The sequence below is a fragment of the Mytilus galloprovincialis genome, chromosome 11 (assembly GCF_965363235.1).
Source record: "Mytilus galloprovincialis chromosome 11, xbMytGall1.hap1.1, whole genome shotgun sequence".
Taxonomy (NCBI): Eukaryota; Metazoa; Mollusca; class Bivalvia; order Mytilida; family Mytilidae; genus Mytilus; species Mytilus galloprovincialis.
The window spans coordinates 58,089,222-58,161,310 of NC_134848.1; the positions used below are offsets into that span (position 1 = coordinate 58,089,222).

Genomic DNA, 72,089 nt, shown 5'->3' on the forward strand with positions numbered 1-72,089 from the left:
GAAATTTAAATTAATGCATATATCTTTGATGGATAGTTGTCTCATTAGTAACCATACTACTACATTATTTATCTATGTTTTCCAGCAGACATAGATGGAGGATTTACTAAGTTTTTGTTGATGTCAACTACATAGAAAATAACTTAAACTAGTTACAAAAAATGTGTCAATTGTACAAGTAGAAATAGCATGGTCATTTCCAACTTTTATACAATAGGCTATTTATTCATGACTACACACACTTTTACATGTACGGAAGTCTATTGTTTATAATTTATTGGTGTAGGTGTAAATGCATGTTATTTAAATCATTAAAAACACACCATGTCACAGATAATATCTAATGATGTAATACTTGAACAAGCTTTAAGGTGACAAATTACGTGTATTGCACAAAATAAAAAAATAAATCTTGTGTGTTCATTTTACAGAAATCTTGTCAAGAAGTTGTGATTGATGGATTTAAACTGAAAAATTGTTCGTGCATTGCGGTTGACGTTTTCCATTGTGCAGGAAGAAAGGAGTAAGAGATTTTGAATTATTCAGGTAAAATTGAGTTTTAGATACCGGTACATAGGCGGATTATATAGGAAATCACTAAAGCATGACTGGAGCGGGCCCCCCCCCTTAGGTCAGTCAGAGGCCCCCCCCCCCCCTTATGAAAAGTTCTGGATCCGCCTCTGCGGTAGGATGTATTTTTATATTATATATTTTACATTGAGTTTTAGATACCAGTAGGATGTATTTTTATATTATATATTTTACATTGAGTTTTAGATACCAGTAGGATGTATTTTTATATTATATATTTTACATTGAGTTTTAGATACCAGTAGGATGTATTTTTATATTATATATTTTACATTGAGTTTTAGATACCAGTAGGATGTATTTTTATATTATATATTTTACATTGAGTTTTAGATACCAGTAGGATGTATTTTTATATTATATATTTTACATTGAGTTTTAGATACCAGTAGGATGTATTTTTATATTATATATTTTACATTGAGTTTTAGATATCAGTAGGATGTATTTTTATATTATATATTTTACAGGATGCACAATGAATGAGATGAAGCTGATAAAAACAAATAATTCAGTTTTAGGAATATTTACAATTTTATTTATTCTATCTTTGATGGGTTTTCATACATGTATATAGAAATGTTTAAAGTATCAAGTTGTATTTTAGAAATTTGAAATTTGAAACTTTAATTACATACTAGTTAGCAGGCTTTCCTAAATGGGGGTGATACTTTGAAAAGTATAAAGAATTACAGTTTAGTATTTGAAATGTTATACATGTGTAACATGACTGGCTTACAAAGGGTGGATTAAGCCATTTTCAAAAAAGGGGGGTGTCCATCTGTCCCCATTCAAATGCATTGATCATAAAAAAAGGGGGTCAAAACCCGGGGAACTCTTTGTGGATCTGCCACTGCATGTCTCGAGACTATTACCTTCTGAACTATGCTGTTAATACCACTGGTCATTTAACTTCCATCCATATATCCGCTGTCCTGGCACTTGTATAACATTTGAGCTGCTAGAAATCAACCATATGCAAGGTCATATGAGGGTCTGGATGGGGGGGGGAGGGGGGGTCTGTTATTCTGTAAACATTTAATTTTGACCCCTTTTTTCTCTCATCTTCAAAAAATTAACCCCTTTTTTCTCTATCTTCAAAAAATTTGACCACGCATTTCTCTAATCTTCATTTTTTTTGCCCGTTATTCTCTAATCTTCATTTTTTAAGAGCATTATACTTTAATCATTTAACCCCATCCAAACCCTCATATACACTTGTACAACATGTAGAAGACTTTGAGTGATACTGAACATTAGACTACGCAAAGAAAGATTAATTTTGGTCTGTTTTGTTAAGGGTTCTTATACCAAGTCCATTTTTAAAATGTTACAGTCTTTGAATAGAGATTTTATGAACATGAAATAGTATAAGGCCAAATAAAAATATATGTGTGGTTCCAGTGACCCTACCTTCCCTACTTTTTCGTCTTGAAATTAGCCTACCCTAAAGATTTTATTGTCATTTTTCATTAAGCACTGTTAAAGTCAAAATGATGCTCCCGTAGACTCAATGATGATTTTTCATTTCCTATCGTTAATTATCCGTTTTTAGATGGTGACGTTCCCTTGTCACCATCTTACGGTGTTTATATATCTCAACTTGTACGATTCGCTCGTGTATGTAACAATGTTTTAGATTTTAACGAGAGAAATTTATGTATTACTGAAAAATTATTACACCAGGGTTTTCGATATCACAAACTAGTCAAAACATTTACTAAATTTTATCATCGGTATAAAGACATCATTCGTAAATATAGCTCAACATGCAGACTTCTAATACGTTCAGGTATTTCACATCCAATTTTTTATGGTAATATTCTTTATAAAGCACAAAGGTGTCAGTATTCACCTCAGAAACTTACAAAACCTTTGAATAGACTTATTAAGAAGGGATATAATTGGAAAATGACGCAGTCATTGTTCCATAACTGCCGACCTGATTTCTCTGCCTACCGCGCTTGGTTTCGTATTTACTAATTTCAATACAAACTGGAGGAATGTGCTTGTGTTATCATTATGCATGAGCATTGTGTAGTAATCAGCCAGGAACCAGTTTACAAACTAACTGGTTTCTGTTTGTATTCCACTACAGTCGAAGAAAGTGTTGTAGTTTGACAGGAACCAGTCCAGAATTTTGTAAACTACAAAACGTAATCGGTTATTATCATTCTGTTTTGGTGTTTCATACCGACTTATATGGTTTGAATAAGCTTAAGACCCTTCAAACATTAATGTGATAGGTATATTAAAGACTGTTTTACAAAAGGATGAAACTGTTTTGCTTTAAAAGTCGTACTATAGTGATATATGTTATGTACGGATTTCCACTCTCACCGGTTAATTTCTTCTTTTACACGTGCTTTTGAAACTTCCTGTTTAAACATCGCAAGTTTTAAAATTGTTTTTTGAGTGAATTAAACTTATTTTAACAATCACGAAGCGTTCGGGAATCATTTCAAGCAGTTTCTTCTTCTCTTTGATGATGGAAAATAGGCTTTCTCAAGAAAATACCGCAAACGATCGCAGAGGAATTGAAACGTACAAGTGAAGTCGGCACCTGGTTAAATTGGCATCTAGTCAAATCGGCACCTATTTGACGTCAATTCGGCTTCCAATAATATTTATCATAATATTTTCTATTCAATTAATTAATAACTGTTACCAAGTACATAGTGAATATTAGGTAAACAACGAGACCAAAGTGAATATGTTGTTGTGTATAAAAGTAAACAACGAAGCTATTGTTTTAACCATTAGACAATTATTAAAATTAAATGAAAAACTATGAGTCCCTTTCAATAAATCAAACTTTCATGCCAAATAATTAGCAAATTTAAGGTGGTTTTTTTTCCAGTAATGTTTAAACAGCATTAAACAAACAATCCTGTAAAAGACTTAACTGGTTAAATAATGCATAAAAATATCCAATAAGGCTATTTTATTTTTTTCTGGGACGCCTTCCTAAGACGTTCGTAGGAAGGCTTCCTAAGAAGGCGTCCCAGAAAAAAATTAACATAAGCCTTGTGGTCATAGGAAGGTGTCCCAGAATAAAATTTAAAAAGCCTTGCCAGACGTAATAATTATTTGGACTACTCATATATATCATTAAAAATACACCAAAAAATTCATGTAGTTGAGAAAAATAAATACATTCAAAATGTACATGAACATCCAAAAAAGTGAAAGTTAGTATTAACTCTTTTTGCTTTAAAAATTTACAACTGCATTTAAGTATTGAATGCTTTCTTTTGTAAATTCATTGAGGTGTAAAAGCGTTGACCGAAGTACTTTTTGTATGAAGCGCGTAAGCGCTTCATTCTAAAAATGTGCACACGGTCAACGCTTTTGCAACCCTATGAGGTTACAAAAAGAAACATTCAATACTTATAATTACTTTTTTTAGCTAGGATCATGAAAACACGAATTTTATAACTTTTTTATTCAATTCATCTGTGCACTTTATTGTGGGACCACGTGTTATCATGAATGAAAAGTTTTATTGAGTGATGCAATTGCTTGAGGAATAACATGTGATGTGCAGTTAGCCAATCAGAATAAAGTATTATAATGAAACATATATCAAATGTAATTATAACAAAATACATTACGTTGTAAGAGTTATCTCCCCAAACACTGTTTTTCTTGTGGCCACCTCTCCTTCGTAACCGTAAAAGATTTTATTTTACCAAATTGCTCGTTACATATTTAGGATAAGAATATTCGTTTGAACCATAGCTCTATGGGGACTCCATATGAGAGTTATTCCCCCTTTTTCATTTGATTCAAGCGATATGCATTTTCAACTGGTAAACCATAACTGATAGAGACCTAGGGTCTTCATGAGGTCATTGGTACTAAAAATGAAAATGAGGTCAATGTCAAAGGTCAAGGTCATATTATAAATTTTGATTTTGGCTTATTTTCACTTCTTTTCAAATACTGTATGACATTTTGACAAATAATTTTTCATAAATTATTAGTTGCGACATGTCCTTACTTGTATATTTTGGTTGAAAGGCTGCGCATACAATAAAAGGGAGTTTTTGTCCATCTTACATTTAAAATTACGCGTCAAGTGGTAGTACTCATTAACCAAACATATTAAAGACCTAGGATATTTTGATTCAAGGTCCATGGTTTGTGACCTTGAAATTGAGGTCAAGGTCATAGGTTAATAGGACGTCATAAAGCCATAGGAACTAACATTTTAAACTGATTTTTCATATTTCAATATAAAAATAGATCTTTTCTAGTGGAAAGACTTCAATTGTTCTCTGAACAATTTGTTTTTAATTTACATCATATTTTGTGGGAGAAGGGGGTTCAGACTATGTGGTATCAGGTTTGTTTGCGCCCAATACACTTTCGCACCTCGCACGTTCACACCCAAGGTCCGTTCGCACTCTACTCATTCGCGCCCAATTTTAATTCAAATTCAAGTTGAATAATTGGAAAATCATGATTGTTGTTTTAAATTGCTTTGGTGTAAATACTGAATGTATTTTTAGCTTGGTATGAGTAAAACATTGAAGATTTTAAAGGAAAAACACAAAAGATAATTGTTTTTAAGCCCTTTGATCTGAAACAACAAAACAATAAAATATAGGAACCAAAATATAGCAATCCACTATTATAACCAAAACATGATAAAATTTATTCAACACACAGAAAAAAAATAGTCAGAATCTCACTTCATTATGAAAGAGGTCAATGAAACAAAGTATAGCAATACACTAACCAAAATATGATTAAGAGTTATTCAACGCTAAATAAAACGTTGACAAAATACCACTTTATTTAGAAACGATTATTATTATCTTTAACAATACGCTATCCAAAACATGATTAAGATTTATTCAACACAAAAAAAAAAATGCTGTCTCACTTTATTTTGAGACAATGACAACAATTATACTTATAAGAAAACACTTGCTTACAGAGTTATTAAACACAAAACCAATTAAGATTAGTTGCGAACATGTAGGGTGTGAAAGTGAAAGGGGGCGAACATGAGTTGGTGCAAACGTGAATGGGCGCGAACGGACCCGGATTCAGCCTATGTACCAGTGAGAAATATAGAAGCCTTTTTACGGTATTTATTTGTACAATTCAGGTAGTCGTGACCTATTCATTTGTCTTAAAAAAAAAACCAGCCAGTTGGCACCTTCACTTCACACACACACATATACGAATATCAATTATATGCTTACGAGACATGTTGCATTGTTAAACTAATTACGGTATGTGAAAATCAAGACTTGCATAAAAACTATCCCAATATTAGAGACAGTGGCGTCATTTTTCTTCAGAGCTTTCAGCTCTTTGATTACGATACTGTTGTCAAGTCATTAAAGATTGCATATTTTGGCGTTAATATTGAGTCACTGATAAGGTCTTTGCATCGGAACTAAACAGATTTATTCTAAAAACAGTTGTTGGCATGACACGGGTTATGTTCTTCTCATATATGTTATGATGGTATGATACTAAACCCCAAACGGGAAGGATTGCGCCTGATGTTCATATGATGAAATCATAATCTTTCAGTCAGTTTAGTTGAAGTCTGGAGCTGGCATGTCAGTTAACTGCTAGTAGTATGTTGTTATTTATGTATTATTGTCATTTTGTTTATTTTCTTTGGTTACATCTTCTGACATCAGACTCGGATTTCTCTTGAACTGAATTTTAATGTGTGTATTGTTATGCGTTTACTTTACTACATTGGTTAGAGGTATAGGGAGAGGGTTGAGATCTCACAAACATGTTTAACCCCGCCGCATTTTTGCGCCTGTCCCAAGTCAGGAGCCTCTGGCCTTTGTTAGTCTTGTATTATTTTAATTTTAGTTTCTTGTGTACAATTTGGAAATTAGTATGGCGTTCATTATCACTGGACTAGTATATATTTGTTTAGGGGCCAGCTGAAGGACGCCTCCGGGTGCGGGAATTTCTCGCTACATTGAAGACCTGTTGGTGACCCTCTGCTGTTGTTTTTTATTTGGGCGGGTTGTTGTCTCTTTGACACATTCCCGATTTCCATTCTCAATTTTATCAATGTAAAAATAAAACATAAAATAAAAAAAAATCCCTACCTACCTACCCTAATTTTTTTTAAGATGTAACTGGAACCACATATACTTTTTTATTTGGCCTAAGAGATGTATTGAAATTTGATTTCTATCAGACACAGCACATTTTATACAGTTTCTCTGCAGGTTTCAGTAAAATTGGCAAACACTGACTTGATAGCCATAAAATTGATAAAGGATTGGAAAGGACAATATGATAAGAATGGACATGTATCAAAAATGTCATAATATTTATATTGTAAACAATTCTGTAATTTAGTAAAAAAATGACATTTGGGACTTTCCTTTCACATTTCTCAGATATGAAATATATATTTTGTAGCAAACACATTGAGTGTCAAAACGTAATAAAAGTTAATTAATTAGACAGTAATAGTAATGTACATAACATGTCACAATAAATGTAAAATGTCATTATATGATAAAAGCAACTTAATTAAACATTGTAATGATAGTGTTGATATCTGACTGGGAAGTGATGGTGCTTTGTAATCATTGTTTGTTTGGTATTTAGTGATATTGTCAATGATATCATTGCTCCTATTGATTGGCTCCTGGGAATGGATTAATTGAACAATAAATTTGTTTTGATTGGGTTGTCAATATTAATTACAATTGAAGCTGGGATGAATATTGTAAAAGTTATGTGGAATGGAAGCAAAAAATTCAAAATAATTGAAAATATGGTATTGCTTTGAAGACTTTACTTGAGGTTCCTGGTGCGTAGTGTCTAAAGAGCTTGTGTTGCTCACCTGTATCTAACTTGAGGTTCCTGGTGCGTAGTGTCTAAAGAGCTTGTGTTGCTCACCTGTATCTTCAAAAATTGCCACTTTTTATGTAAACATCATCTTTTATAAAGGGAATTACAGTATTCAGAGTTAGCATGTTGACATACTTCTAGATCTTTTCCTGCAGATCAGTTTCTATTTTAAATTTCTATTCATCTCAAGTTATAAATAAGCAAAAAAATGTCCGCAAAAATGGTATGAACTATCATGTAATCAAGGGCAATAACTCCAATTAAGAGTCAACAGAAGATTTCAACCATGAGGGGAACTGTGCATTTGTAGATATGTTTGAAGAATGCAAATGTTGTAGTTTATTCTGAATTCAAAGTTTTGGCCAATAACAACTCTATCTGCTTAAAGTTTTTACAGTATAGTGCTTTAAGCTGGTGGCATGGGATTCAGCACAATATAATAAAAGAGCCTAAGATATAAATGGTGTCAAATGTATAAAGGAACATCATTATTTAGCTTTTGGTGTAGGATTTTTGATTCATTGATTACTTGGATTATTTTTGTGAGCAAATGACTGATTTTTTATTACTTATTTATGCTATTAATACAAAAATTACCTCAATATAACATTATAGACATTCTGAAAAGTGTACATCAACAAAAAAAAAAATACTCTAAAGATTGCTAAACAAATTTATTCCATTATCTTAAACAAATGATCTTTATGATTAATTACTAGAACAGCCCTATGAACAAGTATAGAGTGTGCCTGTCTTATCTTTAATCAACTCTGACATTACCAAGGTCATGGTCAATCAAAACCAACTGCTTTCTTCAGTAACCATCTGTTATCTTAGTCAATCGGATGTTTATAACAGCAATGTGTAGTTTTATCACAACAAAGCTTGTGTGTGAATGAGGATAACAGCTGTTTGTATCTCATCAATGTTTTACTCACCCAGATGCTTCATTCATCTTTATGACCTTTGACATTGATGAGTGGAGAATTTGTTGAAGAAGCCACAAGAATTTTTATAAGGATTTAATTTTTCTGCTAATGAAGTTTGAATGCTATAGATTATACTTTTTCTTGTCAGTTTGTTTGTAAATTTTGTTTCCTGATATTTGAGTGTTTGGAAAAAAAACAAGGCATTTAATGCCTTAAATTATAATGGAAACTAAGCTTTAAAAAGATGTATTCTGTTTATCGGTAAAATGATTTATTGATGGAGGAATGATGCCTTCAGAGGAAACCAGTTTACTTTCATATCCTTAATACTGTAAAGTCAGAAATTATTGTGTGCATTTATTATTGCGATTTTGTCATTTTAGACTTAAATGCAATTTTATTTTTTTCAATTTTGAGAAAAATCCGGTTTAATTCATATAAGATATTTCAAAATGCAAGTTTAAATTATTTCGATTACAACTCTGTCGCATTTTTCACGATAATAAAAACCTCGCAATACAGTGGCGGATCCAGCCATTTTAAAAAGGGGGGTTCCCAACCCAGAGTAAAGGGGGGGTTCCAACTATATGCTCCCATTCAAATGCATTGATCGGCCAAAAAAAAGGGGGGTTCCAACCCCCGGAACCCCCCCCCCCCCCCCCCCTGGATCCGCCACTGCAATAATTTCTGAATTTACAGTGTATCATCATCCATTTGTCTTCCAAAGGTATAAGTGGATAAACATTTTTCTGTCTCTTTCATACCATGAAATTTTGGTATTACATTAGGAAATTACAAATCAGGTATTCTGAAATTTGGTAGCCAACTTTCCTTAAGCTGCCTTTCAACAATCAACTTGCAACTTTAACTTTAGAATGTCAACCAATTTTTATGCAGACTGCATGACTTTTACCATATTTATTTTGATAATTTTTTACTAATGATAACGATGAATTTTCATCACATTTATCTAAGACAATATGAATGATTAGAGCTTCCACAAATTTTGTATCAAGTTTCAAGTGAGATAAATAAATCTATGCAGTTTCATAAGTTTAATTTCATATTCATTGCTCATCAACTTTCTGTATACCAAAAACTTAATGCAGAGGTATCATTAGTGAGCAGCAGCTAATAGTGTATCTAGTTTATAATTAAGAATTGAATGCTTCTTTTTGTAAATTTATTGGGTGTAAAAGCGTTGACCGAAGTACATTTTGTATGTAGCGCGGAAGCGCTTCATTCTAAAAATGTACGCACGGTCAACGCTTTTACAACCCTATAAAGTTACAAAAAGAAGCATTCAATACTTATAATTACATTTTTTAGCTATGATCATGAAAACACGAATTTTATATATTTTATTATTTAATTCACCTGTGCACTTTATTGTTGGAGCACATGTTATCATGAGTGAAAAGTTGAATTGAGCAATGCAACTGCTTACGGAATAACATGTGATGTGCAGTTAGCCAATCAGAATAAAATATTATAATGAAACATACATCTAATGTAATTATTATGTTATATGCTTTTGACCTGAATTACTTTGGGAAAATGGAAATGCAAAAGAGTAAAAAAAATGTAATTGTAAGATTTAATCAATAAACTATGTAAATAAGTGTTGAGGTCTTCCTATAAAAACTGTCATTGACTTACAACTAAAAAATAGTTAAAACAAACCTTTTGACAGCCACAGGTCATCATAAAAAAAAGTATATGTAAAGGATTTACTATGTCATAATGAAGAAAAAAAGAGAGGTGAGATGTACTTTTTAATCAGTTATGTATTGCAAAAAGTCATGACATAATATAAAGAATTATTATATTCTTGCACCTGACTTTATACATCTCTGAGATTCTGTTTTAAACATCACCCATATTTCTAACAATTGCTTTGAAAATTATGCAACGTGAATAACAATGTTCAAGTTGTAAGTTTCTATTTGTGACACATATGTACTTGCCAGTGGCGGATCCAGGGGGGGTGGGGGGGGTTCCGGGGGTGCGCACCCCCTTTATTTTTGCCGATCAATGCATTTGTATCGGGACATATGTTTTGCACCCCCCCTTTGCCCTGGGTGCCCTGGGTTAGCACCCCCCCTTTCGAAAATTCCTGCATCCGCCCCTGCTTGCATTGAGATATAGATAGTGCATGTAGCTGTTCTGCCAAGAAATTATATTCTTATTCCTTAATTGGATCCTTGCCTGGCCCCGACTTTAACCTGGCATGGATAAAATTACTGTGGACTGTTTGTTTTTTGTGGATATTTGATTTCATGGTTTTGTGAAAGTTTGTTGCATAATATAAGCCTGTAGAAAATTTGTGGTTTCTCTATAACCATGAACAAACCAAGAAACAGTGATGGAACAGCTAGAATAACTGGAAAGTTTGTACTCCACCAATAATTTAGAATCTGCAGTGCTTGCCATATATTTAAAAAAAAAAGTAAAAGAAACAATGGGATGATGCTGTGACTATAACAAATTTTGATAACTTTTTGTCATTTGGTTGCTGTCCCATTCATATATACCCCACACCTCCTTTTATTCAGTCTCAGTTAACAGCAAAACTTGTACAAAAAAATATGCTTGGTAAAAGTATTCAGAGTTAATGAAATAAAGGTATATTTTGAAATATTACTGTATACAAATTGTGACTTGGATGGAGAGTTGTCTGATTGGCACTCATGTCACATTTTCTTTTCCACATATCATCTGAATTACGTATATAATAATAATAAATAAATACTAAGTGTCAGCTGACATGGACGTGATTTGTGTACATTATTATGTAAATAAATTCAAATATTATAGTCATCAGACGTTTGTTTACCTAGACAGTTGTTAATTAATTACGATCTTATTTGTAATTATTTATATTAAACCCCCTGAAGTCATGGCATAAAAGATTTGTTTGTGATAGATGTGTTAATTTGGTATGAGGGAAAGTTTAATGTTGGCCTAATAACATGATTAAACATCAGAGTACAGCCTTTGAAAGTTCAATTTATTTCCTTGAGTCTTGACTTACAAATAAAGTAAAATAATAAAAATACTGAACTCTGAGGAAAATTCAAAACGGAAAGTCCGTAATCAAATGGCATAAATATATTACATGAAATATGTAAATAATTTTTAGATTGATCAAATTTGAAAGTCACTAATCAGAACAATTAGTATGCTACGACCAGACATGTACCTTAATTTTGTTTGTTGACCAATGTTGCATTTCCCAAATGGAATTTGAAATGGAAAATATCCAGAATTCTTATCAAATTTAAAAGGATTATTGAAACCAAACTGCAACATAAGATCTATTTCAACTGAATCATTGATAATTTCATTGATATACATGCCTATACCAGCCTCAGTACTGATAAACAATACAAGGAACACTGCCAAAAAATCTTCCTTTGATAAATTTCCTCACCTTTTAACAAAAATATAGATAATTTTCTTTGACCAAGCTCCAGAATGCTTTCACATTATTGTAAACAAATTGGTTATCTATATATAAACAGATAGAGCTATCAGGCACACGTCTGACAACAGAGTAATAATATCCATTCTATCATTTCAGGATCAGTAAGAACTGATAGGAGTGAGACGAATTATCTGCCATAGAAAGATTCCTCAATCAAAAAGGTTAGTGATTTATGGAACTTATAATTGTCTATTAATCCTAAGTCAAAGATATGACTGTTATTGTATTTATCACAATATTTACTGTGGATTTATTATATTTATTGGATAGCAATTTTTAAGAGGATTTCGTTGGTATTGGTTAACCAGGAAATAAAATGTTCAACTAATACCAAATTTTATATACTAAGGGTAGGCTTGTATGCAGACTTCGGCTAAGTCACAAAATTAAATATCCACAATTTTGCAAGTTTTCCTTAATCAACGAAAAACTTGAATAGTTTAAAATAAAGTAAAACTGACGACAAGGCCAAAAATATAAAAAATAAAGACAAAAGACAAACAACAGTATACAAAACACAACATAGAAAAACTGAAGACTGAGCAACAAGATCCCCACAAAAAACTCTGGGTTATCTCGGATGCTCCTGATAAATATCAATGCAACATCAACTAACAATAAAGTACATAAGTTAACCAGTTCTAGAAAATTTAGAGGAAACCTTAAATTCATCATCTGTGAGCAAGTATCAACACTGAATACTTTTGATAACCATGAAACTAGAAAAATAATAAATGAATTGAACATGGACAATAAAAATGACTTATCAAATTTTGGATAAGACTAAAACATTATTTCTGACCAGCTCAGAGTTTCTATCTAATGCACCAAAATTAAGATTGTCTGCTATTAAAGAACACCATGTTTTCTGTAGTTTTATAACCTCAAGACAGAAAACTTTTGATGTTGCAGATCTAAAAGGTTTGATTTACCATCATCATTAGGTCAATTTATGCAAAATCAAGGTCAGTCTTACAATTTTGTTGATATATTTTGATCACAAAGATACATAATCCAACCATTGAGAATGTCAGAAATTTGCAGATCTTAACTGTTTATGATGATCCTTGCGCTAATAAATTGATGATTCATAAAAAAGATAAGAAAAGATATGTTTTTTGTGAAGAACTTGACAGGTGCCCTATCAGCTGGTTCTGTGTGTCATAGCTGTGATAACAAACTTTATAGAAAGATTTATGTAAAATACTGCAAATATTGCTGTAAATAGTAATCAGAGGTACCAGTATTATAATTTATTACGCCAGACTTACGTTTTGTCTACATAAGACTCATCAGTGACACTCCGATCAAAATAGTTCTAAAGCCAAACAAGTACGAAGTTGAAGAGCATTGAGGAACAGAAATTCCAAAAAGTTGTGCAAAATACGTCTAAGGTATGATCTATGCCTGGGATAAAGAATTCCTTTAGTGTTTCCAAAAAATTCAAATTTTGTAAACAGGAAATTTATAAAAATGACCGATTAAGTTTACTTTATGACAAGATTTTTTTAGAGTTTTCTTCATAAGTTTTATATTTAAATATGATATTTCAATTTTAAAATTTGATTGACATCACTTCAGATTTATTATCTGGATCTGATTCATGAAGAAATAAGTCAGATTCAATAGATATGATTCATATTTAAATTTACAAATCTTATCTGACTAGATTGTTATTCGAAATTCTTCATAGGCTTTGATTTAGACATTTTGCGCAGCTGTATTTTTAAAAGTGCCTGCTTAAGAGTTCTATATATGACAATTTCTATTGATAACAAAACCAAGAGAATGTTAGCATGCAAATGACTGTGACTCATTGGCAGATCCAGGGGGGGGGGGGGTTTCCAGGGGTTGGAACCCCCCTTTTTTTTGGCCGATCAATGCATTTGAATGGGAGCATATAGCTGGAACCCCCCCTTTTTAAAATGGCAGGATCCGCCCCTGGTGACTTGACTAGTACGAATATAATCATTGGAGGGTGTTGACTAAGCTATCAAAATATAACTCAGATTTTATTTTATCTTTGCCAGATGTTCATTCAAAATATTGATTGTTTATTTATCTGTCTATACCTTATCAATCCTGCAAGCTTGTCTCTCTATCATATAAGCATAGATAATGTCAGATATTTTTTTTCCCTGATGGTCCTTTCAGAAAGTCTATTGGTCATCATTATTATTTCTATTGCAAAATACCACTAAAATTGAAAAGATACCACTTTTTCTAAAAAATTTTAGCAAGACAGTTGTAAAACACCCCTCCCCCTGTTCAAAACAAAAAAATATGTTTTGTACTGTATACAGTAAAGAAATTTTCAGTTATTCAACTCAATGAAAGTTTATTTAATCTACATGTACCAGCTAGATTTTTATTTCCAAATAAATCTTGTGATTCATCTGTCTAGGAAATACATGTATATTCTATTTTAAACTTTCGCATGGTATTAAATCTTTGATAATGTGTGGCGACAGCATACCAATTTGTAAAACAAAAAGCCTAATAAAAGTGCAACTCCTGTATAAATTGTTAAGAATCCTTCCTTTGAAAAAAATGAAAGATATTGCAATTTTTATACAAATTTGTGAAAAACAGATGTCTAAAATAAAAGAACAACTCTTTGTATCTATAAGCATGTTTAGAAAATGAATGAAAGTTACTATTTCACACAAATTTGGAGAGAATTAGTAGATATTGTTTTAAGAATCCGATCATTTCCTTGTTGATAAAAATCTTGGAATTATTGTTGAAAGATTTAAAATCCAAATTTATCTTTAGTTGTATCTTCATCTAACCTTTCATTTCCATTTTCATAACAACTGTAAGATGTATATCTCCCTCTAACCTTTATTTACTATTTACATAACAACTGTAAGCTATTAGTATCAAAGAAAATGTAATTGAAACTTTTATCTACTTGATATACCCATTAAAATTGTCAATAGACAGAGGGGTAAACAAAGTTATTATGTAATCTGTGTAAGTATGGTAAATACATGTAGATAAGTGTTTATTTACCACAGCTGGGTGTACACATTACATGTATAACAGTCTTGTCTGTAACTTCAGGCTGTTAATTGATAGATTTATGTGCTCAAACATTTTGTTCAATCTTTGTTCAGTTTCAACTTGGTTTCCGAGGTGATGGGATATTGTGTTATAATAGGATTTTAATTTTCAAAACAGCAAGGTATTTTTGAGTTCTTTCTTGTTTAATCTTTTTTTTTTATAGGATTACAAGAAACTTTCTTAAAGTTTGTATTCATAAATATTTATATTCACAAGTTTTTGAGTAGCCTCACCTGAGACATTTTTTTTTGTGTTAATTTGTTGGAAAACAGTTTAATCAAGTTTGACTTTATATATAAATACATTGCTTTAAACCTTTACATGCTGTTTAAATCTAAAAAGTAATGAGAAATTAAATTTATTATTAAATGCAGAAAAAATGTGACGTACATAGATGATTTTGCTGCCTTTTTAAAATGGAAAAAATAGGCATAGATTATTATTAAATTAATTTTAATCTCATATTTCAACTTTTGTAAGTAATTTTCTACTACAAAATATACACAGCAGCAATATTCGATTGGGGAGGGGGGAGTTGAAAAAATCTGATTAAAGAAAACAACTATAATTTTAGCAGTTACTAATAGCCATGTTGGCTATTCACTATAAATAAGAAAGGTACAATTCTCTGTACTTTGAATGGTTTTACCCTTCTGTGTACATCATCAAATTACATGTATTTGTTTTGCTACCAAAAGGTCCAACAAGGTGGTATAAATTGGTTTTAATGTTGTTGATTGCTTGCTACCCCTTTTGAATTTTACTCCTTGTCTGATTTTCCCAAAATTTATAACTGAAAATTTTATTCTTATTAGATTAAGATCACATATTAAGTCCCTGAAAAATATGTAGGTGACCTGAAAATCTTCTAATAACTCCTAAAGTAGATACAGTCAGCCTCTGGTTACTATATTAAATCAAGAGTTTGACATACATATGTATAAAATCTGGATAATTAATTGTCTGAATTCTGAAGCTGTTATATATAATGATCAGTGTGTATAATGGGTCATTTAGAGGCTAGTACACTTCATTGGTCAGACTCTGAACTTTTGATGACCGTTTTTTTTAGGCTATGTATATTAATGATAAGTCTATAGTAAACTAGATTTATAATTGCTATAGGCTGTTACATTCAAGGATCCCAGGGAACTCTTCTAATTTTCTAAATATCATTTTTAAGTGGGTGTAAAAGGCTTTACTTTGTACTGTGAAAATGTAAGATTGCATCTATTTATATACAATGGTTATTGTAAAAAGAAAGGGTTATGATTGCCAAAGAGATGACCAAATGACACAGTAATGAACAACTCTCAATCACCATATGCCCTTCAACAATGAGCAAAGCCCCATACTGCATAAGTTATTACCCTTCTTCAAAGTGCCCTCAAAATCAATTTTTTTAATGAATAACCTTTAAGTAAACATGCATGTGATCTATGAGAAAATGTAAATATAAAAATAAAAAAGACTTAGAGAATACATCATCCTGATCATTAAAAACCATCCATGATTTTGTTTAAAATAAAGATTGAATTGATTATAACTCAGATAAATTAATCGTTTATTCAATGATATCTTTGATATAAAATAACTTTGTTCTACTTGTGCTATTCAATTTATTCTTTCAAGAGTTAAACATGCACATGGATTAGAAAATTATTCGAGCCAGCAAGTTGCAACATCGAAATGTTTATACATAAAATAATTACCAAGAAAAAAAAAGATATATATTTTTAGTTCCCCTTTTAATTTTGAATTGCTTGCTTATTTATCAGAAATCTCGAATGATCTTATTACTTATAGGTTAGACAATACTTGGTCATGTTTTATGAAGATTTAAGCCTAAGGCGAAGCTGAGGGCTTAATTATAGGTTAAACAATACTTTGACATGTTTAAGCTAAACATTTGACATGTTTAAGCTGTAAAATAATACACGGAAGTCATTAAAATTTAGAATCAAATTTCTGCAGTTGCAATTAATGTAGCTTCAAGGAATGTGTGAGTATTTAAAAAACCTTAAATTAATAACAATGAGTTTATAAATAAAATCTCTTGTTTAAGTTTTTTCAGTCATCTGGATAATAGTAAGCTATTAGCTTAGATAGGTACTGTATCTTTAGTATTAAATTTTGATAAACAATAATTTATTGGTGATTGCTAATTTACGCTGCATCAGCACAAAAAGGCTATTTTGTGGCGTCAAAAAATAAGGAGAACACAATTTTACCAAAAAACTTTTCTATTTAAATCATAATATAAAAGGATAGTTATTAGTAGATAATTAATAGTTAAACACCAGTTAAACAGCCAAACCTAGAATTGATTGTCTTTTAAATTGCCCATGTGATTGTGACATTATTTATGTCTGAGAGCTACAGCAGACAGACATGCATTTCCATATTGACTTATGTTTCTGGGATGGGTTGTTATTTAAAAGCCATTGATAAGAGGGTGAGAAAGTCACACAATGGTCAGTTTGACCACATAACATACTGGATTGATTCATTTATAGGATCTGTTATCTTGAATGGAAAATTTGTATTAACTGACCATTAAGATAAAAAAAGAAAATTTTGTATCCTTATCATGCTTATAGCAATACAACAAAAAAATTGTTAATCAATTACAATCTGGTACAGTCTAATATAATAAAAATTTAAATTTAAGCATTCTTTGAAAACTGAATAGTTGCAAATTCTAGAAAATATTTAGGTTTAAAGAATTCAAGTATTATCTGGTAAGTGCTGACCTTGAAATTTTTAAAAAAGGGGGTCAGTTAAACCAATTTTCATTGATTTAAATATATGAGTGATCCTAGTTACCTCTGGAACAGATCTGATCTTTCCTACTTTAAAAGAAAGAAAAAGTACAGACTCAATAGGGACTTGGAAGACATTAAAAATTAAAATTTTATTTTTATTTAACAAATTTACTCACAGATATAGTTTTTAAATCTTTTGTTACCATTATGTAATATAAGTGCAATAACCCTATATTGTATTACATAAAAGGTCCCTGTTGAACATCAAACTTGGTGTCAAATATTTATAAACATTTTAAGTTACAGTTCACTGTAAAATCATACAATCATGCATACATGCACAGCTTTTATACAAAAGGCTTATAAATATTTGTGGTTTGACCCAAGTGACCTTTAAATGAGAATGTATTTAGCGCTTAGTACATATTTATAAAGGGTCTAGTGTTCAGTAGTACATATTAATACTAGAGGGAAAAAGATTTTCTATAAAGTGTCAAAAGGTTAAAGGTTATGATGAAACAAACATATCCCCCATGTAGTGTATAAATTTAAAAGCTTTTCACAGTTTATTGTAACTTTAAAAGACGATTCAAAATGTAAATTATATATATTAAGAATATGGAAATTAGAAAGAAGAAGCACATATTTTGTATGTTCATTGATCAAATGTTTAAAAGGGGGGAGGGTTGAGATCTCAAAATTCTGGAAACTTGTCTGTGGTTGTTATAATGTTCCATAACTTAAAGGTTTCTATTTTTGTGTTTGATAATGAGGCTTTGAGGAAGATGTGTGTTTGTCCCAGATGAACTTTGATACAACTCTTTTAAATTCATGGTGAAACATGCTTAACAGATCACTGCAAATGACCTTATCTTGACCTTGACCTCTAGATGTTTATGTCTTTGGGTTGCTGTCTCATTGATATATACCAGTCACACTCCTCCTTTAGTTTTTAGATTTTGTGGAAAATTTGGGACATATTTACAGTATTTAATGTATAAGTAAATGTAATAACAATGAAATTTCTATAGTACTAGTACTTAAACTCAAGCAAGATATATAAGTGCCCCTTCTTGTCCTTCAACTATCGGAAATGTTTAATTTTGTCTACAGTAGGGTGTAATTGAAAGTAAAAACTGGCTGGATTCCAGAACAATGAGGCAGAAACTTTCAAATTAAGCTGTTTTTCCTGATTAAATCGTAATTTATCGCCCAAAAGGTTAAAATTGTGTTCTCCTTATTTTTGTATAAAGATTGCAGATACCGCTGTAAGAAAACAGTAAGATGAATGAAAGCTGTTGTTTTACATTACAGTCTCGAGGAGGCTTTTTTGATATTTAGAAACAATTTTTTTAAACTCTATTTTTTTTTTATAATTGAAAAAAAAAAAAAAAAAAATCTAGCCACTAAGGGATGATTCGTCTTTTCGATTAATTGAAAATAATGTTAAAAAATAATCTTTGTATTCTTTACTCCGTTTAAATTTCTTTGCTCAATTGCTCTATGAAGTTCTAAATATTTTTAATAGTAACATAGTTTTAACCAAATTGGACAGAATTCGGGGGCGTATTCAGGATATAATGTTAGGGGGGTATCAAACTTTTCAGGGAAAATATCACCTCTTAGAGGTGATATATTTTTGGAGGTAAAATTATGGAAATACTCTCTTTAGATACATTACCCATTATTTGCAAATTTTAGAGGGGGTGCAAGCCCACCACACCCCTCTTAGAAATCAGCCCCTGGAACTTATTTTTTTTACATAACAGCTCTAAGGTCAGTAAGGTAGAAATCTTCACACTCTTTAAACATTAATAAATAGTTACACATGAGTGCAGCCAAGCCTGTGATACATTAATCTTCATCAGAGAAAGTGTTGGAAGTGTAAAAGTAAACCACTTGACCTTGAGTATATAATAAAGTCGTAACTAATCAAAGATCAAACAGAGGAAATTGTTACATGATGTTATCTATGGCATAGTTGAAGCTGCACAGTAAGTTTCATTTGTCAACATTTAGGTCAACTTTTTACCAAAATTTCATATTCTCTTCTTTTGCGCATAAATATTTATAAATATTGGATAGTTCAAATGAATAATTTGTTGTTTATTATAAACATTTCATTATACAGGATATTTTGATTAAGATGGTGTTATGAGAGGGTTGTGTCACAAATTTTTTGCATTATTTGAAAGTTATTTTTTTTTAAAGATGTTTTTTTCATAATTTATGCCAAATAAATTTTTATTTGCATTTTTTCCAAATTTTTTATCAGTTCAGAAATTATCGTTTTTCTGTGTGTCATTTGTTAATTGTTCAGTGGCTGATCGGAAGGGACCAGGGTGGCGTATAGGCCCTATACACCACCCTGTTCCCTTCAAAACGTATAGGATGTACCTTTGATATAAATAAAAATTAGAAAGTCGCTTATTTTTTAGCAATATATATCATTGTTAGCACAAAATCCCCCCTAAATATTTCACCTTCATCCTCTTGGCCATATACATGTATCTTCCATTATAGCTATTTTACGATTTTTAAAGTTTGATCTTACTGACTGCTAATTTCCTTTCTCAGTGGGGTAGACGGATATGAAAATTATTGCTAGAAACTAACTGAACACATGCTGTTGTCAAGGAAATTTAACAACCTCTTCATAGGTTAAATAGGGATAAACAGATTATCATTGGTCATCTCAACTCCGTTGCTTTTCTCACTTTCGCCATACAGGCTCTAGCTAGAAAAAACAAAGATAATTTATAATTATTGAGAGTTACACCCATCCACTTTCAAATATCTTTGATCTGCCCTTATATTACATATCTTATTCTCCTGGACATTTGCTTCCATCCTTGACTTATGAATAACCTTTTGACTACCTCTTGTTGTAATCTTATTACTTTGGCAACAAAGTTTCTAATTTAAAATTTTAAATTTAAATTAAAAGTTGATTAAGTGTTGCATCAACAAATTACTTGTGAGGAACCAGATAAAAACCAGAGCATAGATCCTGGTGTTAATTTGATGATCATTTTATTTCATGCTCATTAATATCGTAATTTACAAGATTCTCCAGTCTGCCTCCTATCTCTACGAAACCTACAGCTCAAATGTTCTTAATTGCTATTTAAGTGTTGCATGTAGCAAAAAATTATTTCACTTCTACTTAAGTGCACACATATCATGGTAAAGTATAGTTATATATCTCTGAGAGTTTTTATTAATCCAGTTCAGGTAAATACAACTTGAAGAGGATTTTTTTTCTCCAACCTGTTGCAAACTGAGCTAATGTTGTGTTTATTTATTTTCTGTCAATTTCTATCAGCTCTATCTTACTATTGAAAAACAAACACATGTTTAAAATAAAGCTTTCTTCATGTTCTTAGAAGGGAGAAAGTAAATTTATTAATTAAGATAAAGCTATCCGAATAAAAGTGCTCCTCTTAGAACCTAGTCCAGACGTTCAATATGAATGAAATATTTGCCACTGTTAAGAAAAGAACAAAAATTCTATCAATAACATAGTTATTTATATATGTATACACAAAAAATACTTCAAGAAGTGGAGGAACTGCCTCCCTGACTCACTGCAACAACGTATGATCTATTAACTTATCAGAAAATTATATACTATCATGCATGTTATTCAATCCATCTTGTATGGGAAAGGATTTGTATAGGCACTGCCTTTTGTCCAATCCCTTTGTTTAAATGTACATTTGATATTTGAACAATAAAATATTTTGAATTGAATCAATCTCTTTTAAATGAAAAAAATCCAAACAGCTTGATTTTTGACAAACAATTTTCGAAAAATATAATTATAAGGACAGACTGGGGAGGTGATACATTTTTGCTGTGAGTGCTCAACCCTCAATCTTACCAGAGACAGTGGTGTAACACCTCAGTATAAGAAATAACAAATCTTTTATGCTGTAAATGCTATTCCTTAACAACATCTCTTCCATAAACCAAGTCGTACCGATCTGCCTACCAGATCTGCCTACCATTCCGGGACACATGAGATCATGTTTTATGGTGGGTCATGAACTTATCGTGTTGCTCAGTATTGTGTTTTGTTACATCATACTTCTGTTTGTGTTCAGGTATTTTTTTTCCCCAGTTCATCAGTTAATTTTAAATTGATGGGTTTGTGACTGTCCCTTTGGTGTCTTCTTCTTCCCTTTTTAGCTCACCAGGGCCCGAAGAACCCCATGTGAGGTTATGCCATCACTTGGTGTCCGTCTTCTGTCGTCGTAAACTACTTCAAAATTCTTCTCTGAACCACTGGGCCAAATACCTTCAAACTTTAACTAAATGTTCCTTAGGGTATCTTGTTTATAAATTGTATCCGAAGTTTTGATCCATCGTCAAACATGGCCACCATGGCTAAAAATAGAACATAGGGGTCAAATGTGGTTTTTGGCTTATATCTCAAAAGCTAAAGCTTTTAGAGCAAATCTGACAGGGGTAATAGTGTTCAATTGGTCAAGATTTATCAGCCCTGAAATTATCAGAAGAATCACACAACCCATTGTTGGGTTGCTGCCACCGAATTGGTTCTATATAGTCTTAACAAAATTTTGCAGTTTTTATTTGTTATTGTCTTGAATATTATTATAGATAGATATAAACTGTAAGCAGCAATAATGTTCAGCAAAGTAAGACCTACAAAAAAGTTCAATGACCAAAATTGTCAATTGACCCCTTAAGGAGTTATTGTCTCTTAAAGACAATTTACACTATTTGTTCATCAAGTTTGCTAACATTTAAAAATCTTCTCCTCTGAAATACTGGTGAACAATTCAGGCTCTTGAGAACCTCTTGTTAAATAATTTTCTAATATCTTCAAACAGTTAATCTCAAACAAATTGTAATTACCTAATTTAATAAAGACACCATAATCACTATCCTGGTGTTAATTTGATGAAAAGCTGATTTCATGCTCATGTACATCTTAATTGACAAGAATTTTGTAAGAATATGATTAATGCTAAACCTCTCTGCTGTAGCTGACAAGGGTATTTCATCATCCTCAATGTGTTTGAAATATTTGCCACTGGATGAAACATGACAAACTATCAATCAATTGAATTTTAATCTTCAAGGATTAGAAGTTTATTCATATTTCTATGGACAAACAGATTAGTTTTCATTTTAATAACAAAACAAACAAAACTTTTCAACACATTTAAGGTGGTACCCAACACTTTCACTAAAATTAATTTGGGTCGTTTAATTTTCTTATAATTTTGACAAAGTATTTACTTTGACCCTTTTACAAAAATATAAAAAATTCAAAAAATTTGAACCAACCATTTTATCAGAAAAATTACACTGGTTATATAGCAATTTGACAAACACTAATTTTGATCATTGAGAAGCTTAATATTCCCTTAACTACACAACGTAATTAAAACGTTGAGCTGATTTTACAGAGTTATCTCCCTGTAGTGTTAGGTACCACCTTAAGCTTTTCCATACTGTGGGTAAGGAACAGGTACTTTGCTTGTCTACAGGAGGTCATGTATTTGATTGCCTTGCAAGTTCAATCCAAAGACTTCAGAATTGACATTTTCCACCTCCTAATGCTAAGCACATCACATTTAGGAATAAGTGTAATAGTAATAGTAAAAACTAGTTGGACCGAAGTCATAATAATATCAATGTATAAAAAAGAAGATGTGGTATGATTGCCAATGAGGCAACTATTCACAAAAGACCAAAATGACACAGACAATGTGTCTTCTTTGCATGTTACATCATCAAGACACTACTGAATAAAACAAATCTATTTAAGGTGGTACCTAACACTACAGGGAGATAACTCTGTAAAGTCAGCTAAGCGTTTTCATTACGTTGTGTTGTAAAAGGAATATTAAGCTTCACAATGATCAAATTTGGTGTTTGTCAAACTGCTATATAACCAGTGTATTTTTTCTGACAAAACGGTTGGTTCAAAGTTTTTGATTTTTTTATATTTTTGTTAAGGGGTCAAAGTAAATACTTTGACAACATTTTATGAAAATTAAACGAGCCAAATTAATTTCAGTGAAAGTGTTGGGTACCACTTTAAAGCTGTTGCCTAACTCCAAGGTGCTTATGAAGGGCTATTTGTTACTTCCCCAATTGTATCAGGCCACAATTAAAAATATTTTGGTTTGCCCAAACCCTACCTAAAGGTTGAGACAGTGGGTAGTTGAGGTTACAGCATTTTCTTTTTTTTTTCAAAAAAAGAAATTGAAGTATCGGGTGTTTATTAGTCTTCATGCCTATCTGATTAAAAAAAACTTCTTCAAATCAGGACATTAAAGAATTTGAGTAGGCAGCTTTTTTCTGGGTAGGTAGGGTTTGGGCAAACAAACCTATTCTTTTTTATGGCCTCACCAATATAAGCTAGGATCCTTAGATATTTCAATACACTTCCTTAATATGTTATAATTATTTTTTCAGATTTTAAAGAAAAGGTTTGAAACTAGATGTAAACAGAAAGTTAAACTTGTAAGTTTACATGAACAAAAATAAATAAAACTTTTTGAGTAATGCAAAAATGTAAACAGAGCTTTACAAACCCTGAAAAAAAGAACAGTACCTTCAACACTCTTGACTAATTCAGCAAGATTCATACAAAAGTTTTGACACCAAATAGCAAGAAAACAGATCATAAAAAAAATGTAGTTTACAGAACCAGTTTGATAGACATCATGTCAATGTCAGTTTCTTTAAAACAAATATAATTTAATGCCAAATCAAGTTCATCATTTAGAATATTGACTGACTCAGCACAGCCAGACTTTAGAATGCTCAAGTGCCATAACAACATCAAGATAATGACGGGGAAAAAATATGATCAAATAATATGGCAAAACCACATGGTTATCAAATATTTACACGTTTTATTACATTTCAAAAGGAGAACCAACTTCTCAAGTGTTTGTTCTGTTTTACAGCATCAACAGCAAACATATTTTATGATGTTATAGGTTCCATTTTTAGGGTATTGTAAATTTAGAAAAATAGTGTGTGCATTTATGATTGCATTTGTCGTGTTTGTTTATCAATCGACTCAATTTAAATGCCTTAAAATACCCGTGAGTAATGGAAATTAAATTATTGTGATTTGCAACACCTTTTTGGATTTTTCTCTGAAATGGCTTCATTATATAAGTCTATGTAGAATTGTCGTAATTTATATTTGATACCAGTTTTACATGTTAATTATTTATTACTTTTGCATGTGCTGTTCAGGAGACATATGTGGGTGGGTTTTTTTCATGAAAGCTTTTTGGGAATAACAAACATTTTCAGAAATAATTTTTTGCAATGCAATAAAACATAAGGTTAGGCAGAGGGCAGGAAACAAACTTATTTATTTTTTGCCTTAATTCTATCTATTTCCAATCTTTTAAACATTTGCTCAGAAACCTAAGCATTCAACCAACTGTAAAGATGTATTGGAAGGAGCCATCTTGCTTACAATAGGACTATCTTCCTTGTTTTAATTGTTGTCTCCTGGGCTAAACTGCCTCATCAATGGTTTCAAAGTAAGGTTACAAGCTTCATCCCAAATCAATAAAAAAAATACTCAAATTCCTTACTGCTGTGTTGCTACATAAACAATATTAATAATTACATCATATTAGTAAATCTTTCCCAGATGTTGCACTCACATGGGGTTCATACAAAAACATAAATTGATATTTTGAAAATAAAGACTTCAAGCTGAGCAAAATATGATCAGATGTTTTTAAGGTTTATCTGATTTTTATCAATTTTTTTTATCACAGAAAACATTTAGAATATTTAAAATTGTTGACTTTGAGAAGTTCATTTCAGATAAGAAAGATTCTATGATAAATTCATAGATCTGAATTATTGTGTCTGGTTTTTATTTTTTCCACTGTTTCTCAATGAAGGTAGGAACTTCTATTTTTCAAACAGACCTCAAGATTTTTTTTTTTTTCAAATTGGCTTTGAAAAGGATTGTTTTAAAATCTACTCACTTAGATTAAGTGAATGCTGGAAAATTTAATGCTTATAAGATTTCTTAAATTAAGTGGATTTCAAAAAACAAATAAAAGAATAAAAAAATCTTAAAAAGCATTTTTTGCTTGAGAAGTCCAATAACCACCCCTCCCCCCTAAAAAAAACCCATAATAAAACAGTGATTGGGGAGATAAAGTTTTTGAAATTTTAACAGCATTAAGATTCAAGAACAAATTTCTTCATACAGTATTGTATGGTAAAATTACTTTCAAGTCCTGATAACTATAATCTTTCAAAATGCATTGAAAAAGAAGTAAAAATTAGTCATCTGTTGATGTAAAAAAATATAGTGAATTATTGATTACATATTTATTTTTCAGAATGAATCACCGGCTAATGTCAATATCTAATCATAAAAAAATACAGAAATAAATGACGACCAGAAAACCCGTTATTTACATGTGAAATTGACAACAGCAGGCTATCATTCATCAGAAATAATAGAAATCGGCATAACTATTGGAAAAGAGCTTCGGAAACGATTCAACAGTGCATAGAACTGCATAGTGAAGGAATCCGTCAGATTGGAAATTGATGAAAATTTTACACTTTATTTGTTCAGATATCTCTGAGGCATTGTGGTTCAATTTGATTTGATGATTTATTGGTTAAAAAGTCTGCAGAATATTTAACAAATTCTGAAAAATCAATGTGAATTGAATTACTATAATAAGAATTTCGGCTGTGGAGTTTGTAGAGATAGTAAAATGTTTGGATGATATATTGAGTTGGGAAGATTTGAATTTTCGTGGTGCATATACTAGAAACCAGAATATTAAAGGATATTGATTAATGATTATACAATAGAGCCACCAGTCAGGATTTTAAAAAATCGGTGAATCTGATCAAGTTAATAAAAACATAATAATCACCATAATCGACCAAAATTACAGGAAGTCGATTAATTTTAAACAAATTAACTTGTTGATATGAATCATTTAAAATTCTGATTGGAATTCGTTCACAAAGAAGATTGTTATTAAAGGATAGGATAGAAAGGAACAAATGAACCATAAAATCTAATAATTTGTTTTGTGGTTTTTGAAGTTGTCATGGATTTTTGAACTTTGACTTTAAACAGACGTTTAAAAAAAAAAAAAAATTTAGCAGTTTAAAGCTTTAGCTTAAGTTTTGAGAGAATTTATTTGATAAAATGTGCTACGTTATTATAACCTGTCGATCTTTAGGCTGGACCTTGCTCTCCATAGCAATTACACTGATGATAGTGGCATCAGTTGTGTCTCCTTATTGGTTAGTTGGACTTCCTACCAACCAAATTCAGTCGGTAAAAGCTAACAATACACAATTTATCATCGAAAAATTTCGACCAACTCTTGGAATATTTAACAGATGCCAGAGACTTACACGATCTGACTACACATTGGGCAGAGTAACATGTGCTAATTTTGTGACCGATTTTATCGCAGAAAATGACGATTTCCCACATGCGTGGAAGGCTACTGTGATATGCTTTGCCTTAGCGGCTCTTTTACTCACCACTTCTATGATTATGTCAGCGATGAGTTTATTTGCACGCTCTGTCTGTGGTAAAAGTATATTTACTCTAGCTGGACTAATACAGAGTATTGCAGGTTAGTATAATGAAAGTATATATTTGACCTATATAAACATACATGCCTCAGTAGGTTAAGTGTGATCCAACTTATTTCCCAAAGTTATTCTAACTTTTGCAAGTAGACAAAAATAATACTGTAAAAGCAGAAATTTTCGTGGAGGATTTAATTTTCTTTATTTCGTGAAAGAAAATTTCCACAAAATTAAAAACCCCTCTTAAATTTAACCACCATATAATAGCACTCACATATAACATGTATAAGGAAACCATGAAATTAGGTCCCCATGAAATCTTATAGAGAGAAAAAACCATGAAAATTAATGTTTCTACAGTATATGAATATGATTAGAAACATGAAAAACTTAAGGATGTACACCTAGGTTAAGGGAAATAACTCTTAAAATCATCAGTACGTTTGTGTCAGCCATTTTCATAAATATGTTCTAAGCTTCTAGGATACATAGATTATTTCCAATCTGTTTCAGATAAATGCTTAAAATTCATTGACGAAACTTGACTTTTACAAACGCATAACTGATTTAAAGAGTTATCTCCCTGAACCAAGGTCTACCCCCTTAAATGTTTGTTAAAATAAGCACATGGTCCTTGAAATAAAGTATAGGCAAAATTAAGTTATACAGTAATCAGTATAATAGAACTGATTAAGATTGAAAATTAACAAAAGATTTTATTAAATGCTCTCGACATGTTCAGATTTTTCACCGTATTTTTGGCTTGGGAACTAAATGAGTAAAAAATGTCAAAGGTACCTATTGATATATCTGAAATTTCCATTGAATAAGAACATTTGAATTAAAATATATTTCCCTTACAAATTATTTGAATATCTTTAATATAATTAAGACAGCTTTAAAACTCCTGCATACAATATCTTTATTTGTTAGTTGGTAATTCTACCAATATGATGAAAGATGGCTCACATTTACCATATTGCTTTGAAACTTTTGCTTAAAAGCACATATTTGTTAATGAATTGCTATCACATGGAAACATTCAAGTTACATAAAAAGGCTAGAGTGATGCAAGTAAATCAGAGTTATCTCCCATTTAAAAAATATTTACACTAACTACATCTACCATAAAATTGAGAATAGAAATGGGGAATGTGTCAAAGAGACAACAACCTAACCATAGAACAAACAATAGGAGAAGGTCACCAACAGGTCTACATGCACTATAGATTTACTAAAATAGAAAGAAATATGTTGTTTTTTTTTAAGATTTTCGTTTGATATTTTTTATTCAGCTGTACTATTCAGTGAAAATATTTATGTTATTCATGTATATTTAGACCATAAAGCATTTTCGCAAGTCTAATTGTAAAACACTGTACTACCAGGTCAGCAAATTAATTTGGCAATCAGTACATATTCATGAAATCTGTTTACTGATATTATTTTCCTCAGCTGTATTATTGCGAACCCTATCATAGTTTTCCATAGACATGATAGATTCACCTGCAAGTTACCTGTCCATTTAAACTTTTGTAAGTTCTATTGTCCCATTGAACAAATACAACAGGTATTGTTCTCTGTATAGTTTATTTGATGGGACCTTTAAATTTCTTCCAAGAGAAATCTATCACTCATTGATTAATTTGCCTGACCAAAAAAATATCTTCTTTGTTCACTGAAATACATGTATATAAACTCACATAAACTGCCTGTGATGCAGTATTTATTCATTATCAATAATATATTTTCAATCTGTTCAATATAAGCACTGATTTAATTATTAAAAGTTTATTTCTGATTTTTTTTTAACTACTGCATGCATTTATGTTTCAAAGAATTTGCATGTTTTTTGTGGTTGTTCAGTTATAAAGAATACATTTATGAAGACCTTTATTTAAACATTATCATTTCAAGTTTTTACTTATGAACAGACTAAAAAAAGCAAATTTTAATAGGTAAAATGTTGAAATTTGATCAGAAATCAACTTTTAATTTTTAAATCAGTGTTTATATCAAACAAATTGAAAATGTGTTATTGATTGAATAAATACAACATCACATGCAGTTTCATAATTACTTATTTGTACATGTATTTCCATCATTGACAGTTCAATTTTTTGTTTAGGTAAATTAATCAGTGAGTGATAGATTTCTCTTGCAAGAAATTTAAAGGTCCCATTGAATAAACTAAACAGAGAACAATAGCTGTTGTATTTGTTAGATGGGACAATAGGACTTACAAAAGTTTAAATGGACAGGTAACTTGCAGGTGAATCTGTGGAAAACTATGATAGGATTTGCAATAAGACTTTCCTATAAAAGTGATAAGCTGAGAAAAAAAGGAGGGAAATGGAAACTTGACAAAAGTTTTAAATTCCTGCTCTATGTGTGGCAACCATCAATATTGGACAATATATCCCCAAAAGTGGACACAAAAAATTGACACAGTTAGATTTGATGACTTTTATAATACTCATATATAGATAAAATAAGAAGATGTTAAATGATTGCCAATGAAAATTGTCTTTTACATCAATTTAATTTACATGAGACTTTATACAATATGATTTCAATGATTTGATCATTTTTTTCAGGTTTATTGTGTGTAATTGGCTTGGTTATATATCCTGCTGGCTGGGGTACAGCACGAGTGAAACGAAACTGTGGAGAATATGCAGATCCATATATCATCGATAGATGTTCACTTGGTAAGAATTTTAATAAAACACAAATGTCTCAACAGATCTCTATGACCAAATGTGACTATAAAAGATATAAGAAGATGTAGTATGAGTGCCAATGAGACAACTCTCTCATCCAAGTCACAATTTGTAAAAGTAAACCATTATAGGTCAATGTACGGTCTCCAACACGGAGCCTTGGCTCTCACCAAACAGTAACTAATAAGGAGCTGCAAAAATGACTAGTGTTATAAAAAAAGAAGATGTGGTATGATTGCAAATGAGACAACTCTCCACAAGAGACCAAAATGACACAGAAATAACAACTATTGGTCACCGTACGGCCTTCAACAATGACCAAAACCCATACCGCATAGTCAACTATTAAAGGCCCCGAAATGCAATGTAAAACAATTCAAAGGAGAAAACTAACAGCCTTATTTATGTAAAAATGAACGAAAAACAAATATGTAACACATAAACAAACGACAACCACTGAATTACAGGCTTCTGACTTGGGACAGGCACATACATACATAATGTAGTTTAAACCATTCAAACAGGAAAACAGGTGTAAAATATCTTAAGTTTGTTATATACCTCGGATTGATGTCCTTAGTTCAAAATATAATTTCTGGATTGTCTCCCATTGGTTGTTAGATATCAGAATTAAGATATTGACCTTAATTTCTGAAAATAAACAATACTAAAGACCAACTTTTCTTAGTTTTGGCAATGCCTACAATGGGATTCAAAATCACAAATTAAAAATTGAAAAATAACAAAAATATCAGACTGATGAAAATTCTAAACGGAAAGTCCCTTATCAAATGGCAAAATCAAAAGCTCAACCACATAAAACGAACGGACACCAACTGTTATATACCTGACTTTCTACAGGCATTTCCTTATGTAAAAAATGGTGGATTAACCTGGTTTTATAGCTAGCTAAAACATTGCACCCTCCATTTTCGATCTATTGAAATGTTGTTCAACATTATTCAGAACATTGTGCTACCGTAATATTTACTTTGTCTTATTTTCCTTGTGCTTTTCCATTTGACCCATAAGAAAACTTTGCACATATATATATATCAGAATATTATCATTCTTTCATTATTGTTTTCAAGTAGAAGGATTATTAGCATGATTAGTTAACTTCTTAATTTCATAATTTATGATGATTGACAGAAATCAATTCATACTTTTTTGTTAATAAATAGTTTGCAAGGTAATGGGCTAAAATGGTTTGCATCTCTAATATTGATGCACATGTACACTTCAGAATTTTTTGTTGAATTTTTTGTTGCAGCACATCCACTATAGCTGCGGAACCGTAGCTTTTAGGTCCTTTTAATATTTTGCAAACCACAAATAGTCAAAAAATATCATAAGGAGTTAAGAGCTACAGTTCTGCAGCTAAATTCACAACAAATATTCAGTACAAATAAGATGAAAAGGAATAGATTTATTGAATTTTGTTCTAGCAATGAACTAATGTTGACATTAATTAAGAGAAATACAAACATTAATTAACTAATACAAATACTGTTTGATATTTCTACTAAAGAGTCTTTAATAAATAATTTAAAAACACATTCAATTATTGAAATCTACTGAGAGACAGAGGGCAAAAAAATGTAAAAAAAACATCACTGATTTAATAATTGAAATATCATTATAAACTTAATATGTGAATGTGTATTTCATCTTTTCTACTGATCATATTTAGGCCTAAGAAAAGAATATCTGATTTAAAAATTATCATGATCTCTATTTACAGGTTGGTCATTTTACCTGTGTATTGTGGGCACAGTATTAACATTTGTGTGTTCAGTGTTATCTATTCAAGCAGAACATTCCACATCCAGCAGAAAGGTCGAAGAAGAGGTCATGGAAGGGAAGAATCTCATCTGTGTCTTATGAATGTTTAAACGAACAGTAATACAACAAGGGCATACTTAGATACAAACTGATCCAGATCTGATGTTGTACATAATGTTATACTCTATTCCAGTGTTTTGTTTTGACCAGATTATGTAGACCAATTTAGTTACATTAGTGTGGTTGAGATCACTCCCAGAGAACTACACACATTGCTTCCATTAATGTTGAGTGCTACAAGTGGTGTAGGAACTACTTGCCTATCCTGTACATAAGAGATCTTCACCCATGGTTAGGTTGGGTTCATTTTGTTACAATTCCTGTGCATCAAAGGCAACTCATTTATTGGCAGGGTTCATTTAATTATCACTCTGGGCATCAGAGACAACACCCAGTTTTTGGCGGGGTTTATTAAGTGACCCTTCCTGGGCATCAGAGACGACACCCAGTTTTTGGTGGGGTTTATTAAGTTACCTCTCCTGGGCATCAGAGACAACACCCAGTTTTTGGTGGGGTTTATTAAATTACCTCTCCTGGGCATCAGAGACAACACCCAGTTTTTGGTGGGATTTATTAAGTTACCTCTCCTGGGCATCAGAGACAACACCCAGTTTTTGGCGGGGTTTATTAAATTACCTCTCCTGGGCATCAGAGACGACACCCAGTTTTTGGTTGGGTTTATTGAGTTACCTCTCCAGGGCATCAGAGAGGACACCCAGTTTTTGGCGGGGTTTATTAAGTTACCTCTCCTGGACATCAGAGACAACACCCAGTTTTTGGTGGGGTTTATTAAATTACCTCTCCTGGGATACAGAGACAAACCCAGTTTTTGGTGGGGTTTATTAAGTTGCCTCTCCTGGGTATCATAGACAACGCTCAGTTTTTGGTGGGATAAATCTAGTTACCTTTCTTGGTCAAATCTGATTGAACATGCATGCTGAGACTTATATATGTTAGTTTGAAATATATTGATAGATTTACACAAAAAAAGTATGATTTAAAACTAGTTACTAAAAATTTTAAAGTTTAACTGATTTTTTTAGGTTCTGTATAATAAGAGAGATAACTCCAGGTGATAAAAAAATGCAAAATCTATTATATTTTAACATGTAATCTTGACCATAGCATATGGTTCTATTTAAGAACAACCTTAACACAATAATGAACAAAGTTTTAATTTAAATTTGGATAGAGGGGCTTGCTTTTCAACCCCACCAAATATAAATATAGAATAAACCTAGGACAAAAGTTCTTTTCATACAAGGGATTTGACAATATTTGAGAATTTAAAAAACAAACTTCTTATGAAAAATAGTAGATCGTCACAATGGTGTCTTCAAACAATTATCTACATTCATGATGGAAATAATAGCATTACAATATTGAACAGAAATGATTAAATGACAATTTTTTCAAATGATTTTCTTAAACAAATGTCTTATTTCATACTGGAAATATGGCAGGGTTTGTTTAATGCATGTCTTTTCTATTTTTTCTTAATAATTATTACATATTTTTGCAATGAGATACTGTGATTTCCCAATCAAATTAGGTATTTGTGAATTAAAGTATGAACCCTGACTATAAATATGGAAGTGATCCCGACCATTTAAAGAGTGTCCAGTAGTTTATGAAGCTGTATATTTTATTTATAAAGATATTTTTATCACTTTTTCATACCTTTTCATATTTTGACCTCTTAGAGGTGAAGTTTATATCAGTGTCTGATTTTTGTCGAGCCTGCAACTTTTGTTGCAGAAAGCTCGACATAGGGATAGTGATCCGGCGGCGGCTACGGCGGCGGCGGCGGCTACGGCGGCGGCGGCGGCTACGGCGGCGGTGTTAGCTCACTTCTTAAAAGCTTTATATTTTAGAAGGTAGAAGACCTGGATACTTCATACTTCGTATATAGATGCTTCATGTTACGAAGTTTCCGTCAGTCACATGTCCAATGTCCTTGACCTCATTTTCATGGTTCAGTGACGACTTGAAAAAAAAGTTCAAATTTTTTGTAATGTTGAATTCTCTCTTATTATAAGTAATAGGATAACTATATTTGATATGTGCGTACCTTGCAAGGTCCTCATGTCTGTCAGACAGTTTTCACTTGACCTCGACCTCACTTCATGGATCAGTGAACAAGGTTAAGTTTTGGTGGTCAAGTCCATATCTCAGATACTATAAGCAATAGGGCTAGTATATTCGGTGTATGGAAGGACTGTAAGGTGTACATGCCCAACTGGCAGGTGTCATCTGACCTTGACCTCATTTTCATGGTTCAGTGGTTATAGTTAAATTTTTGTGTTTTGGTCTGTTTTTCTCATACTATATGCAATAGGTCTACTATATTTGTTGTATGGAATGATTGTAAGGTGTACATATCTAGCGGGCAGATGTCATGTGACCCTGACCTCATTTTCATGGTTCAGTGGTCAAAGTTAAGTTTTTGAGTTTTGGTCTTTTTATCTAATACTATATGCCATAGGTCAACTATATTTGGTGTATGGAAATATTTTATGATCTTTATGTCAGTCACGCAGGTTTTATTTGACCCTGACCTCATTTTCACGGTTCATTGCACAGTGTTAAGTTTTTGTGTTTTGGTCTATTTTTCTTAAACTATAAGTAATGGGTCAACTATATATGTTGTATATAAGCATTGTTAGCTGAACATGTCTGCCTGGCATGTTTCATCTGACCTTGACCTCATTTTCAAGGTTCATTGGTCTTTGTTTAGTTATCTTGGTTAATGTTAAGTTTATGTGACAGTTGTAATAAAGCTTAGCTTTACACCTAGGACTATCAACATAATATCAATGATTAGTATAGAAGGCGAGACATTTCAGCGTGTGCACTCTTGTTTCATAAGAGGTCAAATCAAAGTATTGAAACAGTGCTTGTGTTTATTCAGCATCATGTTGGATTCATTAAAAAGTGACTATACAATGTCAAGATGAAGTTATCACAAGGTCAAGTTAAAATAATCATGAAATTAATTTCTTTTTATGCTTGTATGTCTAAAATTTTGAGACTTTGTTGCATTGACAATTGCATTCAACAGAACCTTGTAGAGGTTCCAAACTTTTAGAATGTTTGTTTATACATTCATGATATGAGATCTCACTTTTCATGTACAGAATTGGAAAATCTTGACTGTTTTAGCCAATATTTGTTGACAGAATGTACGTTTCTTTTGTTCTGCTCTGTATAGATATCTTTTCTTGCTAGCATTTAGTATATTATCATATCAGGACTAGTTGCATTACCCTTCATTTCATATTTAGCCATTTGAGTCTAACCTTTTTGTTGTATCAAATTTTGCCACAATTTTTGTTCATCCATCAAAGCTTACATTGTGTCTGCCTCATTGAACTACAAATATTTATATACTCTTTTATTATACATGGAATTATATGTAGTATTTGTTACAACGTTGTAAAATTATTTGTTATTGTTTATTTTTATTAAGAATACTCCATATTTATATGTACTCTACAATGGCTTTAAGTAGCTGTTTTACGTAATAAAATTATACACATGCCTCTGTTTTCTGCCATGAAAAATCATCTGATTTCTTGACTAAGCCTGGTGGTTGAGTCGTCAAAAACGTTCATCAACAAAGATAATCTAGCCAGTTATGATATTAACTCGACACATTGTAATTGTGTTTGGGGGACAATGTCCAAAGGAAATGGTAGCTTTCACCATCACTTGGCGTATGGCTTTGTCTGTCTGGTGTTTACTTTATTTCAAACATTCTCCCAATTCCAACTAAACTTAATCTTAATGATCCTTAGAGTATCTAGAATAAAGTTCGGGGTTTTTTTCTGTTTAATCATGGCTTTAAATTAAATGTAGGGGTAAAATGCAGTTGTTTGCTTATATCTCAAAAACAAAAGCATTTAGAGCAAATCTGACATGGGGGTACAAATTTTTATAAGGACAAATTGTATTATCCCTGAAATTTTCAGATGCATCTAATAACCTATTGTTGGGTTGCTGCCACTAAATTGATAATTTTTAGGAAATTTTGCAAGTTCTGTTTATTGTCTTAATATTATAGATGAAGAAACTGTAAACTGCAAAAATGTTCACCAAAGTAAGATCTAAAAATACTTTTACATGACCAAAATTGTCAATTGACCCCTTAAGGAGTTATTGCCCTTTAAAGATAATTTTACACAATTTGTTTATCAAGTTTATTGATTATTATGTTATTAGTCTCCTACAGACAAAGTCAAAGGTCAACAAAGTCAAACGGGACTTTAGGTATGCACTCCCTGTCTGTCTGTCCATCAGTCAGTAAGGCAATACAGTTTTCCGCACTTTTTTTTACTTCACACTATAAGATATTGATTTGATATTTGGTCTATTGTTTTAGCATGCCAAGTTACAGATCAAGGTCGAATTTTGTTCTGGTCTGATGATTATGTGTAGAGTTTTAGTCCTTGGAGTTAGAAATTCACAAGAATAATATGTTTTCTGCATTTAGATATTGATTTGATAATTGGTATATAGTTTTATCATAACAAGTGACAGATCAAGTTTTGAATTTTGTTCTGGTTTGATGACTGCGGAGTTGTGATCCTTGGACTTGGAAAACTCACTAAATTAATCAGTTTTTCCGCATTTTTGTGCATCATGAATGCAAAAGAGAACATGGATAAAAATGCATTTTTTGACACATCTCTAAAAAATCAGACCTTAATGGCCTTTTAAAAGACAATTTTTCACAATTTGGTCATCTAGTTTGTTGCTCCAAAATGTATTTATAGCATATCTGACGGTTTTTCCATTTTATTTTTGTTGGAAGATTTGCTAGAAGCTCTCCAATGTTTGGTATAGGCTGTATTGGAGAGAGTCATTATCTGTTCTGTGTAGAAAAGTTCCATTGCAAATTTCTATTTGGTTTTGGTTCAACAAGATATCCCTTAGGTTTTGATTTTTTGACGCAAGGATTGAGTGCAGAACGTTTAATTGTCTTTTGTCAAGGTCAGCGTCTATAGGGAGGGTACATAGTAGTTAGTATACTGCATCTGAAGCTGTTCTTGTTGGTAGAGCCTGAATATTTGCTTAGAGGATATAAGTGGAAGTCACTCAAGGCGTTTATTTGGCCGGTGGTAAGAGGTAAAACTTCGAGACTGTAGATCTAGAGCAGGTAGGGTAATATGAAAATACTATATATGTGGGCGTTTTTCAATAAAAGCGTAACTTTCAGACCTAAAAAAAATGGAAAATCAACTTGTCTAAAATTTAATTTCACAAGTTATTTTGAATACCTCTATTGTAGACCTGTTTGTAAACAAAAAGTGCAATCTTAAATATTCTTTAAAATGATATTATTTTCATAATTTGTGTACTGTTTCGTCTAAACACACATATTTTTTGCAATTTTAAATGTTCCCTATAGACATTCCAGTTTGTTTACTTTTAAATACTAGAAAAATCTCATTTTTTCTGAATTGGAAAACCATTTTTATTGACAAAGATTAGACAGTACTTCACATATGAAGGAACAACTCATGTTACGTAGTGGACATTTTGATGCGTTTCGTAGTGGACAAAACCGTTTCGTAGTGGACAAAAAGTTTCGTAGTTGACATCAACCCTATTATATGTTAATAAAAACATAATAAAAATTACATGAAACTAACCCTTGTTATTTGTTTTGCACGAATATAATTGAAAAAAGATTAAAAAAAGACTGCATAGTAGTGGTAGTGTCCACTACGAAACGTTTTTCTCCCATACTTGTTTCGTAGGGGACGTATTCGCATGTTTTATTTTTTTCCCAACAATCCCTATATTGCAATAGTAACAAGACTTATTGTATTCATCAAAGCATTTATTAAGCTGTACACTGATATTTTTTTTCATAATTTTAAAACCAGATACTGAAGGAGATTTGACCCGTTTCGTAGTGGACATTAACAAAAATACGGTATCACTCTGGTCCATTTGATGTGCTCAATTTTTCTTACCAACAATTTAATTGCCGTTATAAAAGCATCACTTCTTTTGTAAGACCCTAATGTTTATATCTCTTGCAAACAAAAATTACATTGATTTTATAAAACTGTTTATTGGCAAATTTTAATGACTTCGTTTCGTAGTGGACATTTTGTGAGGGACACACCTTCTGAAATTAAAAATCCTATATTGAAAGCTGTTTATTAAAATATGTTGGCTCTGAACATACTTTTGAGTTATTAAAGAACTTATGTAAAGTAAAAATAGCATTGATTTCTTCATTTTTTTACGATATTTTAGAGTATGAATGTTGAACAGGCGGTCTAGGGACATGCCATTTTGGTTGTTTTGGACCATTCAGGAGTCAATATCTTATCAATCCCTCTAAAAATAAACTGTTTCTTTGCTTTATAATGTTTAATCTAATTCAATGTACTGAATGCACAAAAAATTACTTGCAAAGATCAAACACAAAGTTTTTTTTAAAGTGGCTGGGACAAGAAAATACGTTTTTGTTGAAAAACGCCCATATATATATATAAATGTTATAGGAAATCCTTGTATTCAAGTCATTTGTCCCATGTACACCTGTTGATATCAATGAATATGATGTTCTTCGGGTTAAACTAATGTGGTCTTTCACATTTATAGTATTTTAATTTTTAGCTCACCTGGCCTAAAAGGCCAAGTGAGCTTTTCTCATCACTTGGCGTCCGGCGTCCGTCGTCGTCCGTCGTCGTCGTTAACTTTTACAAAAATCTTCTCCTCTGAAACTACTGGCCCAAATTAAACCAAACTTGGCCACAATCATCATTGGGGTATCTAGTTTTAAAAATGTGTCCGGTGGCTCGGCCAACCATCCAAGATGGCCGCCATGGCTAAAAATAAAACATAGGGGTAAAATGCAGTTTTTGGCTTATAACTCAAAAACCAAAGCATTTAGAGCAAATCTGACAGGGGTAGAATTGTTAAACAGGTGAAGATCTATCTGCCCTGAAATTTTCAGATGAATCGGATAACCCGTTGTTGGGTTGCTGCCCCTGAATTAGTAATTTTAAGGAAATTTTGCTGTTTTTGGTTATTATCTTGAATATTATTATAGATAGAGATAAACTGTAAACAGCAATAATGTTCAGCAAAGTAAGATCTACAAATAAGTCAACATGATCGAAATGGTCAGTTGACCACTTTAGGAGTTATTGCCCTTTATAGTCAATTTTTAACCATTTTTCGTAAATCTTAGTAATCGTTTAGAAAAATCTTCTCCTCTGAAACTACTGTGCCAAATTTAACCAAACTTGGCCATAATCATCATTTGGGTATCTAGTTTAAAAAATGTGTCCGGTGACCCGGCCAACCAACCAAGATGGCCGCTATGGCTAAAAATAGAACATGGGGTTAAAATGCAGTTTTTGGCTTATAACTCAAAAACCAAAGCATTTAGAGCAAATCTGACATGGGGTAGAATTGTTAAACAGGTGAAGATCCATCTGCCCTGAAATTTTCAGATGAATCGGATAACCCGTTGTTGGGTTACTGCCCCTGAATTAGTAATTTTAAGGAAATTTTGCTGTTTTTGGTTATTATCTTGAATATTATTATAGATAGAGATAAACTGTAAACAGCAATAATGTTCAACAAAGTAAGATCTACAAATAAGTCAACATGACCAATATGGTCAGTTGACCACTTTAGGAGTTATTGCCCTTTACAGTCAATTTTTAACCATTTTTCATAAATCTTAGTAATCTTTTAGAAAAATCTTCTCCTCTGAAACTACTGGGTCAAATTTAACCAAACTTAGCCATAATCATCATTGGGGTATCTAGTTAAAAAAATGTGTCCGGTAATTCGGCCAACAAACCAAGATGGCCGCCATGGCTAAAAATAGAACATGGGGGTAAAATGCAGTTTTTGGCTTATAACTCAAAAACCAAAGCATTAAGAGCAAATCTGACAGGAAGTAAAATTGTTGATCAGGTCACGATCTATCTGCCCTGGAATTTTCAGATGAATCGGATAATCGGTTGTTAGGTTGCTGCCCCTGAATTGGTAATTTTGAGGAAATTTTGCTGTTTTTTTGTTATTATCTTGAATATTATTATAGATAGAGATAAACTGTAAACAACAATAATGTACAGCAAAGTAAGATCTAAAAATAAGTCAGTACCACCAAAATAGTCAATTGACCCCCTAAGGAGTTATTGCCCTTCATAGTCAATTTTTAACAATTTTCTTAAAATTTGAAGATTTTCAATAACATTTTCCACAGAAAGTACTGTTATAGATAGAGATAATTGTAAACAGCAAGAATGTTTAGTAAAGTAAGATCTACAAACACATCACCATCACCAAAACACAATTTTGTCATGAATCCATCTGTGTCCATTGTTTAATATTCACATAGACCAAGGTGAGCGACACAGGCTCTTTAGAGCCTCTAGTTTGATGATCCTAAAATATCAAGATGACCATCATGTGAGGCCTTGTCTGTCTCTGAAACGGGCATGTTCCCAAGAGATCAAGAATATATTGATGTTTTCCTTGAGTTTGTGGAATTTTCATTTTGTTTAATGAGAACGCTCTTTTCAGGGTGGATATTTATATATTGGTGCTCTTTCGAAAATGTATCTACTACGTTGAGCATGACTTGCATTTCGTCATCCGAGTTAGATAAGAGTAGAACATAGTCTGCAAACGTAGGACATCCTGCATAATTAGTGCCTAGATATAAACCAATAGTTGAGTCTTCTGACTGTCTGAAGAGGTCTTCAATATAAATTTTATAAAGATGCGTGGACAAGATACCACCTTGACGGACTCCCTGTTGTACTGGAAACAGTGTAACAAATAATATAGCAGTTTTAAAACGTCAAAAGCTTTTCCATTATCTAAAGCTGTTAAAAAGACCTATAGATGATAAAAAAATGATGTGTAGGATCGGTATGAGCGACATCTTCCTTGGGAGCCAGAACTTGTTTTGGATCATTAAACTGATATAATTCATTCACTGGTCTTTGTTGGTAGTATGTGCCTGATCGATGATTTGATTTGATGATTATTTTGAGAATTAGTTATTTTGCTCTCAGTTGATGGTTTGATTTGATGGTTAATTTGGGCATCAGTCAGCTTAGCTTGGACTTCCCATGCTGACTAAACTGATCCCTGTCTAAACATCTCATTGACTTTTATAAGTGGATTACGGATTTTGTTTGATTATCAGTGCTTGATAGTTTAGCTTGGAATATCCATGCTAACTGATCGTTAAAGTCAAGCACCATTATTTTGTTGATTTCAAGCGAAACCTCTGCATGTTGTTGTTAATCTTGAAGGTTATGATGAAATCGTTGGCTCTGAAGTTGGGATTCTAGATATATTTTTTCCACTAACATTGTTTCTCCCAAGGTTGAGATTATTCAGGTGGCGAGTTGCGTTATTTGATTGATGGTTAAAATCATTTGTGTTGGTATTTCGCTGTAGTTTGGATGTCCTAATTTGAGAGGAATTCGTTGGAAATGATTGAGAGTAACACATTGTATACTTGGGTGATATATGGGTTCAAAATTTTATGGCGGAACATACCAGGAAGGTGGTGGATGTCTATGATGAACAGCTGGATGGTTTGGAGATGGTTACATTCCATGTTGAAATGGCCGAAATGGAAAAAAAAACATTGCGTTGGCATGGTGTAGGGAGGCATTGCTATTTGGCTTTAAAGTCTGTTGATTGTTGTTGTATTTGTATGGCAAACCGTGTTGTCATTGCAGTTTGTATTGATTGATTTTGTATTGTCTTAAGTTTCCCTGGCTTTTGATCTAGATTCCAGAGCTTATATTTCGAATTGCCTTTGAAGGTTAAGATACATTATATTGATAGTCTAGAGGTGTGTGAGACTGTGGAAAATAGGTTGGCTTAGCGCATTGACATGGTTGTTGGTCATTAATTTAGTGAAAGTCGAATTTAGTCTTGTGTGTTTCACCACCCCCTATGAGCTTCTCTCTCCGTTTTGAAGAAGGTCAATGGTTATTTGCCGAGCCTGCTGAAAGCTCGACATAGGGATAGTGATTCGGCGGCGGCGGCGGCGGCGGCGTTTTCTTACTTTTTAAAAGCTTTATATTTTAGAAGGTAGAAGACCTGGATGCTTCATACTTTGTATATGGATGCCTCATATTATGAAGTTTCCGTCAGTCGCATGTCCAATATCCTTGACCTCATTTTCATGGTTCAGTGACTACTTAAAAAAGTAAAGATTTTTTGTAATGTTAAATTCTGTCTTATTATAAGTAATAGAATAACTATATTTTATTATGTGCATATCTTGCAAGGTCCTCATGCCCGTCAGACAGTTTTCACTTGACCTCGACCTCATTTCATGGATTAGTGAACAATGTTAAGTTGTTGTGGTCAAGTCCATATCTCAGATTCTATAAGCAATAGGTCTAGTATATTCGGTGTATGGAAGGACTGTAAGGTGTTCATGTCCAGCTGGTAGGTGTCATCTGACCTTGACCTCATTTTCATGGTTCAGTGGTTATAGTTAAGTTTTTGTATTTTGGTTTGGTTTTCTTTATACGGTATGCAATAGGTCTACTATATTTGGTGTATGGAATGATTGTAAGGTGTACATGTGTAGCTGGCAGGTGTCATCTGACCTTGACCACATTTTTATGGTTCAGTGGTGAAAGTTAAGATTTTGAGTTTGGGTCTTTTTTTCTAATACTATATGCAATAGGTCAACTATATTTGGTGTATGGAAATATTTTATGATCTATATGTCAGTGGCGCAGGTTTTATTTGACCTTGACCTCATTTTCACGGTTCATTGCTCAGTGTTCATTTTTTTGTGTTTTGGTCTGTTTTTCTTTCACTATAAGCAATAGGTCAACGATATTTGTTGTATGGAAGAATTGTTAGCTGTACATGCCTGCCTGGCATGGTTCATCTGACCTTGACCTCATTCTCATGATACATTGGTCAATGTTTAGTTTTCTTGGTTAATGTTAAGTTAATGTGACAGTTGTAATAAAGCTTTATATTTAGGACTATCAATATAATATCAATGATTAGTAAAGAAGGCGAGACATTTCAGCGTGTGCATTCTTGTTCTTGCTCTCTTATTCACTTTTCTAGTTATATAGTTTTTGTTCTGTTTTCGACTGATTTAATAGCTTTGGATCGACTTGATGATTTTGGTTTGATCAGGGGAGTGTCCTTACTCAATTCACATACTGATGGGGTAGGTTGTTTAGAAGATTGACGAGGCGTTTTACTAGGCTGAATAGATGGTGCAGTTGCAGACAATTGATTATGTAATATTTGGTCACCTTGATCTGGGCACAATATGTTTGGAGTAGCACTTTTAGAATTTGGATCATAGAGGTCGTTTTCATTACATGACACGCAGATAAATGGTGAGTTCGGGTCAAGCTTATTTATATCAGCTCTTGTTAGGCCGACAGTTTTGTAGTGCTATACATTTCTTCACAGTCTTCATATCTTATTTAAAGATGCGGCTTCGTCGCAGGATGGACAGGTGTATTTTTGTTCCTGACATTGTACTCTGTTAATGTCTAGTCCAATTTTAGATTTTGGGCCATGTTCATTTTGATGGTTATTCAGTGATTTTGGATGTCCGTCCTGAATTTCTGATTTCAGTTTTGTATTTATATATTCTAATTGGTTATAATTTACACCAATAGTCCTCTAAAATTGGTAAGAAAGACTCTTTGAAAATGTGTACCTTTTGGCCATTTTTCAAAAGTGATGATGTTGTATTAATAGTAAATTGTAAATGGGAACCTGTGGAACCATACTTTGGTTTGTTCAGAATTTTGTATCAAAGCTCAAATACATTGTGACTTTTACTGTCTCTATATTAACCACATATTCTAATTGTATATAATCTATGTAAATAACGTCCAATTTTTCTTTTATTAGTTCAGATGCTGCTGTGTTGCATTTAATTATGAGATTGTTTTTAGCCTTCATTTCGTAGGTAAAGGACAGTGATGAGCAGTTCTTCTGTTTGTTATCTAGAGCACTTTCTTGAATCAGAGTGGAATCTTAATGAAATAAATTCATATTTTTTTTTTATTTTTGAGGCGTTGAACTTTAACGTTTAAATTAAGGACGTATAGAACATTCAAAACCGAAATCAGTTGTGAACCTTATTTAAAAACACTTATCTCATGCTCAACGTAGAGCATATTCACAATTCAGGTGTAGGGTTGCACCTATACGAACCGAAACCGGGCACTACAAACGTTTACCAATGCATGAACGGACTTGCTTTATGTGTGAATAAGATTATATAAATATTATCTACAGGAACCATTTATAAATCAGTTTGTGACTGTACTTGTAACCTTGCGATTTCAGATAACATTTGTTCAACGATTAATATAATTTTCTCTTTGTCTTTGTGTCAGTGCTTTAAAAGAGATTGGTTATAAGTTTAGTCAGTGAAGTAGTATACTTAAAGTATGATCTCACTGACGGCGTATAGTCTGGATGAGTAGAATTAACTGGTAGGAGATTGAAAACAAATTCTGGACCAATGTTATTATAGTACTTTATTATGTTTCTTCATTAGGCTCAACCGTCTTCATTGCTTGTGTAAAAGTCGACAAATTTGTTGCAGTTTTCATTTCAAAAGAAATCCAAACCCAGGATTGATCTCATACGCACAATAATGAAAAGCAGATCCTACTCTTTATTTTGCACCCGTCGTGTTGTTCATGTCAAACTTGATCTGTGTTTTGCGGTAATAAGCATTGTGTATAAGTTTCATATCATTTAGTTGAGAACGAAAAGACCACCTTTGGGACGTACGTACGGACGTACAGGCCAACAAGGTTAAAACATAATGCCCTACCAGCTTCAACGGGAGCATAAAAAGAAATTGCGACTATGACAGCTGGAATATATCCGACGTCATATGCATGCAGAACAGTACAAATCGTCTTTAAAATAAGTATTCATGGGACAGTTTCAACAAAGTTGATTTATTTGTAGATCTCGTCTTGCTGATCAAGTTTGCTATCAAAAGTCTCTCTCTAGCCATTATAATTTTCAAGAAATAAGGTTACAAGAGGCTCCTATGAGCCTGCATAGCTCACCTTTTTTGTGTATATAGATTTTTCATTGATCAATGATATTTGGTGTTTAATGAATAGTAATGCGAAAGCCTGTGTCGCTCACCTTGGTCTATGAAGGACACAGATGGATTCATGACAAAATTGTGTTTGTAGATTTTACTTGACTAACATTATTGCTACTTACAATTTTCTCTATCTATAATAAATTTGGCCCTTTAGATACAGAGGAAAATATTTTGTAAAAATTTACAAAAAATTATCAATTAATGAAAATTGATAAAAATTGACTATAAAGGGCAATAACTCCTTCAGGGGTCAACTAACCTTTTTGGTCATGTTGACTTATTTTTAGATCTTACTTTGCTGAACATTATTGCTATTTGCAGTGTATCTCTATATATAACAGTATTCAAGATAATAACCAAAAACGCAAAAATTAAATTAAAAAAAATTAATTAAAAATTACCAATTGGGGACAGCAACCCAACAAGTTACACTGCTTTTAAATTGTCTAAATTGTCCTTTAACCAGAAAACCCCTTGTTTACCCCCCTTTTTGCCCCTAATTGCTTAATGATTTGATTCATTACCCCTTATAACAATCCCTCTGTAGTATGGAAACTTGTGGTATAATTTCAGAGAGATTTATACACTTAAACACAAGTTATTATTGACTGAAAACTACAAAAATGCTTATTTGGGCCACTCTTTTGTCCCCTCACTTATTGAAAAAAACCCTTGGAGCAAGAACCCCAAAACTCAATTCCAGCCTTTCCTTTGTAGTAAGCAACCTTGTAGTATATTTTCAGAGAGATCCATACACTTAAACACAAGTTATTGTCTGTAAACTAGAAAAAAATGCTTCTTTTTTGGCCCTTTTTTCTAAATGTTCAGGGATATTAACCCAAAACTGACACCAAGCCTTCCCTTCATTATATGGAACCTTGTGGTACAATGTCAGAGAAATCCATACAGTTAAATATAATTTATTGTCCCGAAACTTCAAAAATGCTTGTTTTTGGCCCTTAATTCCTAGACTGTTTGCCCCATAACCCTTAAAATAAATACCAACCTTCTTCTTTATGGTATGAACATTGTGGTACAATATCAGAGCAATTGAAATACTAATACACAACTTATTGTCCTGAAAATAGTTAAATGCTTGTTTTGGGCCCTTAGGGCCCCTAATATCTAAACTGTTGGGACCATAACCCCCAAAATCAATCCCAACCTTTCTTTAGTGGTTACAGACATTGTATTAAAATTTAATTGATTTCTATTTACTTATACTAAAGCGATTATCTGAAAACCATCCGTCTCTGGACGACGCTGACGACGACGTGATACTAATATACGACCAAAAATTTTTCAATTTTTGCGGTCGTATAAAAACGGCAAAATGTCCTTAAAATTACCAATTCAGGGGCAGCAACCCAAATACCGGTTGTCCGATTCATCTGAAAATTTCAGGGCAGATAGATGTTGACTTGATAAACAATTTTACCCCCATGTCAGATTTGCTCTAAATGCTTTGGTTTCAGAGTTATAAGCCAAAATCTACATTTTACCCCTATGTTCTATTTTAAGCCATGGCGGCCATCTTGGTCGGGTCACCGGACACATTTTTTTTAAACTAGATACCCCAATGATGATTGTGGCCAAGTTTGGTTAAATTTGGCTCAGTAGTTTCAGAGGAGAAGATTTTTGTAAAAGTTAACGACGACAGACGACGGACGCCAACTGATGGGTAAAGCTCACTTGGCCCTTCGGGTCAGGTGAGCTAAAAAAGATGACAACAAATCATCTTTAAAGGCTTATTTATATATCTCTTTAATACAATTTTCAATATATTGGTAAGTTTACTTATTTGTGGGTCAAACTTTGGTAAAAAAATTGCTTTTTGAAGATTTTTTTCTAGCTGCTAGTTTCATAGTTTCTGTAAAAAAACCAAAGCCGTTAAAATCAGCTTTCATGGGCAATTACTCCGATAATGGATCAATTTTATATGTCTAAATGCACTGTTTTTATGTTATTTATATGTTTTTATATTCGGTCAAAAGTTCCTTAGAGCTTGTGTTGCTTAGTTGTACTTATGCCGATTCAAAATAAAGTTTTTCTTATCTTATCTATTGACGATTTCTTCTTTCATGATGACTATTTTCCTGTTTAAAGTGTCTCTTTATCTGTCAAATTTTGTGAAAAAATGAAAATGAAAAAAAATTGCATCTTTAGGACACAAATACCCACACTTAGTAAAAAGAGGCTTTTCTACTACGGTATATGACTAAATGCTCAAATTCAAACTATGTCTGTTTGTTATGGTTCTTATCAGTGTGCATGAGTTTTATAAAATTCTGACACAAAAAAACAGTCATCATATGTTACTGGAGTGTGCAAAAAAAAATAAAAAAAATAAAGTTATAACATGCCACAACTCAAGAATGGCTCTTTCCCTAAATTCGAAACTCTATCTGCAATTTTCAGTTCTTATCATTGTGCAAGAGGTTAATAGAATTTGGATCAGGAAAACCTAAGTGTGGAAAAGAAAATGGGACAGACAGACAAGAAAAAAGATCAATGGTAACACTAAATGTCCTAACTCCTTCAAAGGTTTGATTTACATTTTCAGTCATGTTGTCTTACTTTACGAAATATATCTGCCCAAAAATTTCTGTCTAGCAGAGTTTCTGAAAAAAAACCCACTTACAAATTCATTCAAAATAGTCTTTCAATTGCAATGATTTCTATAACTGATGAATCCGTCCTATCTTAGTAAATCATACATTGCAGATTATTTTTGCTGTCAAAATTTCTTTTTATCTATAAAAGTTTTCAGGATAACAACAAAAAACTGAGAAATTCAATAAACATTACTATTTCAGGAGCAATAACTCCAAATTAGTGTAATGAGACTGAAATTTTGAAATAAAAAGAATTTGACCTGTTGATCAATTTTACACCACACATCCCAATCTCATTTTCGCTCCAAATGCGTTAGGTATTTAAAATATGTGTTTTATTGGTTTGTTCTATGCATTATCTCCTATAAAGTTTCCTTTGACAGTTTTGATGTAATAAACCCATCATTCTGAACATTTGTTCCCATAGTATATTTTCTCTTTTTATAGGTTTTCAAGATAATAAACAAAACTTGTATTTTACCTGAGTCACCATGCTGGTTTGGAGGTGGGGTTATCAGACAGTTTAAAAATTATGCCAGACACCATGTAATGACAAAAACTCACTTGGACCTGCGGGAAAGGTGAGCTAAATTGGGTTGACCAATACTTCTAAAATTTTCAAAAAAGTCTGTTTGTAACATTCTTACACTAAATTCATTGGATGTTGGATGTACACTTATTGATAATTTAGTCTTAGATGCATGATTTTTTTTATTAGTTGTTATTGGCTTTGAAATAGGTGTCAGTAACTGTGAGTTATTTCAGATCTGTACTTAGTGTGACTGTCTTTTTGTTGCGGGGATGTACAAGTACCTGGTCACTTCCACTCTGTGCTTTTATTATATGTATTTCTATTTTTATCCATCTGATGAGTTAAGCCCTTTACAACTGATGTTTATAGCTTGTTCTTATGTTGTATTGTTACACCACTGTCCCAGGTTAGGGGAGGGTTGTGATCCTGCTAACATGTTTAACTCCAATACATTCTGTATGTGTGTGCCTGTCCCAAGTCAGGAGCCTGTAATTCAGTGGTTGTCGTTTGTTGATGTCTTACATATTTGTTTTTTGTTCCTTATTTTTGTACATTAATAATTAGGCTTTTAGTTTTCTTGTTTGAATTGTTTTACATTTGTGATTTTGGGGCCTTTTATAGCTGACTATGCAATATGGGCTTTACTAATTGTTGAAGGCAGTATGGTGACCTATATTTGTATCTGTGTCATTTGGTCTCTTGTGAAGGGTTGTCTCATTTGCAATCATACCACATCTTCTTTTTTATGTTTGAGGTAATGTTTATTTAAATATAGCCCAGTGAGGAGTAATGGATGTTAAATCACCATAGTAATGGCAACAGCTAAATAAATGCTGGCCAATTATATAAAAACAAACAAATAAGAAATGTGTTTTTAGATTTTTTTAGAAGCATGTAGATAAATATTGCATCAAATAGCCACAAAACCAATGTTGTATAAAGTACTAAATAAAAGTATTCATAAAATTTCCAAACATGTGGAATTTCAGTTTGATCATTTATCTTTTTACTGTCTTGTCCATTTGAGGGAAAATGAAAGATATTTGAATTTATCCTGGTGGCCATCCCATTTGACGACCTCCCATCACATGGACATGTAGATGATAAACAGATTGACCTCCCTTGACACCGTCGTTAATGGTTACTCTAAATCCATCAGCTAATCCCACATCCTTAGCAACCTTTCTAGCAACTATCAACAAATGTCCAAGAAGCTGAAATAATAAATGAATCATACAGTTTTTTAACAATAAAATATATTAAAACTAACATTCAAATTTGATTGTTTTAAGGATGTATTCTTCTGATGTTTCAGTCTCATTGAAATATCGTTCTGAAATTATTTCAAAAAACGTGGGTAACAAGTGAAAAATAGCAATGAATTTGATAAATATCATAATCAAACTTAACTCTGTGAAAAAATTGTGTATTTCCAATAAGTAGTTTTTGAGTAATAAAATTTTCAAGGGCCGTAGCAGAAAAAGAAGTGCACTACCATATGATTTTTTCTTCACCAATTAGTTTTTTACAGTCATACAAACCTTAAAAATCAGGTTTAGAAAAAAAATTTAATTCTAGAAATTTTTGGTTCCTCAGAGGTGTACATCCTTAAGTAATTAACATAAAGAATACTTTACAAATAACCACCTTGGCTGAGCAAAGTTAAAAAGCACAACCTCAGTATTGACTGGCTAGTTATTACTGTAGATAAGTTATTTTTGAAAATATGCATGAAATATTCTCCACTGGACAATAAGCAAACAAAGGAACCTCTAGCATTTGTTCTGTATTTTTTTTTTAATGTTTTCTGAGATTGTGTGGTGTCCATTTTAGGATAGAGGATACATTATTGTTTAGTGGCCAGATGGAACCAGCCTCTGGGTGTAGGAATGTATCGCTGAGTTGAAGACCCATTGTTGGACTTCAACAGTTTTCTGCTCTTTGATCACTTTGACACATTCCCTGTTTCCATTTCTCCATTCTTAATACATTTTGTACTTATCAATAATTTCTGCATGGTAATTTCCTGATATGCATGTATTTGACCTATAATGGTTTTACTTTTACATATTGTGACTTGGATGGAGAGTTTTCTCATTGGCACTCATACCACATCTTATATATAATTACATGTTCATCTGAGTTTTCAGTCTCTGCAGGCCTTCTAATAGGTTTCTTACGAAGGTCAACGAAACGGGTTGAACTTCAGGTGCTATGTCGACACACTGTGAGTAAATATAACATAATAATTACCTGTTCATCTCCATCTTCAGCATCAGATAACTTGACAATTGGTTTCTTTGGTATAACTAGGAAATGTGTTGGAGCTTGAGCACTGATGTCATTGAAGGCTACACACTGAAAAGATACAGTTTAATATTTGAGCTGTAAGATACATGCAAGACTTTTGTGTATGTGCGTGTGTCTGCTTCCTATACAAGCAAGTCACCTGATAACATCATAAATGTATGCAGTGCTTGTATCAATACAATATTAACTGCATAAAAACATTAACATAGGGGAGGGTTTGGATTGAGGTTTACAGGATAGAGAATATTGGGGGAAAATATACAAGGAATAGAGAACCAGATGCTCCGCAGGGCGTAGCTTTATACGACCGCAGAGGTTGAACCCTGAACGGTTGGGACAAGTATGGACACAACATTCAAGCTGGATTCAGCTCTAAATTTGGATTGTGATTAAATAGTTGACACAGCATAGGTTTCTGACACAGAATGAATGTGTTCTAATGAACTTAAAATTTTTGTTTTCTCTTAGAGCAATTCACTATGCTGTTGAATATTAATCCTCTCAAAAAAATGTTTGAAGAAATTTTCTTTTTTATTTATGAAATTTCAAATGAGAAAAATTGAACCCAATTTTTTTAATCACATCCCCCTTTCCCTTATTCCAAAACTAATCTCAATTAAAATTTCTAATGGAGTTTGCAACAATAACTACTCATTTAAATACATCATAAAATATTAAGATGTAAAAAAACTGCTTGTTATCACTGAATGGTAAAGATTATTTTAATTTATCAGTTGGTAGTAAAAAGTGAATATACATTGTATATTGTATATAACAAAGATTTAAGTTGATTCTGGACAAAGAAAGATAACTCCAATTAAAAAAAAATTTTGCTATTGCACAATATTTTGCAATTAGATATTTCTTGCTTACTATTCTGGACAAAGAAAGATAACTCTAATTAAAAAAAATTTTGCTATTTCACAATATTGTGCAATTAGATATTTCTTGCCATTGCGCAATACTGTGCAATTGAAAAGACTTGCTATTGCACAATACTTAGTATAATAATTTTAGATCCTGATTTGGACCAACTTGAAAACTGGGCCCATAATAAAAAATCTAAGTACATTTTTGGTTTCAGCATATCAAAGAACCCCAAGATTTCAATTTTTGTTAAAATCAGACATTTTTGGTTTCAGCATATCAAAGAACCCCAAGATTTCAATTTTTGTTAAAATCAGACTAAGTTTAATTTTGGACCCTTTGGACTTTAGTGTAGACCAATTTGAAAACAGGACCAAAAATGAAGAATCTACATACACAGTTAGATTTGGTATATCAAAGAACCCCATTTATTCAATTTTTGATGAAATCAAACAAAGTTTAATTTTGGACCCCGATTTGGACCAACTTGAAAACTGGGCCAATAATCAAGAATCAAAGTACATTTTTAGATTCAGCATATCAAAGAACCTAACTGATTCATTTTTTGTCAAAATCAAACTAAGTTTAATTTTGGACCCTTTGGACCTTAATGTAGACCAATTTGAAAACGGGACCAAAAGTTAAGAATCTACATACACAGTCATGACAGTTAGATTCGGCATATCAAAGAACCCCAATTATTCAATTTTGATGAAATCAAACAAAGTTTAATTTTGGACCCTTTGGGCCCCTTATTCTGTTGGGACCAAAACTCCCAAAATCAATACCAACCTTCCTTTTATGGTCATAAACCTTGTGTTTAAATTTCATAGATTTCTATTTACTTATACTAAGGTTATGGTGCGAAAACCAAGAAAAATGCTTATTTGTGTCCCTTTTTGGCCCCTAATTCCTAAACTGTTGGGACCTAAACTCCCAAAATCAATACCAACCTTCCTTTTGTAGTCATTAACATTGTGTACAAATTTCATTGATTTCTATTTACTTAAACTAAAGTTATTGTGCGAAAACCAAAAATAATGCTTATTTGGGCCCTTTTTTGGCCCCTAATTCCTAAACTGTTGAAACCAAAACTCCCAAAATCAATCCCAACCGTTCTTTTGTGGTCATAAACCTTGTGTCAAAATTTCATAGATTTCTATTAACTTAAACTAAAGTTATAGTGCGAAAACCAAGAAAATGCTTATTTGGGCCCTTTTTGGCCCCTAATTCCTAAAATGTTGGGACCAAAACTCCCAAAATCAATACCAACCTTCCTTTTGTGGTCATTAACCTTGTGTTAAAATTTCATAGATTTCCATTCACTTTTACTAAAGTTAGAGTGCGAAAACTAAAAGTATTTGGACGACGACGACGACGCAGACGACGACGACGCAGACAACGACGCCAACGTGATGGCAATATACGACGAAATTTTTTTCAAATTTTGCGGTCGTATAAAAACTGTGAAAAAAATATAGCATATAGCCTAACAAGTGGCCTTTTGGTTAATTGCATAAAAAATAATCGCCAGATAGTCAGAATACCAACTGACAAAATTTTTAACCAGAGGGTCTCATTGGGGTCTATTAAAGCCTGACGTGGGATTGCCAATTTTTTTTAAGCGTGACATGTTAAAGCCAAATCATTATGCCCTGAACCCTGGAAATGAAGTCTAGCAGGACACAGGAAATTATAAACTAGAGGCTCTAAAGAGCCTGTGTCGCTCACCTTGGTCTTGTGCATATTAAACAATGGACACGGATAAATTCATGACATAATTGTGTTTTGGTGATAGTGATGTGTTTGTAGATCTTACTTTACTGAACATTCTTGTTGCTACAATTGTCTCTATCTATAATGAACTTGACCCAGTAATTACAGTGGAAAATATTTTCTAAAAATTTACAAAAATTTATGAAAAATGTTAAAAATTAACTATAAAGGGCAATAACTCCTTAAGGGGTCAATTGACTATTTTGGTCATGTAAACTTATTTGTAGATCTTATTTTGCTGAACGTTATTGCTGTATACAGTTTATCTCTATCTATAACTAGAGGCTCTAAAGAGCCTGTGTCGCTCACCTTGGTCTATGTGAATATTAAACAATGGACACAGATGGATTCATGACAAAATTGTGTTTTGGTGATGGTGATGTGTTTGTAGATCTTACTTTACTGAACATTCTTGTTGCTACAATTATCTCTATCTATAATGAACTTGACCCAGTAATTACAGTGGAAAATATTTTCTAAAAATTTACAAAAATTTATGAAAAATGTTAAAAATTAACTATAAAGGGCAATAACTCCTTAAGGTGTCAATTGACTGTTTTGGTCATGTAAACTTATTTGTAGATCTTATTTTGCTGAACGTTATTGCTGTATACAGTTTATCTCTATCTATAACTAGAGGCTCTAAAGAGCCTGTGTCGCTCACCTTGGTCTATGTGAATATTAAACAATGGACACAGATGGATTCACGACAAAATTGTGTTTTGGTGATGGTGATGTGTTTGTAGATCTTACTTTACTAAACATTCTTGCTGCTTACAATTATCTCTATCTATAACAGTACTTTCTGTGGAAAATGTTATTGAAAATCTTCAAATTTTAAGAAAATTGTTAAAAATTGACTATGAAGGGCAATAACTCCTTAGGGGGTCAATTGACTATTTTGGTCATACTGACTTATTTTTAGTTCTTACTTTGCTGTACATTATTGCTGTTTACAGTTTATCTCTATCTATAATAATATTCAAGATAATAACAAATAAACAGCAAAATTTCCTCAAAATTACCAATTCAGGGGCAGCAACCTAACAACCAATTATCCGATTCATCTGAAAATTCCAGGGCAAATAGATCGTGACCTGATCAACAATTTTACTTCCTGTCAGATTTGCTCTTAATGCTTTGGTTTTTGAGTTATAAGCCAAAAACTGCATTTTACCCCCATGTTCTATTTTTAGCCATGGCGGCCATTTTGGTTTGTTGGCCAAGTTACCGGACACATTTTTTTTAACTAGATACCCCAATGATGATTATGGCTAAGTTTGGTTAAATTTGGCCCAGTAGTTTCAGAGAAGATTTTTCTAAAAGATTACCAAGATTTACGAAAAATAGTTAAAAATTGACTATAAAGGGCAATAACTCCTAAAGTGGTCAACTGATCATTTTGGTCATGTGGACTTATTTGTAGATCTTACTTTGCTGAACATTATTGCTGTTTGCAGTTTATCTCTATCTATAATAATATTCAAGATAATAACCAAAAACAGCAAAATTTCCTTAAAATTACCATTTCAGGGGCAGCAACCCAACAACGAAATGTCCGATTCATCTGAAAATTTCAGGGCAGATAGAACTTGACCTGATGAACAATTTTACCCCTGTCAGATTTGCTCTAAATGCTTTGGTTTTTGAGTTATAAGCCAAAAACTGCATTTTACCACTATGTTCTATTTTTAGCCATGGCAGCCATCTTGGTTGGTTGGCCGGGTCACCGGACACAATTTTTAAACTAGATACCCCAATGATGATTGTGGCCAAGTTTGGTTAAATTTGGCCCAGTAGTTTCAGAGGAGAAGATTTTTGTAAAAGTTAACGCAGGACGACGCCGGACGTCGGACACCAAGTGATGAGAAAAGCTCACTTGGCCTCCGGCCAGGTGAGCTAAAAAATGAGAATTGCTTACGTACATAGTGTAAGATGAAACAGGAATCTGACGAAACAGTGAGCGGGATACGGGATCAGAACACCCAAATGAGACCGCTTTACTAGTAACAAGGTTGTATAGTAAGAAATTCTTACTATACAAATCCTTGCCAGTAATAGACCCTCTTATACGTATGTGTTTGAAAATCATGTTTGTTGTCTTAATTTAATTTGATTTTAACCGTTCAGTTACCCTAAATAATGCTGGATCATGTTTTGATTATTATTGTTGTAAGACGTCAAAGCAAAAAAATGTAACAGCCTTTTTCTATTTGGACTAGGTGACGAACGTGAAAGGGGACGAACGTGAATGGGAGTCACCATGATTATAAAACCGAAAGTAGACCGTATTTGCTGTTATTTAAGTGTTTTGGGTTTACCTGCTCATCCTCATAGATAAATTTAGTTGGTATTTCACCCCTGACAATTTTCCCAAAGATTGTATCTCCTTCTGGTTGTGCAGTTTGTGCCTTTTCTGTTTCTGAGGCCATGCCGGATTCTGTTGGCTGGAGCGTCAGGGTACCGGAAGCTACCGAGTTTTGACGAAGAAAAACCAATTAAGTTTATTACCAGTACGTCAAAGAATATAACAACGTACAGGAAATCACCACAAAATTAAATGCTTTTATAAAAAAGAAAATTAAACGATTTTAAAAGATAAGATTCATTGGTCGTCGTACTCTATTCTTACTAAATACTACATGAAATATTATTTAAATTTGAAATTTTGACAAGATAATGATGTGACTTCCATTCCGAACATTTTTTTTCTAAAAACATAATTATCATGATAAAAAAAGTTTATCAATTTCCTTTCACTGGTTTGGGTGATGATGACAAAAAATCCACAAGTTTTAAGGTTAATCATAGGACTGTATTATGAGACTACTACAACACATTTTTTATGTGTTATAATAGTCTCATATCCAGAAATCAACGCCACTTTGCTTATTTGAATATTATACTAAAGAAATCGGATACGGGTCACGGAAATTACATTAAAATGATAGGGAATTTTGAAAAAATATCTGTTTTAATTTTGATTTAAGTGATAGACAGGTTGCCGGGGCAGAAAATGAATATACACAACAATATACACCATTTAAACGAAACATAATGACTGTTGTTGCAAAAATACAGGTTCCTGAGCTATTTTAAAAATCGAAGCGAGAGGCTTTTAACATTGCAGTGTAAAATACAAGCTAAAATGGCTGAAACGTCAAATTTGCAAACTTCGTGTTGAAAATTGGCTTACAAGGTCATTACAAAAACAGGTTGCCGGGGTGAAATATGAAACTTGAATTTCCAAAGAATAAGCAAGTCCAAACCTTGTATGTGTAGTCATTGAACTCTAGGTTCCCACGTAAAATTAAAATGTCACTATTTCAAGAAGAATAAACTCACGAAAGCACGAAAAATTCACTAAATTCGCGTTCATTGTTTTGATTTTGACCGCCTGACAACTTTACGGAAATATCAAAGTAATTGTAAATAAGGACTCTGTGACGGGCAACTTATAATATCCGTGTTTTAAAGATTTTAATGATATCAAGCCTATCAAGCCAGTCCAGTTCAAAGTACTATCACGTGGTACAATTCTCATTTACATATTATGAATATTAATTAGCAAAACCACTACTAATTTCTGGCTATGTCATCAGTAGTAGTTTTTGTGAATAATAATTTAGTAGCTGTACGTTGCTTATGAAAATTTCTTTATTTCCTTATTGAATTTTCGACGTATATACTATGTAACAGTGGCGGGTCAAGAAATATTCATAAGGGGAGAGTGGGCCTCGCTAACTGCCTAAGAGGGGGCCGCTCCAGTCATGCGTCTGTGATTTCTTTAATATTCTTCAAAATATTTCACACAAAAAGGGGGCCCGGGCACAAATTAGCGACGTTCTATACGTATTTTAGACCACATAGGTCTAAAATACACACAGCAACACGCAGCCTTTGAAGACGGTCACAATCAAAATAGTTATTTGAACTAGTATTGTAGTGTTGTCATTTAAACGACATCTTTTAACATTGCCATATAAGCGGAATGTTTAGCTAGTCATACAACCCGGTTCAACCACCATTTTTTCTTTAAATGTCCTGTGCGAAGACAGGAATATGGAAGTTGTAATGAAATATTTCGTTTCCATGTGTGTTTGCGTACGTCAGTGTTTCTGTTGTTTCGTTGTTTTTTTTTAATAGGCGATGTGTTTCCCTCGGGTTTTGTTTGTAAACCGGATTCTTTTGCCCTCAACCGATTTATAACTTTTGAACAGCGCTATACTATTGCCTGTAATACAGTATTTAAGATCGTATGAATCGGAAGAAAACATTTAACAATTTTTTAAGTTATTAATATTTAAGAACATTGGAATAATTAAAAACAAGCTAAAAACCAAATTTAAATCGAAAAAAGAAAAACAAGAAGATCCAATGCCAATGTTCCAGTGACTGTGAAAAAAATATTTACTTCTCGTTTATAACGGCCGGTTCATTTAAACATTTCTTTAAAAAATATATTTCAAAGACGATAAATTGTGTTTTGCAAGTAAGCATTTGTTAACATTTTATTTGTATTTCTTTTGTCTTTCGTTTTATTCATATGGGAAGGTTCTCTTAAATCATAGCTATTAGTTTTAAAAATAGAACTTCAAAGTATCGTACGATTTTTAAGAACATTAAGATATTTTGTGCAATGTGTCTTATAAGTCAAACTGATAAGGCTGGGCAACGTATGTTCTATTTTTGCAAGTTATTGTATCATATTTATGTCAATCAATATGTGACATAATAATAAAATGGATTATTATTTTTTTTTTATTATTGATGGAAACATTGAATGTGATGATCATGTAAAAATACTTTTATTATAATTTTCACTTGATTAAGAACGTAATGAGTCAACATTTCATTTTAAAAACTCTGACTTGTAATTTGTGATACTAGGAAGGAGACAGACTCATGCAATTTATAATAACAGCACTTTTTCAACATTCATCGTAGATGAATCAATCAATTGGACCCTGTGCGTATGGTTGGACCATTTGAGTATATATACGTATACTAGTATATGGTCATTTCAATACTCGTATGGATTTCTTCCCCGGACAAACTTTTTTCTTCGGCAAAAAACAATCTATTTTTTTGGCGACAAGTCGAAAACAATATTTATCTTTCAATTTCAAAATTACATATAGTGGCAGCTGAGGGTCAAAACAAACTTTTTTTCAAAAAAAATTCATAGCCTCCCCCCCCCCCCTCTGCAGATAATCAAATGGTTGCTGCCTAACACAACCACAAGAGCTATCATTTCAGTTTTAAAACATACACCTCCAAATCCTCAATGTTAATCATTTTATGAAACATAAATCAGGGTTGCATTGTTTTGATAAAATGGTAAACTATATCATAAGATTGATGGTAGATCTTGAAAATATGTAGTTCACATGGTTCACACACTAGCAAAATACATGCTTGTTCTATTATCATGTTTTGGGGTGGGGTGAACTTTTGGAATTTTCTATTATTCCAATATTTGGGGTGCGAAGTTCATGATTAATCAGTAATGCTTATATACAGTAACACTGCGATTGTTTTATGTGTTATCCTATAATCACCACAACAATTAGTGATAATTCTGCTTAATATTTTATTTAATGTGAATATCGTTGTCAATTTAAAAATAATTGTGATGTATCCAATACTTCTTTTTTGACAATTCTGGTATCCACAACTAATGGGTTTTATATATTGATTAGCCAACGTTGATTCAGTGTTGGTATTTCAACACAATGTTAATTCAACGTTGAAACAATGTACTAATTTCAACGTTGCATTGTAAACGTTGAATCAATGTTGAATATTTGTTGATCAATGTATAACCTAATATCAACAAAGATTCAACGTTGATTCAACAAAGTGTGCCTGCAGGGTAATGACGTGAGATTCATTACAATAAAGTACAAAACAATCTGGGATAAGGATGTATTTACCATTGGAAAGCAATCACAACAGATCGACAAAAATCTGTAAAAAATTATCACAATTACTGTCAAAGACGTGACTTGGGTTCGAAATACTTTCTTCAAGTCATTAATGCTCGGTGTAAAATATCGACATATATGTTGCCTATACCAATGTTATAATTAAAAAAGATTATTACATATAGGAATTCTTTCTTAGATCTTTGAAAAACTATCATGATATAATAATAAGCTGTTTCTGTAGATCAGTTCTGGAAGTGTTCTGGTACTTGTCAGGCTAATAAATAAGACGAATGATAACTTTTAAAAGTATTATGTTAAAAATGAATAACAAAAATTAAGAAAAATGTGAAATACTGTAAACAATTCGAACTATCATATTGGAAAACAATTTGGACTGTAATTGACAATGGCTCTTGTCAGGAGCAGATGTAAGAAGATGTCGCAATTTGTTAAGGGTAAACCATAATAAGTCGAAGCACGGCCTTTAATGCGGAGTATTGGCACACACCGAACAGCAATCTATAAAGAGCCCCAAAATGAATAGTGACAGGAAAATCAACAGTCTTATCTATATAAAAACGAAAAACGAGAAACACTTATGAACCACATCAACAAACGACATGAACCACCGAACAACAGGTTCCTGTCTAAGGACAGGTTAAAATGATTTATTCAAATCAAACTCACGTTTGTCCAACTAATGACACACATATAGATGGGCTTGGTGTTTATATCACAATTTAATTTGTTGTTTTAGGAAGGAAAAGCGAAACCTGTATACTTTCAATAGTAAATGAAAAATAATAAATGAATTCAGAAAAAAATATTTAATCTAAATCAATCCAAATCAATAGAATTTGGTACATAACTTCACAAAATTCGACTTCTGATTATAATCTCATATAAAAAAAACAGTTATGACAGCTTGAGAAAAAAATAGGTTAACAATTGTTGAGTAAAAATAGAAAATAACAGTATCGTTAACTGCATCTTTAGCCGGACACTGACTTCTTATTTCAAAAGATGCATCGCCTATTTCAACTTGGGAAAGATTTCAAAAAGGAGATTTCATTTAGCCGGTACATTAACGTAATGTCTGACTTTAAATGTTATCAAAACATTGTTAAAATGTGAAAGAAGCTGACTTATATGTTCAATAATCATATAATCATGCTGACTGTATGCCTTAGAGGGGGCCGCTCCAGACATGATTCAGGGATTCCCTAAACAATCTACAAAATATTTTACACAAAAGGGGGTCGGGCACTTACTTACCGCGATCTATACGTATTTATGAATATTACCTTATATAGGTATTTTCAAATAAAATCTAAATAACTGAGCACAGCAACCCACAGCCTTTCAAAACTGTAATAATCATGATAATCATTGGACTCGTATTGTGAATATAATTGTAAATTTTGGGATCTCATTTAATAAAATCATGTATATTTTTAGATAATATATACGTCACAAAAGTACGTCACTGTTTGTGGTATGCTGTGCTGTTGTTAAAGGACGATGTCCGTTGCATTTTGCGGTTTACATCTTAAAATGTAATAATATTATTTTTGTATGCGTTTCTCTGTGCTGAGTGTTCTTGTGTTTGTTTGTACTGTATTGCTGTTACGCAATTTTGTCATTATAGCGATATCTTTTTTAACATTGTCATATAAGCGGGGAATTTAGCTAGCCTAGTACCAGGTTCAACCCGACATTAAAGAATAAATGAATTCAGAAAAAAAATATCTAAATCAATAGAATTTAGTACAAAAACTTCACAAGGTTCGACATCTAATCATAATGTCATATGAAAATACATTTATTGACAGCTTGAAAAAAAAAATAGGTTAAGAATTGTTGAGTAAAAATCGAAAATAACAGTATCGTTAACTGCAACTTTAGCTGGACACTGACTTCTTATTTCAAAACATGCATAACCTATTTCAACTTGTTAAAGATTTCAAAAATGGAGATCTTATTGAGCCGGTACATTACTTTAATGTAATCTAAATATGTGAAGTTGTGAAGAAGCTGAATTACATGTTCCATAATCATAACTAATTGTTCCTCCAATAAAAATAAATAGTTTTTTTTCTGAGAGCATGAATGACATATTTGGCCTATCTGGTTCCTGATAGTACTTGTTTCATACCAATTAAAGCTTTCTTGCACTAAGATTGTAATATTTAAATTTGCTTAAATGCAAAGTTAAGTTCCCGTCAAAAATCAATCGTGAAGAAGTCTAAAAAGTTCATTACAATATTAATTATCAGATAACTTATGTTTTTCTAAACCAAAAACAAATTAAGTGCAATGTTAAACTAGGCTATAATCGATTAATTCTTACCTAACATGGGTCAGTGGTGTTACAACAAAACATGCAAACATATATTGTACAAATCATTTGGAAACAGTAGGACTCAACTGATCGACGCAAAAATAATCAATAGGTAGAAAAAAACAAAAGACACAAAGTACTGATTGAAAGTACTCGCAGTGTCTTAAACCAGTTATAAGCAAGTTAAAATTAATCACAAATGAATCATATTTTCGGGGACTGAATTTTCAACCATCCCACATCAAACGGAATTATTGTAAATATGTCATAAAGAGACAGAGAAAAACTTTTATTCCAGGAAAACACGATTTATTTGTTAATTGATATTGTCATGAACTTATTGCATTTCCTTGACTGTGTGAAAGGGACCAGATTGATTATGCAGGTACTTTAGTAACCAGAAAGAAGATGCACAAATCTGATTATCGACAAAAACACAATGAAACGTAAAATAGAAAAAAAAAATACCGAACTCCAAGGAAAATTAAAAACGGAAAGTCCCGTATAAATGGCAAAACTTAAGCCGAAACACATCAAACAAATGGAAGACAGCTGTCATATTTCGGACTCGGTACAGCTATTTCCTTATGTAGAAGTTGTTGGATTAACCTCTTAATTATAAGACAGTTTGATAAAAATCCATTTTATTTACAACAATCTACGAACAAAACAAACAAACATAATAGGTAAAAATGTCAAAAATAGGAACACAGCTGCAGTCAACAAGACAAACAAATATGTCAACAAGGAAAATCAAAATGGCATATAGGCTAAGCACATTAGCAAACATGTAAAGAATGAAATAAATGGCCATTGTACAATAACACATCGACGGGATGTATAAGAACCGAGCCATGCCAAAATAGTATTACCACAAAACAGACTAAACAGTAAATCTTCATAATTTAAAGAAACAAAGAAAAGAACACAATAACACGTTATAAAGATAATAAACAACGTCAGTACAAAGCATATATACTACAAGACCATCATGTATTATTTGTGAAGTTGTATAGAATACATGAAATAGTTATCAACAAGTGTAGGTATTTTCCGATGAACTTTGTTTAGAAAAAGGACGATACATTCTTTGACCTACCCCCCTGATTCGTCAACTTTCTGCTCAGATACTGGTGACGATTTATAAAGTCTGTGATGCAGCTGCAATCTCTTCAATACTAATGAGTTGGCAAATTTATATCCAAATTTGCATATGAAGTTTGTACAAAAAAAGTAAAATCACAAAAATACTGAACTCCGAGGAAAATTAAATCGTAAAGTCCCCAATCAAATGGCAAAATCAAAAGACAAAACACTTTAAACGAATGGACAACAACTGTCATATTCATGACTTGGTACAGGCATTTTCAAATGTATAGAATGGTGGATTGAACCTGATTTTTATAGCAATTATTTTTGACAATTTCGAAACTAAAATCGTCCCGGCGTTCATAGATTCTGGATCTGAGGTGACCACTTATGTCAAATTCGAGGTATAAGTTTAAAAGAAGGCAGAGGAAGCCGTGTATGTTGTTTGTTTCATTTCTAGTTCTGGAGGAGGTATTAATGGAACCCCCGAACCCTCCTATAAAAAACTCAGAAACGTTTGAATTGTTAATGAAAAGAATGTTATCAATATATCTTAAAGTTCATACTCAGTTATTACAACAATGTTGGCATTCATCCCAACAGCTAACAAAACATAAAAACAGCCTTATGAAGAAGGGATATAGTTACGATACAGTTGTCAGGTCATTAAAGATGGCATATGTTGGCTTTAATATGGATTCACTTATAGGGTTTTCACGTCGGAAATAAACACATTACTTCTAAAACCAGTTGTAAGCATGATGCGGATTATGTTCTTCTCGTATATTTCATGATGACATGATACTAAACCCATACCTTGAGGTTTTGTGCTTGATATTCAGAAGACACAATCGTTCAATCAGTTGTATTGAGGTCTGGATCTGGCATGTCAATAACTGTTAGTTGTCCTTTGTTAATTTATGTAGCATTGTCATTTTTTTTTGGTTTCTTTTGTTAACTATTCTGACATCGGACTCAGACTTCTTGTAAACTGAGTTTTACTGTTCGTATTAAAGTGTGTTTGTTTTTTCTACATTGACTAGATATATAGGGGAGGGTTGAGATTTAGAAAAAGACACAAGTTTAAATAGTTGCATGTTTGCTCCTGTCCCATGTCAGGAGCCTCTGGTATTTTCTTGTATGATTTCTTTAGTTCATTTATATATATGTCGGAGTTTAACATGACGTCCATTATCAGTGATCTAGTACACATTTTTTGTTAAGGAGCCAACTGAAGCACGCCTCCGGCTGCGGTATTTTCTCGCTGTATTGAAGACTCATTGGTGGCCTTTGGCTATTTTCTGCTCTTTTGTCGGATTGTTGCCCAAAGCCATATTCCCCATTTCCATTCTCAATTTTACCATGAATGTTGAAACTGAGCTATGAATGTTCATACTGAATAATTAAAACAAACCCAATGGAAGTTAGTATTTTTTGGATGCTCTATTTACTTTTATTTGATACTAGAAGACAACGATGTGTTCCATAATACCACAATGAAACAAAATCTGCTCATTTCTTACAACTTTTCAATTTGATTAAAAGAGAAACGGAAGATACCAAAGGGAAATCTCTGGAGTCGAAAACAAACAGATAATGACATGACAAAAAATATACAAAAAAGACAAACAGCAGTACATAAATACAACATAAAAATAATAAAGACTGAGTAACCGGAATCCTACCAAAAACTACCCAGTATCACAGCGTGTAGAAGAGATTGTTTCAATCTCCTAGCGTTTAAAACATATTTCTAATTCAGTACTATGATCTAAATGTTACCATTAACGTTTTGTACTTTTATGTAAATTAATCAGTATCACAGCGTATATTAAAAATATATCTGAGTTAGGATAATGTTGAGCACATTCCAATAATCTTATTTGCACTTGTAATTATATCTTTATCGTAGCTCAGGTATAAAGCGAGGTTTTCAAATATACATGTATGTGTATACACTGAAAACACTACATAGGTAATGAGTTAAGTAGCGTTTATAGAATACATTTCTAATTCAGGTGAATTCTGCAGACGTCACCTTATACTTTTATCGTTTAATAATAAGTACCATAGCGTTCAAAAATATATTTCTACTTCAGGAAGACATTCAACTTGTTTGCACTTGTAGTTGTATCAATTATTCAGTATCATAGAGTTCATAAAATATATTTCTAATTCGGGAAAATGTAAAAGAAGTTTACCAGATAGAGGGACCGGCCAGTATCCCTGCACTATTACATTATGCAGGTTAAACTAAAAATAATGTTTGTTCTGCAGGTTAAACTAAAAATAATGTTTGTTCTGCAGGTTAAACTAAAAATAATGTTTGTTCTGCAGGTACTTAAATACAGATTCCATCAGTGCAACGAATGTCTTGTGTAACGATATATTTCCAATCGAGACAGTAAAATATTGATATTCAAGTTCACGAAACTAAACTTCTGAAATTGGAAAAATATCGTAATTCGCGATTGATGGTTTTGGAATCTATTTCTATAATGATTTTAAGGCTCATTTTAAAAATTAAAAAAAATAATGCAAAAAGTTGTGTCCTTTATTCGTGAAATCATCAGGCATGGTCAACTTATTTCCAGACGTCACAATAGGAAATTCATTAAAAAGATCAAGAAAATTTATTGTCATGATTAACTTTCGATCTATCATTTGCTGAAAACAGATATTTCACTATTGAAGAGAAATATTTTTCTCACAACGCTCAAGAAATGTGAAAATAATACAAACAAAGATATATCTTTAGGTCAGGAATCTACGCCATCTAAAATGTGAGCACATAGACTTGTGTCTATAAGTTATGAAAATAAAGGACACAGAGCTTCTATCAATTTTTTTTATTAGGAAACGGATTGTTTTGATAACTTTTAATTTCATAATATGAACAGAAATATTCAAGAATTGAAAGTTAATTCATCTCGACTAAAGCCTTTGTCAATTATAGTTCAAACCTTTGAACCAAAAAGTAAAATCACAAAAATACTGAACTCCGAGGAAAATTCAAAGCGGAATGTTCCTAATCAAATGGCAAAATCAATCAATAAAACACATCAAACGAATGGACGAAAACTGTCATATTGAACTTCTGACTTGGTACATGCATTTTCAAATGTAGAAAATGATGGATTGAACCTGGTTTTATAGCGCTAAACCTCTCACTTGTATGATAGTCGCATCAAATTCCATTATATTTACGACGATGCGTGAACAAAACAGACATAATAGGTAAAATAGTCAAAATATTGGTACAGCAGTTATCCATATTATCACTGTCTTGCAATCTCAAAACAAACAAATATTTCACAAAAAAGCACAAAAAGCATCGATCAAATTTAAAAACCACATGCATTGTTTCGAATGACCGAGATTTAAAATTATCCAGAAGTTCTTTAGAATGTTTAAGAATCCACAATTAATGGTTAACACTCCTACCCGAGAAAAATAATTTTGTCGTTCAAAGTATTTTCAGCTTTATAATATAACAATAGCATAATGACATTTAATAGAACAATAACACACTGACGGGATCTTAAAAAGTACAGAGTTACGTCATATGAACCAAAGAAACACAAAAAGTCGCACATACAAAACACACCAGCAAAAATGAAAGATAACACAAACGCATTGACGGGATATAGAAGTACCGAGCCACATCAAATGGATATCACAGAAAACAGACCAAACAGTAGAAGTAATATTAATAATAGAACAAAGACAAATGAAAGAACAGTATAACATGTTGTTTCGATGATAAACGCAGGACGCAGAATCTATACATCAAGACCATCATGTATTATTTGTAAAGTTGATGCGGAATATTTATCAAAAAGGTCATAGTACCTTCCGATGAACTTCGTTTTTTAGAAAAAGGACGAGACGTTCTTTGACATACCCCTGGTTCATAAACTTTCTGCTCTGACACTGGCGACGTTTTACAAAATCTGAATAGGAGCTGCAAGCTCTTCAATATCGAATAAGTTGGGAAATGTGTATCCCATATGCAGGTGAAGTTGGTATACTGCTACTAAGGTGGGGGAAATTGATAATTTCAAAATTGAAATCGTCTTGTTTGTCATAGATTATGGTACTGAGATGACTGTGCAAGTCAAATTCGAGATATAAGTCTAAAAATGAGGCTAAGGAAGCTGTGTCTGTTGTTTCTTTAATTTCTAGTTCTTGGAGATATATTAATGGAACCCAATCAGAAAAGTTCGGATTGTTGATAGAAAGAACGTCTTCAATATATCTGAAAGTGAAATTGTATAATCTGGCTTCTTTGATTTTCATGTTTTGACAAGTGTCTGAAGGAACTCCGAATCATATGAAAATAAAAAGAGTTCGGCAAGGAGAGGCGCGCAGTTCATTTCCATGGAATGCCGACAATTTGTTGAAAAAGACTACCTCCAAATACAACAAATATGTTGTCGACAAGAAACTCCAGCATACTAATTACTTGTTCTTCTGTGTAGCATGTTTTACCCTTTTGTTCACTTATAACAAAATATGCTTTATGATATTCCAAAGTAATAAAATTTTAGCGTATGCTACCATTTACATGTTGAAAGACATTAAAGCCTTTGTCAATAATAGCTGAATCCTTTGAACCAAATGACAGTTCTTTAAAGAAACTTTTATATTTCTATTGATTTTTTAAACATAAAACTTTACAAAGGTATTATTTTGTCGTATTGTCAGCTTGACATCTTCCAGAACTGACCTACACAAACAACCGTTTATTATACCATAATATATTTTGTGTACAAACTTAAAAAGTGGATTTGAAAATGTTGGCCTGAAGACTTCGATTATTAGACTTATTTGTTGATCTGGTTTTACTGATATTTTTTTTTCATTTTAAATTTTCTGTAAATTTTTCGGGACAATAGGTAAAAATGCAAAACAAATGTAAAAAATTATCAGTTTATGACAATAATTTCAATGAGATGACGTCTGACAGTTGATGTGAAAACACATTATGTTATTCACATCATCCGGAACATGTTTGCGCCATTAAATGATTTACTCCTAAAACGTTTCCAAATAATGGAAACAAAATTGCATTTTACCCCTATGTTTTATATTATTGCCGTGTAGGCTGTCTATGTCACCAAGCGGGGTCATCGGATATGTTTTGAAACCAGATATCCCATTTATGATTATAAGTTATAAGGTTAGTTAAATTTAAGTTGATTTTCGTAAAAGTAAATCGATGACGAACGCCCACACGACCAACTTCATACTAGTTTACTAGTTTGCATGTTCTAAAAATAAGTGTAAAAAATAATCAACCTGTACTTAACTGATTGTTCTATTTATATCAAAGAAAGCAAACATCTGTTTATATGTAATTTAGCGGATTTTTTAAAGTTAATGTGAACATGATGTCGAATTGTTACAATTTGAAAAAAAAACATTGGTAACCATTTCATTGGTCCGCCGTTTAGACTTTTCATGAACATTCAACTATTTAAGCTGACATATTGTTTTTTTATAGTTGCATTTGAAGAAACTTATAGAAATGACTTTTTTAGCATCAGTTATAATTCTTGTACTATCACTTTGCTATTTGAACGAAGGTAAGGTTTTATTTCGTATGATATACGTCTATAGATAATATGCTAGTGCTATGACAAGTATAAACTGTAACAATTGTTACGTAGTCTATTTAAACCATCATGTATTAGTAGTAAACTTATCAAACATGTATCTGAGAGAAGTTAGCTTCGACAATATGAGAAGATTACATCTGATTTACAGAGAAGTAATAAATAAATATTGTACTAATTAATAAATAATTTATCTATTTATAAATCAATAAATATTTTCTTGTGTTAAGGAAGTTCGCTGCTCACTTTCAAAATAAATAGCTTTCCATAAAACTAGTATATATTGATAGGAGATTAAATGGGGGATAAAAAAGCCAAAAAAAATATAGGGGTCAATGTGCTTGTTTTCGAGATACTAGCCATTGGACTTTTAGAGGGAAAATGTTCTCTCTTGATTTTTCATAGCTTTATCATTGACCAGTTAAAGTTCTCAAAAACTATTAAAAAATAAATAAGATTTTATAAGACTTTTACCAATGGTTTATAATTCATTTATAATTTGAAAAGTCCAAGTCCTTCAACAGGAAATTTCTCATTTCTACCAGGAAGCAAATTCTTCGTGCTGCAGGAATTCCAGGGTTGTCACTCGCTTCATACCAATTTCGTATTAGTCTAGTTAGATTTGACGCTTTTATATATTCATTCTTTTTCATCCAGTCTTCAACCTCTTGTGAAAAATGGGTCCTTGCATTTGCGACACTTTGTTTATCAATAAGATCTTCTACAAAAGGTAACGTTAATCTTGTTTCGTTTGATTTAGCGCACTTGTGCCATGCTAATGATGAAACACCACATATGCCTTTTGTACTTGTCCTGACACGCAAGTGTGTTAAATTATGAGAACAATCAATACTCTTTGTTAGCAAGCGTCCAGTCATTGTGCTTTTCTCTGGATAAGAAAACCAGTATTTGATATCTTCACATATCCCTTCAATTTTTGCTGGACATGGGAACGGTGATTCATTTTGCCATTCTCTTAACCTTTTTTCAAATAAATATGCAGAATAACCAATACGCAAATTAGCCTTTGGGTAGGCCTTGGTCTGAATCATACGCTTACTAATTGTTTTCAAAGGCAAAGGATTCTTCAGTTTTGTGCGGGTCCGACTTTGGGATGGTTTGGTTGAAACAGTCGAAGGTACTTCAACCCCGAACATTTTGCATACGTAACATACTTTGTCATCTTTTTTCCAACTTTTCCTGAATTCCAAACTTAAGCTTGGAATTTCATTCTTACATGTTTCATGTAATACTTCTAAATCTGGGTGTCTCAATGATCTAATCGCCAAGTATGAAGACAATTTGGTCCTTAACTGTTCATGAGTACCATTTGTCCATTTAGATGCTGTTTTTGGATTTTGTTTTAAACTAGTGACAAGTTTGTTTAGAATTTCTTCGGTTAGTTCTATGTGAGTTGCGGTACTACGTTGTTGTTCAATATCAATTCGTGTTGTGTCCGACTCTCCACTTGTATCTATGATGTCGTTTAAATTGTCGGATTGTACTTCAATAGTGTGTTCAAAATCCGTGTGCTTTGCATGTTCGGATTCCGCGTCTGTTGTGTTTGCTTCGTTTGCATTGTCAGCTAGACATACATCTGTTATTTCGTTCGATACTTTATCTACATCTCTTAGTAGATCAGAGTCAGAGTTCTCAGGCAAAATGTTGATTACTGAGTCGGGAAGCCAGTCAGTACTTCTACTTCCTGTTGTGTCATCCCCATTTTCTTCAACACAATCCCCAATTTGTTCTTTATTCATAATTGTGTGATCTGCAGGTCCCCTAATATTCATCAGCACTTTATCTTTACTAGACACCGATAATGCCCCTGAAGACAACCTATTCACACAAATGCCCCTGTCCTGGTAACTGTCAAAGATATTCACTAGTTGCTTCAGTAACTCCTGTTTTGACATTGATTTGGTACTATTCCAAACGTCCTTCTGCAATTGAAAGATGGTCAAAGCTTTGCCACTTGTGTCCCGATTCATTAACTGGATCCATTGCCCATCAGTGGATAAGTTTAGAATATTCAAACGACTATTAGTACATTGTTTCAAAACGAAATTCGTTGCTTGTCGCATAGCATTTCCACTTAATCGATAATTCTTTAGTCCAAATGCTATCGGTATAGAACAAGGTATCTCTTGGTTAGAATTCCTATTTTTATTTGTCAGGACCCAAACCATGACCTCTGTTGCTCTACGTCTGCAAATTTCATAAGCGTTACTAACAAATACTTTACATTTCTCAATTGCATTGTTTAAATCTTCAAATGGTAATGTATCCGCTGGATTTTGAAGGTGGCACCTCTTTAACGGCTGCATGTAATAACTATCAACTGAAAATGTCCTCAATCCACTGTCTGTCATGGTACAGGACTGCACTTCACACAGGAATTCGACGTTGTTCTTCACAAACTGTTTTATTTTCTCTTTTATTTCCTTTGTTTTGACGCTTATTCTCGTTGATTTTTTTGGCTTATTATTTCCATAGATATTCGTCGCCTCGGACCAGATTTCTGTCCAAAGATCATTGTCGAACTTCACCTTAAAAAATGTGGAGCTTTCATGCGTATAAGAGACATATATCAATGTTTGGGTTCTAAGAACAAACATCTCAGCCAGAAGTTGACACACATAATATTCTGGAAGTGAATAGTGAACGGCAACTCTCTTATCATTTGGGAAAGGACACTTTATTTCAACGGCTGCAATGATACCTCCATCGGAATCTGATTTATTCGGCACTTGTGACCTTATACTTCCATCTGGTGACACTATCCCCAAAACGTCAATGTTGTCTCCAGGAATAATATAACATCCTTCTTCTATGAAAAAGCAATCTGGAAAATAGACGGGCAAAACTTTACCTACAAGTGTTGCTATTCCATCTTTTTCGTGATCACTACCATATTTCATCCGTGTTTGAGTATCTTCTGATACCTCGCTATCAATTCCATCTATAAACTTTGCGTAGTGAAGTCGCTGTTCCTTTAGTCCCCTCAATCCCAGAGCTGAGTGTAATGTACTTCCCGTTATTCTAGCGGACTTTCGAAGTATATGCCATACATCTGACCTCTGCTTAAGATATCTTGGTTCTAAAGCTTCAACACTTTCATCATGTTCCCTGAGGCTGACATGGTTTCCTTGATACGATATGTCCACTGTCGTTTCTTTAATATAATGGGATTGTGATCCAAATATACCACTTGAGCTAAAAAGAACCGAGTTGATACAGGAAAGTCCATTTTCTACAAGTTCTGTTAACTGAAACAATGACGCCTGCAATCCACTTATCACAAATACAAATCTAGATTCACGCCAATTTTCACCTGCCATTCCTTTAAACTTTTGAAGACCTAATTTCTGACGTATTGCAAGCTCTTTGCAGTCTTTCAATCGTAGACTCATAACATTTAGTGCTTCTTGTACCCTTTTACAAAGAGAAAGTTCCAAAACCTTGTTTGTAATCAATAATTGTTGGCCTTGTAAAAAGTTTATAAAGTCATCTAAAATATTTATTTGGTCTTCTAGAAGTGTTTTTCGTTCCTTAAATGTAATCCCATCTTCAAACCCGAACATATCCACATCTCCCCCTTTTCGATCTACCCCTGCTGTTACCTTTTTTCCGTCAGCACATAGCATAAACTCATGATTTTGTTGGTTATGCAACATTTTCAATACCGGATAAAGAATGCCTGGAGAAGTTGTCTTTGGAATATCAAGGTCCATGGCGATGAAGTCTGAAAGTATCTTCTGGCTTGGAACGGCAAAATTGATTCTTGCGTCTTGGGGATCAGCCATTCCGCGCTCAGACAAGTTTTCTGTTATTTGTCCAATACTCTTTGGTCCACCCATGAAATATAAAAATTTACCATGAAAAAGTCTGTAGCCTGTTTTCCAAAACCTCTTTGTCGTTTCTCGATACGACATTTCTGATGTAATTCTATTTGACATGAATCTGACAGTCTCCAGGAAAAGAAGAAGCGAAATATTGTCTAAAGGAAATGTATTTTCTTTTACCA

General features: G+C 32.5%; 2 protein-coding genes across 5 annotated transcripts; one reads left to right on the forward strand and one right to left on the reverse strand.

Moving 5' to 3' along the window:
• The first annotated feature begins 334 nt into the window (after positions 1–334).
• On the forward strand, positions 335–35,394 carry LOC143052461 (LHFPL tetraspan subfamily member 2a protein-like). 4 transcript variants are annotated; one of them, XM_076225507.1, is made up of 6 exons: positions 335–546; positions 11,956–12,020; positions 24,144–24,191; positions 26,057–27,328; positions 29,882–29,995; positions 31,752–35,394. In XM_076225507.1, the coding sequence occupies exons 4-6, from the start codon at positions 26,890–26,892 to the stop codon at positions 31,892–31,894; spliced, it is 696 nt and encodes a 231-aa protein (XP_076081622.1). In that variant the 5' UTR covers positions 335–546; positions 11,956–12,020; positions 24,144–24,191; positions 26,057–26,889; the 3' UTR covers positions 31,895–35,394. The 4 variants fall into 4 exon arrangements, with proteins under 4 accessions (XP_076081622.1, XP_076081623.1, XP_076081625.1 ...); XM_076225508.1 differs by lacking the exons at positions 335–546; positions 11,956–12,020 and adding an exon at positions 14,900–15,046; XM_076225509.1 differs by lacking the exons at positions 335–546; positions 11,956–12,020 and adding an exon at positions 19,566–19,684.
• A 13,604-nt stretch (positions 35,395–48,998) lies between these two features.
• On the reverse strand, positions 48,999–55,581 carry LOC143052463 (adenosine 5'-monophosphoramidase HINT1-like). The gene is made up of 3 exons (XM_076225511.1): positions 55,406–55,581; positions 50,385–50,489; positions 48,999–49,345 (listed from the first exon to the last, which is right to left on the reverse strand). The coding sequence occupies exons 1-3, from the start codon at positions 55,514–55,516 to the stop codon at positions 49,181–49,183; spliced, it is 381 nt and encodes a 126-aa protein (XP_076081626.1). The 5' UTR covers positions 55,517–55,581; the 3' UTR covers positions 48,999–49,180.
• Between the last annotated feature and the right edge of the window lie 16,508 nt (positions 55,582–72,089).

What these genes read in the sequence shown, in the direction of transcription:
- LOC143052461 (XM_076225507.1), top strand. Translation starts at nt 26,890, where the DNA reads ATGTGCTACGTTATTATAACCTGTCGATCTTTAGGCTGGACCTTGCTC. An exon ending in ACTAATACAGAGTATTGCAG is followed by an intron (nt 27,329 to 29,881) that starts GTTAGTATAATG and finishes CATTTTTTTCAG; the next exon opens with GTTTATTGTGTGTAATTGGC. An exon ending in CATCGATAGATGTTCACTTG is followed by an intron (nt 29,996 to 31,751) that starts GTAAGAATTTTA and finishes CTCTATTTACAG; the next exon opens with GTTGGTCATTTTACCTGTGT.
- LOC143052463 (XM_076225511.1), bottom strand. Translation starts at nt 55,516, where the DNA reads ATGGCCTCAGAAACAGAAAAGGCACAAACTGCACAACCAGAAGGAGAT. An exon ending in TTATCTATGAGGATGAGCAG is followed by an intron (nt 50,490 to 55,405) that starts GTAAACCCAAAA and finishes GTATCTTTTCAG; the next exon opens with TGTGTAGCCTTCAATGACAT. An exon ending in CTGAAGATGGAGATGAACAG is followed by an intron (nt 49,346 to 50,384) that starts GTAATTATTATG and finishes TTATTATTTCAG; the next exon opens with CTTCTTGGACATTTGTTGAT.